The 72,089-nt window shown below is 42.5% G+C and overlaps 1 long non-coding RNA gene and 1 pseudogene across 1 annotated transcript; both read right to left on the reverse strand.

The window, feature by feature from the left end:
• Positions 1 to 12,092: 12,092 nt before the first annotated feature.
• Positions 12,093 to 52,251, reverse strand: LOC149859689 (uncharacterized). Its single transcript, XR_016443464.1, has 3 exons — positions 52,079 to 52,251; positions 12,865 to 12,921; positions 12,093 to 12,366 (listed from the first exon to the last, which is right to left on the reverse strand). It is a non-coding gene; the product is annotated as an uncharacterized LOC149859689 (long non-coding RNA).
• LOC149859690 (U2 spliceosomal RNA) lies at positions 23,010 to 23,165 on the reverse strand (annotated as a pseudogene).
• Positions 52,252 to 72,089: the final 19,838 nt, after the last annotated feature.

A 72,089-nucleotide genomic window follows, 5' to 3' on the forward strand; every position in this document is an offset into this window, starting at 1 on the left:
ATGGGTTCCTTGAGGGCAAGTTCTGCCTGACTAATGTGGTTTCTTTTTATGATCAGATCACAAAGTCCCTGGACGAGGGTGTCAAGGTGGATGTCATCCTCCTGGACTTTAAGAAGACCTTTGACATAGTTTCCCACCACATTCTCTTAAAAAAACTAGGTGACTGCAGCATTGATACCTATACAGTCAGATGGGTGTCAAATTGGCTAGACAGTTGCACCCAGAGAGGGGTAGCGAACAGGTCATTTTGGACCTGGAGGGATGTGGGCAGTGGAGTCCCCCCAGGGTTGGTCCTGGGGCCTGTACTGTTCAACATCTTTATCAGAGATCTGGATGTGGGTGTGGAATGCATGCTATCCAAATTTGCTGATGACACCAAGTTGTGGGGCAAGGTGGGCACACTGGAGGGGAGAAACAGAATCCAGCTAGATCTAGACAAATTACAGAGGTGGGTGGATGAGAATAGGATGGAATTCAATGCAGAGAAGTGCAATGTACTATATCTAGGGAGAAAGAACCAAAAACACACCCATAGACTGGGGAACACCATTCTTGTCAATATGGTGGCAGAAAAGGATCTTGGAGTCATCACTGACTCCAGGATGAATGAGCTGCCAGTGTGAGGAAGCGGTCAGAAAGGCTAACCGCATCTTGTGATGCATCTACAGATTCATCACAAGCAGGCCCAGGGAGGTGATCCTTCCCCTCTATGCAGCATTGATCAGGCCACAGTTGGAGTACTGTGTCCAGTTCTGGGTGCCTCACTTCAAGAGGCATGTGGCTAGCATTGAGAGGGTCTGGAGGAGGGCCACCCACTTGGTCAAGGGGCAGCAGGGCAGTACCTACGAAGACAGGCTAAAAGGGCCTGAACCTGTTCAGACTCCACAAGAGAATGCTGAAAGGGGATCTGGTGGCCACTGACAAACTCACTGGGGGGACCAGTAAGAATTAGGGGAGGCTCTGTTCCCCCTGGCCACCACCCGGGGTTACTAGGAATAATGGCCACAAATTGTTAGAGAGACGGTACAGGCCGAATATCAGGAGGCAATAATTTACAATTAGGGCTGCCAGGCTCTGGAATGGGTTCCCAAGTGAGGTGGTATGCTTTCCTACCTTTGGGGTCTTCAAGAGGAGAATGGACAGATATTTGGCTGGGGTGATATGACCCCAACATCCATTCCTGCCTGGGGCAGAGGGTCAGATCTATTTAAGTCCCTTCTGATCCTAACCACTATGATACTATGATTCTCATATAGGTTATTTTAATTGTACCATTACATTAATAAACATTAAATGGAAGATATATAAATGAAAATTAAAATGCAGTGATTCTGCATGCAACACACGAAGGGATAGGAAAGGTACTAGTCATATGAAAATGCACAAATGGAACGTGTTTAAAAATTATCATGGCAAGGTTGGTGTCAAAAGAAATAAATAGTACAGAAGAGAAAGTCTCTAAATATTTTGGAGTTCCGTCAATAAGGAAAATGCCAATATGCATAGAAAATGCAAATCACTACCATGGAGGCTGCCCAATAAAATGAACCATTAGTCATAATATTAAACAAAAAACAACTAGCAAGGGACATAGTTATGAAATAATGACAAATGAAATAAAAACAGAAAGAATCAAAGCATATAGAATTTAAGATTTTAAAAATTTGAAAACTCCTAGAAAAATGTACAAGGCATATATTCCCTTTCAAAATTTGAATATGATAAAAGCATTACTTGGTCTTTCTGTCTTTCTGTAACACTTTATTTTCAGTCTGATTGGATGTCTGAAACAACCAATCAGAGTGTTCCAACAGCATTTCAGGTAGGAGACAATGGCAGCAGTGTGGTGGAGTGCCACTATGATGGCACAGATGAATCGGTGGGGCTTGCCCCCCCAACAGCCCTGCTCCCTGCAGGTGGTGACAGAGCAGCCAGAACATGTTGGCAATTGCAGCGCTACTGGCCTGGCTATCACCTCTTGTCCCTCAGTCTCCACTGTTATGGTAGCATTGTCCCCACCATCCCACACTGCCTCCAAGGAACATGGCCACAGTGAGGGGAGGCGAGGCCAATACCACTGGCATCATCCCCTGACTCTGGACCCTCAGTCCTACTGTCATGGGTTGCCTTACTTCACTCTTCAGCCCTGCTTCTTGGAGGCAGAGGGGTAAGGAGGGGGTTAGCAATGGTCCCAGACCTGACATGCCAGGGGAGACAAGGAAGCAGGGGAAATGGGGCTGGATGAGAAGGGTAGGCAGGGCCAGGCACAGAGATATTTGTGCACCTGTCTCCCCATGATGGTGGGGACTGAGGGGCCGGAGCAAGTGCACAAGGCACAGGGTGGGGGGAAAGGGGAGAGTGCACAAGGCCAAAGGCAGAGTGGTGGTAGTGCAGAACATTGAGTGGCAATGCTCCATCCTCACTAACTCTTGTGCCCTGCCCCTCATCGTTCTTGTTGGGCAATTGGCTAGTACCCAACATAAAAATCTGTCACATAAAAACATCTACCTATGGCTATTTTTCTAAGAACTTTAAATAGGTACTATCTTGAATTATCTTTTGAAGATTTGAAATGCAAAGTTAAAATCTCCTCTTAGCCATAAACTTTAAATTGATTGAAAAGCATACACAAGCAGAAAAAAATTCTGTATGACATATTTTATGTTTTATTAAATACACTTTAGAATGCTTCCATTAACTGAGAAATTATTTTCTGTAAACTCTATACTGTGAAAAGAGAGTTATTTATTTTCAGCTTTTTAGAATGATCTTAGCTTATATTTATTAAACATTCTTATATCAACATATAGAACAATGGTTATATCACATTCTATATAAATGACCAACAAAAATAGGTAATACAATTTTCTGACTCCAAGAAAAAGAAACAGAAGCTGATATAGTCTAACATAACTCTCAAGAAATAAAAAGGACCTTTCACTGAGTTACAACTAATTTAGACTCTTGAAGTTTCCATAAATACTGTTCCCTAATAAAACAAAAACAATTTTGGCAGGTTCAAAGTCCTTTAGAGCGTTTGGACCTTGTTTTATAGACCTATGATACTGAATTTATTCCCTAGGTTCAGTCCAAAAAAATCCAGCTGTTTGCAGTGTTGAATTCCCAACTGCTGAAAGACTAGATTTACTTAGGCATGAAAAATAGAACAGCATTTGTAGCATTAAAGGAGAATTAATTTACCAGTCTATAATGGTGGGCCTTGATCCCACAGTTCAAATTTATAGAGGTGATTTAATGTGAAAGCCAATGCCAACATTTTACATCATTAAAATGAACAATATGATACATGAGATGCCAATATAACAGCTCTCCAGGACCTAAAAAATTTACTAAGAGACTTTCAATTTATTCCATTGTTAAAAATCCATGGAAACTGTAAAGCTTCCAAAAACTAGATATTCCCAGTTGGGAGTACAGCTGTTTGGATTCACAGTGTAGAGGTCCTAGATATTTTCACTTAGTGAATAAGATGCTATGAAGTCTTGACATAAATTTAAGGATGATTTTTATATTACTAGATTTGTTATAAACATATCATTTGGAATTCAATTTAACATCCAAAGTGGAAGGAAGAAAAAATAAACAGCATGGTTTGCATATTTCACAGTAAAAAAAAAAATATGGCTGTTTGGCCAATCACAAATTTTGATTCCTATATCTTAAATATAGGAATCAAGCTATATATTTTTTGGATATGTTCTGGGAACAGTTTTCAACAAGTTCTGTTACCCAATTTAAATGTAGAAAGTTAAATAAATCATTAGAGTTTTACTTTACATCCCTTGAAATTACTGGTGAAGCTTCTATTATTTTAACGACAGAGTCAAGGCCCAAACTAATCATGAATTCCCCCAGATTCCAATATATTTCATAAGAAACTTCAGTATGAGAAGTCTGCTTTCCTTGCAGCACTCATTTCTTATGCTTGTGTGTTTTGTTTTGTTTTGTTTTATATCACATTTTGTTGTGATTATGGGAACACACATGGAGAATACATAAATCCACACATGTACACATCTGTATTATACAATAGTTAATATAATACAATTTTCTCCAATGTGCAACCTGAATTCTTCATAGAATTTCAATTTTGCCATTATGTAAAGCTGCTTCTATTCTAATTGTTGGATCTTTCTTGTCTGAAGTTCAATAACAGAGCACATTCTGTACGGTAATTTTCTGGGAAATGCCTAGTGGATAAACAAGTACACAGAAATATGATATAGCACTTCTCAAAGAATCTCTCATATAGATTAGTACAATATTGAAAATTGTGCACATCTTAAAATGTATAATGTTCAAAAGATCAAATATTATTTACTAGCATACTATAAAGGCTTTGGTGGTGATTTTTTTCTTGTCCTCCCTAATGACAAACAAAGCCAACTTTTTCTAGTTACATTTTTCCAGTAAGTTTTCTTCACAGGCCTTCTATATATTCAGTTACATAACACTCTTTTTTAACATATAGAAAGAACCTTACCATGAAGCCTTTCACTGTTACACAATTAGGTTTTATTAAATGCTTTTCCAGAGGATTTGCCTTGTTTTGTTCAGGACAATGAAAAAAAAAGTCCTGATATGAGTTATGTAAATTTGTGATTCGTTAATTCATTTTTCCCCTTGGAGAAGCAGTTGCAAGTCTTAATTATGCATCAAAGGAACATATACTTCCAGAAGTACTTTTCTGGGTATATAATGTGCAGCGTAATGGTAGGTGCTAGACATGCAGATAGTAACAGGTCCTCTACTTTTCCTCCATTTACTTAATCTTTTCCTCTACTCACATTGATGACAATAATGATTTAGGAATTCTGTACTGTTTTCTGGAACCATAAAATCTGAAATATTAAGATAATATTGTTTTTTCCTTAAGGTCTATCTTCACATACATGCATATATAAACATACTATTGTTTGTCTTAGTAACTGTTTCCAAAGATAGTAAATGACATAAGGATGCAATGGTTAAAAGCATAGTAGATAGTTACAAATTAGTAGTTTAACCCACCATATAGGCTTCAGCAACTAAAGTTCTATAACTGTCCTGCATACATTCTAGAATTCTGTCACTTTGCAGTTGACAGTCAAAAAATATTATTCAAGTAAGTGCTATCACTGCCATGCATAATTAACTGTTTTGTCAATCAGAATTCTTGTTACTCATGCTTTATGACCTTAGATATACATAAAGTATTGAGGATATGCAGTATTTCTGTATTGACAGCTGAGAAGAGCAATTTTAGAATCTGTTTATTTTATAAACAGAAACATTAGCAATCTTAACAAAAATCTAATGTTAAAAATAAAGTCTAGTGATGAAATTTTATTTGAAGGTGGAAGAATTGTTATAACTGCTTTTAATGGCATAACTAAAATATAATATTTATTTACATAGAGGCATATCATAGAATCATAGAAAGTTAGGGTTGGAAGAAACCTCAGGTTAAGATCCCACATTTATTATAGTCTACCTCTTTCATTTCACAAATGCTGAAAAGAATTGTAAAAGTGGCAAACTTAGCCAACAATCAGATAGACCTGTTAGACAATCAGTTCTACATTCAGATAAGTCTCTTTAAATCATTTTCAGCCTCCCTTCCCTTCCATAGTGCTAAGCTGAGGGGGGCGTGGCCAGGCCCCTGCAGGATACTCTGATTAGGGAGGGGTTCTCCCCTCCCTGACCAGCCCAATGGGGAATTGATAAGACAGTGTTTATCACCCTTAACTCAGTGTTTATCATCACATTAAGAAAACAACAGAGGCATATTACCAGTAGGGGTGTGCAAAATGGGCCCTACTCAATTCGGATTCAGATTTATCCCAAATCAGGGACAGTGATTCCATTTAGATTGAATCACCATCCCTGATTTGATTCAGCCAAATTCTAATTTGAAGAGTTAATGCTGATTCAGAGAATCAGTGATTCAGCCATAGACACAGCTTTAAATGTTTTTTCTAAATACCTCAAAGTACCAGGTGCAGCTTGTGAATGCTGTGATGCTAGGGAAGATGGAATTTCCCTCTGAAGTGTGGTGGGGGGGCCCTCTGCATGCTCGGTTGTGAATCCCATGCCCCCCCAGTTTGGCAATCAACCATGGGAGGATCCCGGGTGCCCCCCCAGATCCTAGAGGCACCAGTCACCAAGCTGGATGGCCCCTGTGCACTCTCTGACTGACCCAGAAGTTGACCTGGTGCTTTTGGTCCACTTCCAGGATCGCTGGCAAGAACACTGGCAACTCCACCATGCTCCTGTGGAACTCTCCATCTGTTCCAGCATCGGAGCATTCAAGAGCCACCTGGTATCTTGAGGTATGTAGAAAAAACATTTAAAGCTGCATGTATGTCTGAATTGCTGAATCTTTCCGAATCTCTCCAAATCAATTTGGAGGGTTCTGATTTGATTTGATTTGGATTCAAAGATTTGGCCCCTGAATTGGGCCAAATCTCTGCTGAATTGAATCAGGGACCGAAGCTTCGCACAGCCCTAATTATCAGCCACCTGTTGATTCTGCCTTTGTCCCTTCTGCCACAGCTCAGACCATAGCCAGCATTTGGTCTGCTAGCTAATGCTGTGTGTCTGTGTAAGGCAGAGAGGATGTCAGAATCCCTGTTTAGAGGGGGAAAGAGGTAAGGAGCAGAAGTCAAGCAGATGCCTGAAATTTCTGCTGGAGCTGAATCCAGAGAGCAGAGGGGAGGGTCCAGCCCTTGCTGTGGAGCAGAGAGCCCAGGACAGAGAACATGCTGGGATGCTGGGGGAGTCTGGTTTATCATAAACCAGCAAGGGGTCTGGGACAGACAGTGCATAAACCAGTTTAAGTCAAATCAGTTAAGTCTGATACTAGACTCAACCAGGTTTATCTCAAACCAGTTTCAGCCATTTTCAAACTGGTTTATGTGCACTGAACTGGTTTATGTGCACCTGTTTTGTTACAGGTTTAAATCAGTTTCTGATCACTTAAACCAGTTTATGTACAATGTCTGTCCCTAGCCCTGTTGACTACTGCAGAGCTGGTCCATGGGGCCATATTTGGAGTTCAGAGCTTTGCCATTTGGCCCACAGGATTGCTTGCAGAACCAGAAATTTGGCAGCTTGGGGCGCTTGTGCACATGATGGCCATTATGATGTACACATGACAAAAATATCATTTGTGTGGCTTAATGGTGTCTGTGAGAAAGAGAAAGAGTCACAGGCCTCCAAAGCACAAGGGCTAAACAAAGGCTCAGCAACCCCAGCTCCACAAAGCGTCTGGCAGAAATCTCCCTTACTCAGGTGTTTCTGGAGGGGAGGAGCAGGGAGCTCCAATTCCAGTATAAAGAAGAGCCCAGAACAGGCAAGGAGAGAGAGTGTAGAACTGGAAGGAGGAGGAGGAACAAGCTGACACACACTGCAGAGAACTCTGAGAGCAATGTGGAGAGCCGGTAGGAGACTCTTGCAGAGAGTAAGCCCCACAGAGGGAACTTAGAGCAAGGACTGTTGACCACAGGGGGCGGGGGCTTAGAACTCTTTTTTAGCACTCCGGGAGCGGTGGAGCCTGGCAGAGTTTTTGTTCCATAAAGTCCCTAATAGAGGGGCACCCTAGATTTTTGGTAACGTAAAGTCCCTAAAAGTGGCACAAGCAAAAATGGTGTCACCAATGGACCTAATGTAATAAGGGGAATTGTGACAACCTCAACAAGAGGATCAGAGAGAGCCACCAAAGAGACAAAAGAGGGACTGACCTCATGAAAGTCAATTTTGTTTGCTCTCAGCTAAAAGCAGCTGAAACAATAACCCAGGCCAGGAGTGCCTGGTTTTGTTTTCTTGTTTTCCTGTTTTTGCATGGGATGGAGGTCACGTTGAAAGACCAACTGGCTGTTCAGAACCCAGTGGAGCGTGTGATGGTGTAGGGGTGGCGGAGCCCTCAGGAACATAGGACCTTCGCAGGATGACGGTGGGACTACTCATGGGACTACACACCCAGGTACTGAACCAACTCCTTTAACACCGAGTCATGGCAGACAAAACGTGGATGTATAGAGCTCTAATTAGAAACTGTCTCACTCGAGTCAGCCGGCAGTTGGTGTCCTACAGGTCTGCAAGTAGCGGAGATACTTGACAGTGTCATGTATTACATGTTCATCAGTTTTGAAGCCTTTAGATGAGTTTGCATCATTGCAAATGAAACTACATCTGGATGTAGTTTAGTCTGCAACAATGAGTTGCAGCTGTCAGCTTGCCCCCCAGCCATGGGAGATGGGGGACAGGCTCCACAGAAAAAAAGTATTGGGCAAAGCCTTCCCACTTCTCCTTGGATCAGGCCAAATAGTTGCATTGGGCAGCAGCCAACCTCCTAGCAGCCTGCCAGGACACCTTGTGGGGTACTGCCACTGTGAAGGGAAGGACCTAGCCCCCTGCAGTTCAGGGGCCACTCGGCCCAATGGCAGCTTGCCGTCTGACCACAGACTGGCTCTTGCTCTGATGAAAAAAAGAAGAAAAGTATCAGACCCTTGCTTTAACATGATAGAAAAACTGAAATGGTGGTTTTCAACTGCTTTAATTTAGGGAGCATAGAATAAAAAACTTGCATCATGTTTACAAGCACCCACAGGGAGCAGCAGCAGTGTTAATTGCCATGGCTTCCAAAGCCATGTCAGGTATTGCTTATCTCACTGCCAAATTTCCAGCCTGCAGGCCAGATATTTGACACCCCTGGTCTAGCTAGAATAGCCTCATTTTCTGTGATTCAGAAAGATTACAGAGATCCTCCACCTCCACATAGAACAAAAGATAGGCACAGACAAAAACAAGCATTTTATTAGTTGAAAAGCAAAATGAATAGGTGGATATATGCCCTAGAAGCACAAGGAAATGTTCTAGCACCAAGGACTTTGTGGAGGGTTGGACTTCATGACATTTGAGCAAATATGGTTCAATGAAGACATAGGACTGTGAGTCAAGTTTATAAGTGAAAACCTAAGCTTTCTTATTAGTTTGATATGTAAGCTTAATGAAGTCTTTTAATTTTTCTGTACCATAATTTTTATTTCACAAGAGTAATAATCGTTACTCAGCTTGGTGAGATGCTTTGAAATCTATGGACAAAATGTTGTACTATGTGAAGTAAATAACACCTGAGTTTCTGATATCCTGGGCCAATTAGAAGGAATCCATAGGAGCACCTGGAAAATCTCAGTGCAGCAACATGCACATGCATGTGACCTGTAGGAATGATCATATGTAATTTGGTGCTACTTGGTTCTACTCTTAAAACTACAACATAAGATGGAAGGGGCATTTTATGTCTAATTCAATACCCACAGAAGACTGAGATTAGAAGAGGATCAACAGATTATTTTTCTGATTCTGTCATATGCTGAAAAACAGTGGCATAGAGTTCTAGCATGCAGCATTGCAGATGGAAAACTATAGAGGGAGACCAGTCAGAGTGAGAACCTGTCTGTAGCCAGTGGGGACAAGCTCCACAGTGGCAGGAAGGAAAAAGAATGCTGACTTTTTTCATAGTGGATTTTTCAAATAGTTTTATCAATGGCAACATTACAGCTCCAACAGAAAAGTGTGTATGCATTAGTACAAGAGAAGAGAGAAAGTAAACAAAAGAGAGAAAACTAATTTCCTTTCGGCTTATACAATTTGCTTCTTGTCACATAAAGAGTAAAAGCAAGTAATACGCCATAATTTTGCAATTCTGTACTTGGAACAAAGTATTGAGGGGGTTGGAAGGTATTTAGCAAGGGAAGGTAAAGTTAAAAGTCAGGGAAAAAAGTAAGGAGTTTGCATAACAGACTAACCATTGTATTACCATGTGGTGCCTGTAAACTCTAGCAAATAAAGAAAGATTTTAAGAGCCCTATTTGTGCAAAAATTTTCTCCATACTTGCTCAACCTGTTTAAGAATTCTGTGCACCATGAAGTTCAAAACAATTGATCATAAAGTATGAGGCCAGAAAATTATTAAATATATAAAGCGATAACATTCTCATGTTTTCATGGGTGATTTGAGATAAAATATGTTGTTTGAAACATACCGATTTTTTTATTCTTGAAACGTTGTTGTCAAAAGTGTTTAAATTTAGTTGTACTAAATTTTGGCTAATTAAATGGGAACTTCAATGTCTGATATGCAGACTTCATCCATTGTACCTTGTCTGGCAAAAGCAGTAGAAACTGGAGTTATCTCAAGAGTCCTCTAGTCCAGCCCAAACAGATTGGAACTCGAGGTGCTCATTTGGACTTACAGCACCATAAACAGTCTGGTTCCTACATACCTTAAGGACTACCTTCTTGCTTATGTTCCATCATGATCCGTAAGGTTAGCTGAGAATAACGTCTTACAAGTACCATCAATGAGCTACGTCTGCTGGCAAAAATGGCAAAAAATGCCCCTCAGCTCTGGGATTCCCTTTTTCCTGTAGCCTGTCAAAACCCCAGCCTTGTTATCTTTCAGTAGCTCTGTAGACCTTCCTATGTGGGCAGGCAACTAGCAAATAAAGCTAGATTGCGATATTTTTAGCAGGTTTCTGTTTTATGTTTTCTCCTATTTTTATAATCAATTATCCTGTTCTATCTATAAGTTATTCTGTTCTCTTACAGTAAGCTGCCCTGAGCCTCTGTTGGAAAGGGAAACATCTAAATCAAATAAATAAATAAAAGCAGCATTACATTAATTGGAATGTTTGGTATAATAAAAACGGTGTCTTGGATGTCAATGGATATCCCTGTGTTTAAAGATATTTGAATCACTTGTGTGTATTTGCATTAATAATGAGCAGGTGTTCCATTAATGCCTTTCCCAGACTTTATCCGTATGCTTGCTATTTATATTGTAAGAGCTTTGACTTCAGAATTTTGTTTGTTGTGTCTGTCCTCTGTATATAATTGGCATAATGATAAGAATGATCACATTAACAATGTTGTTGGTACTCTAACTTAACTATCATCTTTCCCCCACCTTTTTTTTTGTATTGCAGTCCCATTAGATCAACATATTGCATTTTAACATTCTTATAAATATTTTGAATCACTGCACCCTAAATATCTTTTTCAACCAAGTGGGTATTTTGACAGATTATTATTAAAGTTCTTGAAGAATGTTTATGACCATAATGTGAAAACATTCTAAAAAATACATTTATTTTTTCCACTTTTTATTTAATGAAGAACCTTATGGAAAAAAGTAAGTGGGAACAGCAATAAACAATAGGGTAGTATATTTCACTTTTCACAGCGGGGAAATTAATGAAGCTGTCTATGGCTTAGCCACTATCATCTCTAGTGACACAGAAATAAAATTCCCATGAACCATAATAAATTCTTTAATTAAATCAAGTGTTTTTACCCAGTAAAACTGTTCTTTGGATTTGTTTGCTTTTTTAAATGAATTTTTCAACATTATTAAAATTTAAAACACTTATTCATTCTGATCACAAAGCCTAACTAAAGTTAATTGAATTATACCTCTAAATGATGTATAAACATAAGTATTAAGAGCCAAAATGTTGAACACTGGGGCTAATATGCACTTAAAACAATGTTTAGGCATCTTGGGTACTTTTACACATGTTCCAATGCGTTTTCATTAGTACACCTCGAAGCATACTCGATCAATCAAGTCTGCTGAAGCATTCTAATCTGAACACTCTAGCTGCAGCATGATGAGGATTTCTGCTTCTCAAAATGGCAGTTAGTGCACTTTAAAGCTTGTTGAACTAATTAAAACACCTATCCTGACACACTGAAGCATGTGTAGAGTCATCCCCATTGCCTAAGTATTCTGATTTAGGTGCTATATACCTGCAGAAAATCTAAATTTAATGGAATTTGTGGATGTTCACCTCCAAAAAAAAAATGACATAGTGTGGTTACATAGCCAATTCTAAGGACTATTGATGATATTATTTTCTTAAAAGTCCATAACTAAAAGATTAGTTATAAAAGGTACTCAACACATAAATTATCACAGAACACATTTTTAGGTAATACAGTGGTTAATTAATTCTAGTCTATCCTAGTTGTCTTAGTTTTTCTTACCTCCATAATATTCCTTGGTGAAGAGGATCAAAATACTTAAAATGAGTTCATAAAGTAAGTTTTCTTAAATCCATAACATTATTATTGTTGTTGTTCTTATGGCCCCTTTTGTAGGTTGCCTTTTCCTAGATACTTTTCCAGTTTGTTGAATGTTCTTCTTTCAAATTGCACACTCCTGCCTCCATTTCTCTTTGAGGAGAGTTGCTCAATCAAAAAGCATTTCAAGCAGATGTCCAATTTATACTCCTCTGGGTGCCAATCTTGATATTATGCAAATTGAATACTTGGTACTAGAACAACTTTCTTCTTGGACGCCTGTGGATAATAGAATGCAGCTTCTCAGAAGTAAGTTCTTCAGAATAAAATACATGATTTTGTCCCTAAATTATATGACATTGTGACAAAAATGTAACCCCAGAAGGGAACTCACCTGGGGTAGAAGGTGAGTGGAGCCAATGCAAGACCATGCTGAGCCAAAGAAATGAGCAGCAGGTGCAGAGCTGTGGCCAGAGAAAGCACTGCAGCAGAAGAACCACCCCCCCAAAAAACAGCTGATTTAGGAGAAGCCAGGATTGGCTCCTGTGCCAGTGTGGTCATGCTTTATGGCCATGCTTTTGTGCTGATTTGCTGACCAGCCCACAGAACCAGGGATAAAATCCCTCCTGGACAGGAAGCCCAGGGGACCAGAAGCAGGCTCCCTTGTGGGCACTCAGTAGCCCAGCACAGAGTCATGCCCCACACAAGGAAAGTGGTGGCAACCCTGAGAGAGGAATTTGGCATATATTTTAAACCCAGAAGGGCAGCATTCCTTACCTGAAGCAGAGCCATGGATTCCTGATGTCTTCCAGACAGATTGGGCTTACCAGGAACCTGCAGAGAGAAATAGAGACAGCTGTCTATGCCATGGCAATGACAAGCAAAGAGAATTGAAACTGACACTGGGAGTCAAGTTGGAGGCTAGGTCAACCCCACTGAGGCAAGAACCGAGTGAGGTGAACCGATGGCTGTATGCAGTATATCATTTCAAACAGTCGAGACACATGTACCAACACCATGACTAAAACCAGAAGGCTGGGATTCTACATCATTGGTTGGCATTAGGTGGGGTTTAGGGGAGGCAGAGCCCCAAAATGGGAAGATCAAGGGGAGGATCGAAGGAGGGGACCAGAAGGGATGGAACATCCATCTTTCTCCCTACTAAATACATGTATTCAAGCAAAGTCATGGCAGGTGAGGAGCACTGTGAACCCTCTGGAATTGTCTCAGTAACTGACCTCCTTTCCTGTGGACAATGGTGACATCTGATAGACCGGCATGCACCAGGTGCTCTGGTGAACAGCACAGTCATTTACAAACATTCTGATAGATTTAAAGTATCTACAAGTTTTATATGCAAATCACCTTATTGTATTTGGCAACTTTCTTCGAGTTCCTAGGTAGACAGCACCTAGCCTGGTTGACCTTGATCTCAAGGGGACCAATTTAAAACCTGCTTGCTGTAAATCAACCCTCAGTTAGCCTGTAGGTACCCAGTAGTCCCTTGTTTTCTGCAGGACTAGATCTTTTAATGAATCTTCTGACCTTCAGGTTTTTAGCCTTGGCAAAACAGCTCTGTCACCAGGGTTAGGTCCAATGAATTACATCTTTGTCGTGATAAGTCTAGCTATTATATATGACTGTTTTCTGTAATTTTTCATATTTAGATCATTGTTTTGCTTTTCCTGATTGGTTGTGGGTTTGTTGTTTTTGTTGCTGTTGCTTTTGTTTTGATTTTTTAAGTCCCCGCTAATCTAACTCCATAGCATTGCATAACTATCATAACCATTCATGCTGAAGCATAAACTATTTTTATCCAAAATAATATTGCCATTTATCAGTTCTCTCCAATAATTATTGGTGGGTCTTTCACCCTAAATTGTATACCCTTTCCCATAAGAATCTGGTTTCCCACTGCTTATAAACTTGTCAAACTTTTTACCATTTGGGCTTAAATTTTCCATCCAATATCTTTGAGAAATAAGTTGGGTAGGGAAATGTGTTATTTTTGGAGCATGGCCTTAAAAATTGTTGAGGGTGGGACAGAAGCCTCTGTGAGAGAGATGTGCATGTGTATTTTTTGCATCCCTGTGAAAAATCAACTCATAATAGACCATCTGATAAGTCTTTGAATAATCACAGTTGATACTTACTCAGTTGATTTAATAACTAAAATGTCTGAAGATTCATTCCATACTCTGGAAGCATAAATGAGCCTTTCCCAGCTCTTAATACTGACCAGATATCAAATATGGCATTCTCAGAATGACTGAAGCTAGGTATAAATGATACATTTACACCTCTATAAGTGCTCAGAAAACTTCTATCCCAGATCGCCTAGTGACTCAGGCTGTAGTCTGACTTTGTGGCCCCTTGCTCCTCCCTGCCCCTTTCATGAAGGTGCACTGGCACTTGGCTCATGCTTATCTACTAGAGATAAGCACCTAGTTGGCCCCACTCCTGGGCTGTCACAAAACTGGGGTAGCAAAGATTCTGTCCCCCACCACGACATCCACATCCTGACTACATGTGTCAGTCAGTCTGGGCAGTGTGGGGGAGGCAGAGGTCTCTGTCACATGGGCCCTTCCCAGTGTGGGGTGCTGGGGCCAGGGCTGCACTGAGGGGGTCTCCACTCCCCCTGCCCTGCTACCTGGCTCAGCTGACAGGTAGGAGGCATGGCAACAGCTGTCAAACAGGTTGGACAGGAAGGGGGAGGGAGCAGAGTTCCCTGGAATAGCCACCCAAACTGGGCTTACTTGTAGTTGGGGGAGCTGGGGATGGATCCACACAGTGGCGACCTTTGTTCCCACAACCTGCTTCTTCACCTCTTGGCCTGACTTACAAGTATGGGCAGGAGGTGAAGTGCCAGCAATGAGCTGGACTGGGCAGTGGTTGTGGGGGAAACAGAGGCTCCCGCTACTCAGCCCACCCCCACCCCAATGTGCTGGCTTCGATCTGGGTGACTGGGGTTGGGGTGCAGTTTTCCCTCCCTCCTTTTCCCCCAGTGCCACTAACAGCCAATCACTCGCAGGAAGCAGGGGCTGGGGAGAGATGCTGCACTGGCCAATCAGGGGTGGCTGGCTTTTTGGTTGCTCACCTTGGCTCTACATTCTCTGGTAGCCTGCTGGGAGGCATACAGAACATCCCTAACCTGCTGGGTTTGTCTAATGCAGGCTGTTTGCATACCTGAACCCCCAAACTGAATGGCAAATATCTGTTCTGTTTACTCCTGAACTAACCTAGGGTACTTAGTTTAAAGGGTGAAACTTAGCTTGCTTCTGCCTCAGGCTTTTACAATGTCTGTACTTAGATACAGGCTACAGATACAAACTGTATTCCTTCCTGTAAAGAGGGACTGGCTATAACACAGGGAAGGAAATTGAGAGGGGAGAGCACCAATTCTGGAGCAGCTGTTCCTTTAAGATAGAAAAACCCTGGGAGGAGTGGCAAGGGGCACAAAGAGAATCAGGAGCAAAAAGCAGCTCTGGAGAGGAGAAAGGGAAAAAGACTACTGGGACAGAGGAAGCCCAGGAGTTGATCCTGGATACTGGAAAAGCCAGGATGGGAGGTCAGTGAGCCAGGAATCACGAACAAAGCAGGTCAGTTCTTAGGATACTCTGCAAACGAAAAAAAAATCATCAGAAAACACAAGAAGGATGGAAGTGCAGTTGCTCATCTGGTTTCACTGAAAATTGAGTTTATTGTTTCTTTTTCTTTTTTTGGTTACTTGTTTGGACATTGAGTGGGGCCAATTGTGTTCCAGGAGTGTTTGAGGAGAGGAGCCTGAGCCATGGCTACCTTCCCCATCCTTAAAGAAAACGAGTGGAAGTGTCCCGCAAGACTTAGCAACATAGGATCTTGATGGGAGATAAAAGACAAAACAGGAGAAGAGAAGGAAAAAAAAGGAACTTTCCTGGTCATGTCTAAAAATGGTCCAGTTATCTTTATTCTAAATGATTTATTATTTAAAAGTTGATTCCACAAAGTACTTCCAAAGGGAAATTTAAAAGCTAAATGAAACAGTGTGAAATAGCAACAAATCTGTCTGAATGTGATCTGGTTATAGAAGAAGAATATAACAAAAATAATAATGAGAGTTGTTCAACCTAAGTAAGACTCTGATTCAATTGATGATATAAATTTTGGATGTTGTCTGAGAGTGATTTGAGAGATCATGACACAGATAAAAATCTACCTAGATAGCTTGTGTGAAGAAAAATGTGCAACAAATAAAACACTCACCACAGGGAATGAGTCTGAGAGGGAGAGATAGATGAGAACAGGAGGAAAGCAATGCTTCTGGAGCAGAGGCTCCATAAAGATGCAACAACCCCAAGAGGGAAGGGGTGAGGCATGGAAGGAATGGGCATCATAAGATGTCACTGGCCAGAAGTCTTGGGAGGAGAGTGGGGATGAGAAGAAACCCTGAGGACTAGGCTTAAGTGGAGACAAGGGCTCAAGCAGATCCAGTTAAGCTTGGAATCACTGACAAAGAAAAACCTTAAAAAAGTAATAGTCGAACAGTGAGAGGAAGGGAGCTGAGGAATGCGGCTATGTCACAGTGACAGTGGATCTTGTTTTTTTCATTTGGACTTAGTTTTGAGCCAGTCAGGCTCTATAGAAGAGAAGGGGTAAAAGAGACCGGAGACAACTATTCATTAAAGAGACAGTGACACACTGTGAGTTCTTGGGAAGAGAGACAGACCATGCCTAAAGACCAGGGAACCTGAAAAAGAAAAGAAAAGTAAAACAAAGGATGTTATAAATGGGACTGAATAAAGATGCTACATTGGCATTATAGCTGTTAAATTAAGATTATACCCAAATTGAATTCTGTCTAAGTTAATATTAAGACTTACCTGATGTGAAGAGAAGTAACAACAGACTTTCAAACAGCGAGCTGGTTATGGATGTAAAAATAAATCTTAACAAATTGTTAAGCTAAACAAAGTAAGACTGTGATTTTGATTGATGACATAAGACTTCGGTATCATGTAGAAGAGTTACAATAAAATGGGTAACCAAAGAGGATCCCCACATAGGTTGCCAGAGTCCTACTATGGTAGAAAACAAATAACACCCCTTGGCTACTGACATCATACAATAATTGAGATGTGGCAGGCGAGAGTCAAATTATACCATAAGCAGTCCAAGACTGAGCAATCTCAGAAAAGAGGGGCTAGAATAAAACATTAGGTTATAAGAAGTACCCTCACAAGTGGTGCAGGCATTGGCCAGGAATTTGACAATAGCCTAAGTCATACAGATCAAATGGAGATTCCAACAGGCACAGTGGGGAGTCCTGAAACTCTCCAGGAAGCATTACATTTGGTGAGTCAGATGCTTAAGCAACAACAGCAAGCAGCTTGGCAAATTGCTCTTGAGGAAAAGTTACTCCAGTAACAAGAATGGACTCAGTGGAACCAAGTTGAATCAAAGGTTATCAAGATGACTCCACAGGATGGTCCAGAAGCCTTCCTAGAGAGTTTTGAATAAGCACCATTGGCTTTGGGTTTGGATTGGAGCTGACGGGCCGGCCAGCTGGGTGTGCTATTGATAGGAAGAGCACAAGCCATGTATTGAGCTATGCTATGGGGAGAAGCAGTAGATTACAACAAAATAAAAAAGGAAATTATGGATCATGTGGCTATGAACCCAGAGAGATATTGTCAAGCCTTTTGAATGAAAAAAAGAAAAGAAGATAAATGTCCCCAGAACTTACTTCAACACTTGGCCAACCTACTAGAGAAGTGGTTGAGGCCACACGAGGTGTCCAAAGTTGATCTGTGCAACCAGATTTTACTAGAACAGTTTTTAATGGATTTGGATGACAGTACTTAGCATTGGGTGCATTGCCATTGTCCAAAATCTTCAGCAGAGGCTCTGTGACTAGCCAAAGATTTTGACAGCACACAAGGAGAAGGCAATCTGGAATGTGGTACAAAATGAGGGCTGAATCATATGCCACATGAGACAGATCATAAGGAAACACAGGAAGGGAGACACTTGACAATGGTGTGTTTCCAGTGTGGACAGATAGGACACATGGCAATGGAATGTACAACTGCTCCTTACCCAACTCAATGTGGATGAAAGTCTCCATTTGATGCACAGATACAGCATAACAATCAGAAGGACAATAAACAAATAGAGATGATGGACCATAGCATTGGGAAAACAGGCTGGGAACGGCCAAAGGATAAGCCCACAATTTGGGCATAATTTGGAGAAAAGAAGATACAGGCCTCATTGACTAAGGGTTCTGCACTGACCCTCATTAGGGCATACCTGGCTCCTTGAGACTGGGCTTCAAGAGTGGACGCATTTGTATGCATGGGCACCTGTCGGTGTATCTGAAGAAGAAGAATTTGGTGGAAGCATTTGATGTTATGAGGGAGATGCCCATGGGCCTAGCCAAAGAACTGCCCTATATGATGATATTAGGTTGAGATTGGGCAGAAATTTATCATGCGTTGGATACGGCGACAACAGAGGAGGAAAAATGGATGGGTATGGTGGGAGAACAGTCAGAAACTCCACCGGAGTCAGATGGATTCAATATAGTTTCTAGGGTCAGAAGGGCCATTTAGTCTGACCGCCTGCTCCTGGCAGGCAAGAAAAGGGTCACCAAACCTGGGATCATGTGTTCCCAGCCAGGTGCCTGTCCAGTCTCCTCTTGAAGACCCCTACAGATGGGGTGAGCACCACCTCCCTTGGAAGCCCATTCCAGATCCTGGAAACCCTGACAGTGAAGAACTTTTTTTTAATGTCCAATCTAAACATACTGTCCAATAGCTTATGGCCATTGTTCCTTGTTGTTCCTGGGGGTGCCCTGGTAAACAGATCATTGCCTATTTCATGTTCCTCTCCCCTTACGAATTTGTATGCTACCACAAGGTCCCCATCTCAGCCTTCTCTTGGAGAGGCTGAAGAGGTTAAGGTCCCTTAGCCTTTCCTCATAGGGCCTTCCCTGCTGGCCTCCAATCAAATGAGTGGCTCTTCTTTGGACCCTCTCCAGGTTGTCCGCATCTCACTTGAACTGCGGTGTCAAGAACTGGACACAGTACTCCAGTTGTTACCTGACCGGTGCCACATAGAGAGGGAAAACCACCTCCCTGGACCTGTTTTTGAAGCACCTATGGATGCAGAACAAGGTACATCTAGAGAGTTTATCAAGCAGTGCCCACTTCAGGGAAGCCCAACAGGGAGAAGATCTGTTCCGAACCATCGTTCTGTCTGAATTGGCCAAAAAAGATGAACAGGTAATATGCCCTAGTCACTGCCACACACTACCCATATATGACCTGAGGAAGGGCCTGCTGTATAGAATTAAAGCAGGCCAACCTGACAGAGTAGAGATACCACAACTTCTGATTCCCTAGGTGTACTGAAGTCCATTATCGAAACTGGCTCATATGAATCCCTTGGAAGGGCACATAGGAAAACTCAAAACAGAGGCTAGACTGACTAAATGGTGTTTCTGGCCCTGACTATATGAACAAGTAAAAGCTTTCTGTTGAGCTTACCCTAATTGCCAGCAGGCAAGTCTCCAAAAGCCACCTTGGGTTCCCTTGCATTTAATGCTGGTAGTGGAAGACCCATTTTCCCAAATGGCACTTGGTATAATAGGATTGTTACCAAAAAGTTCTTTGGGTCACCAATTCATATTAGTTTTGACTGATTACACCACTAGGGTTCTTGAAGCAATCCCTCTATGTACAGTTATAGGACCTCAAGTAGCCAAGGAACTGCTTAAGACCAAGCAGCAAAATTCATGCCCCATGTCATGAGGATCCTGTGCCAAGTACTAAGAATAAGACACTTACAAATGGCTGTGTACCACCCACAAACAAATGGTCTGGTAGAAAGTTTTAATAGAACTCTTAAAAACATGCTGTTATGATGTGCCCAAGAAGAACCGTGAAAATGGGACATGTTATTACCACTATTGTTGTTCACCATAAGGGACATTCCACAGTCTTCACTTGGGTTTTCCCCATTCCAACTGGTATATAGACACCCACATCTAAAAGGCTCCATGGTTGTACAGGAGGGATAGGAGAAAGGGGAACCTACAGGGACACAACCAACAGAATACATATGGGAACTGAGGAGATGGTTACAGAGAGCTGGGGAGCTAGCCTGAGATCACCTTGTTAGAAATATTATTAAAAATGCATTATGAATAGTGTTGTTAGAACAGCACAGCTGACAGCTCTCCCTGGTGGTGGTGGGGGGGGAAACTACCAAGAGCTCTTTGTATTAAGGTATCACTCTCTTTGTTTTGCAAATTTACTATCTCTTTGTTACACTAAATCATAATCCCTTTCATGCTCCCTTCACTTTCTTATGTAGATAAGAGAAATTGCAATTTTAATTGGTTGTGTCCTTGGGACAGAGAGGGTTTGAATTTTTGACGACCTAAAAGAGCTTTCTAAGCATGCGTAATTAGCTAATGCATATAAGCCTATCCGCCCCGCATACTTAAGTAGTTAATTATAATGCACATGGGACGTATGAAGTGACGTATTTACATATATGTTTGTATGAACCGGAAATGAGTTGTAAGAGTTCCTGCTTCTGCACACGTGCTCAGGAGAGAGAGGATAAAAGCCAGCTGAGAGTTGTCCTCAGCGGGCGGAGTGGTCCTTTGTTTCCACTCCAACCCTATTTGCAAATATACCTTTTGTGTTGCTAATAGAGTGTGTCTGAGAGTTCTTCGCCTCCCGAGAAACGAACCGCGATTTCTGCAACAATTGGCACCCCAGATGGGACCTTCTCGTGGACTACCCCGAAATCCAGCGGTGGAGCGCCTTCGGTACCAGGGGCAGTGCGCACCGAGCCGACTTTTTGGGCTCGCCCCTGGAGTCTGAGGCATGAGTCAGAATATTCGGGAAGTTAAAGGCTCCCGTGCAAATTTCCAGTTTCTGGAGACGTCAGACACACTCCGGTATTTTGATCGAGATCTCTGGGGTATCTGAGTGAGTATACGAATTCCCTTTGCCCAATTTGGTTCTGGATCGAAAACAAAGGGGGTAAACGATCGCTGGGAAATTTTCGGCTCAGCTTTCAGTAAACCTTCTGTTGTAAGGGTCTTTTGGTATTTGGTGTGCCTTGGGCGCAGTCTTGTGGGCAAATGGGTACGAGTCGCTCTCGTGTAGAAATCCGGATACGCCCTTTTGGAATTTGTATTACGAAACTAATAAATTTGCAAAGTCGGCCGATTACGGAGTAAAGATGAAAAAGAGTGATTTAATTAAGTTTTGTCAACTCGAGTGGCCAACATTTGGGGTCCACTGGACCCCAAAAGGATCCTTTGTAGTAAAAGAAGTGATAGCTATCCATGAAATTGTTATGCAGAATGGGTATTGGAATCAGTTTCCTTATATTGATTGTTGGTTGTGGGTGGTTCAAAATCAACCACCTTGGATTAAGGAATGCTTAGTAAAGTCTCATGTGATGATTGTTAAGGGAAAGACTCGAGGAGAACCGCCTGTACTCCCTGAGTCTAATGAGGGGGGGAATTCTGAATTGGCTGAGTATCGGACCCGCTCTCCGGTTGCCCTGTCAGGTAGTGAAGATGAATCAGACACCTCCTTGGAATCCGGTCCCTCTGCACCACTGCTCCCTCCCTCAGGGAGACCACCACCGGCGTATCAAAGCATACCTAATGATTTAGAGTGTGAGCCTCAGCCAAGTGCCCCATCTGAATTGGGGAATAAGGGCTATTATTTGCGCAAGCCTGTAGAGTCACAGCCGGTGCTGAACTGCCTGATGCGAGAGGTTATTGGAGAGGGGGGCAATGCAACTTTTGTCTACACCCCATTTAGTACTTCAGATTTATTTAACTGGAAGAATCAGAGCCCCTCTTTTTGTGAAGACCCTGAAAAGATAAGGTGCCTCGGGTTACTAATCTGTCTAAGTTGTATGAAGTGAGACAGAGAAGAGAGAGGGGGAACCGAGAGGTCACCTCATGCGGGCAGAAGAAAAGGGTGAGGACACAGAATGAAGGGGACGGGGATCTAAGACCACTACCCTTCGGGTTGAAGCCCGAGAAGATCCCATGGTAACCATTAGGGTTGGTGGCAAAAACTTTGAAGCCTTGGTGGATACTGGGGCTACATTTTCAATGCTTCCAGAAAACCCCCCCTGTGCAGGAACTAGTGAACAGCATGTACTTGTGAAAGGAATTGAGGGAACACAAACCCGACTCCCTGTTTGTAAACCACTCCTCACCTAAGTGGGGGACCATTTGCTCGAGCATTCCTTTGTATATTCTCCAAGTTGCCCGGTTGCACTCCTTGGGCGGGACTTACTCACAAAATTGCAAGCTGAGATCTTTTTCAGAGACGATCAGATGGTGGTCCAGCTACCTGTCAAGCAGAGCTCGAATTATCAGATGGCTCTCCTGGAGGACCGGCGTCCTGCAGTAAGTTCGGAAGGTCATATGATTGGAGTAGACCCCTCGGTATGGGCTGATGAACCCCTGCGCGAGCTAAGTCTATCTCCCCGGTAAGGATCATACTCAAGGATGAGGAGGGGCCCGTTCGGGTAAAGCAGTACCCACTGAGCCGAGCGGCCAGAGCTGAACTCAAGCCGTTAATAGAGAAATACCAGAGGTGCGGATGGCTAGTGGAAGGGTCCTCACCCTATAACACCCCCATTCTTGGAGTGCCAAAGGCAGATGGGGTCTCATACAGACTGGTCCAAGACCTGCGAGCAGTAAATAAGAAGGTCCTTTCAGACCATCCTGTAGTCCCAAACCCTCACATGATTTTGACACAAGTACCGGGGGAAGGTGAAATATTTTCAGTGCTAGATTTGAAAGATGCTTTCTTCTCCATTCCCCTTCACCGAGAGAGTCAAAAAAAAATTGTTTGCTTTTGAATGGGAGGCTTGGCTATGAGTACATTCTCCCCGAGGGGAGGTGCACTGCTCCTGGAGACACTGCAATACCAGGCCGATGCGTGGAGTGGATGGAGCAAGCTCCGAGTCCATCTCCCAGTTTAAAAAAAAAAAAATCCATTTAGTGTGGAGTCCTCACGTCGGGGACGACTGCAGCCACAGTAGTGAAGTATTTGTTGCAGGAGATCATTCCCTGGTATTTCCTGCCTGAATCCATCGAGTCAGATCAAGGACAACACTTTGTGGGAAAAGTGGTTCAAGAAGTCGCGCAAACTCTCAAGATCACTTGGAAACTACACACACCATGGAGACCACAGAGTTCAGAACAAGTGGAACGCATGAATAGGACTTTAAAGACTCTGCTCACCAAAATCTGTATTGAAACGCACCTCAAGTGGCCTCAAGCATTGCCGCTAGCTCTTACTTGCATTCGAAACACTCCCCGACGGGGCCTCAAATTGACCCCATATGAAATTATGTTTGGCAAACCACCTCGAGTCTTACCCCCTGAAATGCAAGAAAATGTAACTTTTGAATTAGGTAATAGTGAGCTTCATATGTATGTTATTGCTTTGCAGTCTGTCTTGTCTTCTCTTCACAGGTATACAGCCTCCTTTCAACGTCTGCCTTTAGACGTACCGGTACATGACTTCTCCCCGGGAGACTGGGTCTTGGTGCAGCGGTGGAAGAAGGAACCTTTGACTGAGAGGTGGAGTGGCCCTTTCCAGGTACTTCTAACAACCCACACCGCTGTAAAGATTGCTGGCCATGACCGTTGGATATACCATACCCGTGTGAAACAACATCCACGAGCATCAGAGGACATCAACTCCCAAGACGAGCTCACTCCGGAAGCTGAGTCATCTTCGGAACAAGAAGCCAGCAAGTGGAGCTGTGAACCTATTGGTGATCTCCAAGTGCGCCTGAGACGGCTTAATCAAAGTTCAGAAAACTAGACAAGAAAGTAAAAAGGGAAATATTTAGGCTGTGTTTGATCTCATGAAAGGGAAAATATGGTGGGAATCTTAATGTGCCTTGTTGTTATCTGCATAGTGAAAGAAGCAGGATTAAGTAGCTTAGCCGCTGGCCTATGCCCCCGCTTTCCCAATTGCTTCCCCAGGGACAAATTTGTATGTTGACCTGATGGAAAGAATTGCAGGTACTTTTAATCTTACCAACTGCTGGGCCTGTGGGGGGCTCCGAGAGGCCGGAGGCCAGTGGCCTTGGAGGGCTTTTCCTTTGGCCCCAAAGTGGCTAGTGAGTAGCAAGGCAGATGTTAAGAGTACTAGTCGAAAATGGGATGAGAACCACAGCTGGGAACTTTCCCAAGTGGCATTGGGAGAGTATTGCATCAATAATAATGGTACAGGAAAAAAGCTTGGGACACAGCCGTTGCATATGGACTTTAAAAGTAAGATGGATGAACCCTACAAAATTAGAACAGCTTCATTATCCTAATAGCCCAGGGTATAATTGGCTAGTGTGGCAGCATCCTAATGGAACAGTTGCGTGGTTTAATAAGTATTGGAGTGCCACAAATCAAAGTAATGATCGGACAGATTGTACAGACAAGAATCAGGATGGGCTATGGGAATGTTCCATGAAAGGAGGCCTCACAGCCGCTGGTCCTTTGGGTCCAGAAGGAGGCTTGGGGTTTCCCGAGATGCCCTATGGTTGGGCCCCTCTAAATGCCACTAATAGAGAAAATAGGGCCTTAAGAGGATACTATTGGATTTGCGGACGACGGGCCTATATGATACTACCACAAGGGTGGACAGGGACTTGCTATCTTGGAGTGATTGTACCAGCTTTCTTTTTGCTACCATCAGAGGTTGGAAATGGGTTGGGAGTCTCTTTGTATGATGATTGGAAAAGGGCCAAGAGAAGTATTGATGTAAGTTTGACACAGGGTGGCTCCCAAAAGTGGAAGGAGGATGAGTGGCCTCCTCAAAGGATCATTGAGTATTATGGACCAGCTACATGGGCTAATGATGGGAGTTGGGGATATCGGACACCTATATATATGCTAAATAGAATCATCCAATTGCAGGCAGTCTTGGAAATAATTACTAACCAGACTGCCACTGCTCTCGAGTTACTGGCCCAGCAGAGTTCTCAGATGAGAGCAGCCATATACCAAAATTGGATGGCCTTAGACTATTTACTCGCAGAGGATGGCAGAGTCTGTGGAAAGCTCAACCTTTCTAATTGTTGCCTCCAAATAGACGACAACGGGAAAGCAGTCTTAGAGATTGCCAAAGAGATCAGAAAAATAGCCCATGTACCAATACAAACGTGGGAAAACACATGGGGCAAAGACTGGTGGTTTAAATTATTCGGAGGACCCTGGTGGAGAAAAGTAGGGTTTGTGCTTTTGTGTGCTTTGACTGGTTTGATTTTTATCCCTTGCCTTATTCCTTGTTTCACTAGATTGACAACCACCACAGTAGAAGGGATGCAAATCGCAGCAGTCCCTCTTAAAGCACAGACTGCAGCAAAAGTCATGGTCCTCAGAAAAATTCCTCGTACTTATCTTGATTTGCCTAAATGAAACAGCAGAAAGCATCTTGAGGGGGGATATTGTTAGAAATATTATTAAAAATGCATTATGAATAGTGTTGTTAGAACAGCACAGCTGACAGCTCTCCCTGGTGGGTTGGGGGGGAACTACCAAGAGCTCTTTGTATTAAGGTATCACTCTCTTTGTTTTGCAAATTTACTATCTCTTTGTTACACTAAATCATAATCCCTTTCATGCTCCCTTCACTTTCTTATGTAGATAAGAGAAATTGCAATTTTAATTGGTTGTGTCCTTGGGACAGAGAGGGTTTGAATTTTTGACGACCTAAAAGAGCTTTCTAAGCATGCGTAATTAGCTAATGCATATAAGCCTATCCGCCCCGCATACTTAAGTAGTTAATTATAATGCACATGGGACGTATGAAGTGACGTATTTACATATATGTTTGTATGAACCGGAAATGAGTTGTAAGAGTTCCTGCTTCTGCACACGTGCTCAGGAGAGAGAGGATAAAAGCCAGCTGAGAGTTGTCCTCAGCGGGCGGAGTGGTCCTTTGTTTCCACTCCAACCCTATTTGCAAATATACCTTTTGTGTTGCTAATAGAGTGTGTCTGAGAGTTCTTTGCCTCCCGAGAAATGGACCGCGATTTCTGCAACAACCTCAAACAAGCCCAAGAGAAAAAAGAGGTCAATTATGACAAAGGGACCCAACAAAGGGAATTCTGTGAAGGGCAAAAAAGTTTTAGTATTCCTACATAGTGCCACAAGTGAATTTTTATCTTATTGGCAGGGACCATTTGAAATAATTCAGTGAGTTGGACCCGTTGATTATGAAATCTTATGCTCCAGATTCAAAAAAGAAAAACAATCTTTCTGTGTCAATTTCTTGAAACTCTGGAATGAACCAGAAGGCCTATTGGCAAGCCAAATAGAGGAACAGTCAGAGTTACGGAAAGAACCAACTAAGTTACAAGGGAAACCAGGGGATAACAAAGAAGTAAGCTTTGGGGTTCAATTGACTGTAGGACAAAAACTGAAGTTTAAGCTTCTAATAAATGCATTTGGAGATGTGTTTAATGAGAACCCAGGATGTGCTAAAGGGATAAGTCACAATATTGCCACCCCTGAAGGAAAAGTGGTGAGGGAAAAATGGAGGAGGATCCCTTATCATTGATATGATTTGATCAAGGCAAAGTTAGATAAGATGTTGGCTCAGGGTGTTATAACAGAATCCCATAGTCCTTGGTGGAGTCCATTAGTAGCTGTGCCCAAACAAGACGGTTCATTCTGATTATGTGTGGACTTCGGAAAATTAAATGTAATCTCAAAATGTGATGCTTTTCCCTTGCTGCAAATAAACAAACTATTAGAGAGAGTTGGGTGAGCAAAATTCATATCCACCTTGGACTTGACTAAGGTTATTGGCAGATACCCATCCGAAAAGAAGACCAGGCAAAAACTGCTTTGACACTCTTTGGGGATTGCACAAATTCAAACATATGCCATTTGGCCACCATGGAACTGCGGCAACTTTCCAGACTAATTAATTGGGTCTTGGCCCCACACCAGCAATATGGGGCCATCTGACCTGAGCACTCTTTCCTGCCTGGGCAGCGGGCTGGACTCGATCATCTGTTGAGGTCCCTTCTGACCCTAGCATCTATGAATCTATGCTGCACCTTCTATAGATGATATTATAATTTATGCTAGTGAATGGGATCAACACTTAGACGCTCTTCAGGCAGTCATTCAAGAATTAAAACTGGCCAGCTTGACCAGAAATCCGTAAAATGTGCACTAGGGAAAGCCGAAACCAAAAACCTAGGCTTTATGGTAGGCGAGGGATGTATTTGTCTTCTGACAGACAAAATAGAGGCTATTTGAAAGTACTCACCACCCCAAACGAGAAAACAAATGTGAACCTTCCTCAGATTGCCCAGTTACTACCGCTGATTCATTCCTCATTTCATGCAAAGTAACAGCTCCATTAACTGACTTATTAAAGAGAAGAAATAATGGGCTCATACACTGGGATGAGGACCGTTTGGAAGCTTTTCAGAAAACACAACAAGTTTTATGCAAGGATTTGGTCCTTCAAACATTTGACTCCAATCAAGCCATGGGAGCTGTGTTAGCACAAGAGACACAGGGTGTTGAATGCACAATCACCTAAACCAGCAGAAAACTAAATCCCCAGGAGCAAAGGTATACCACAATTGAGCAAGAGTGCCTGGTCATCAAGTGGGGGAGTTGACTACTTGTGTTACTACCTCCTGGGCCACACATTTACATTAATTACTGATCATGCCACTCTGAAATGGCTAAAGACCACACAAACTGACAATGCACAGATTACACAGTAGGCCCTCGCTTTACAACCATTTCATTTTAATATTGAATTTAGGCACAGCTGTGCCAATGTAGTGGTAGACTTCCTTTCCTGGTATCATCCAAATGATGAATCTCCTCTGACACCTGTCACCTATCTAAGTGAGTTCTCTGCCATTCACAACAACATGGAAGGGCTAAAAAGCAAGGCACCTAGTGGCATCTTACAGGGGAGGATGTGTGAAGAAAAACAAGCAATAAATAAAATACTTACCACAGGGAATAAGTCTAAGAAGGATAGAGAGATGCGAACAAGAAGAGAGCGACACTTCTGGAGCAACTGCTCTGTAAAGATACAAGAATCCTGAGAGGGTAGGGGTGGGGCATGGGAGGAATGGGCATCAGAAGACATCACCAAGAAGAAAGCTCAGGAAGAGAGCAAGGATGAGAAGAAACCCCGAGGACCAGCCCCAAGCAGAAAGAAGAGCTCAAGCAGATCCGGTTAAGCTGGGAATCCCTGGTGAAGAAAAACCTTTAAAAGGTAATACTCGAGCAGCAAGAGGAAGGGAAATGAGGAATGTAGCTATTAGCCACATTACAGTGTCAGCAGGTCTTGTTTTTTTTCATTTGGACTTTGTTTTGAGCCAGTTGGGCTCTATAGAAGGTGAGGGGTAAAACAGACTGGGAGATGACTATTTCTTAAAGAGGCAATGACACATTGTGAGTTCTCAAGAAGAGAGAACATGCCTAGAGACTGGGAAACCTGAAAAAAAAAGAAAAAAGAAAACACAGGGTGTTACTAATGGGACTGAATAAGAATGCTACATTATAGCTGTTAAATTAAGACTATACCCAAACTGAATTCTGTCTAAGTTAATATTAATACTTACCTGAAGTGAACAGAAGTAACAACAGCCTTTCAAACAGTGAGTTGGTTATGGATATAAAAATAAATCTTGACAAATAAAGAAAATTGTTAACCTAAACGAAGTAAGACTGTGATTTCATTTGACGATATAAGCCTTGGGTGTTGTGTATAAGGGTTACAGTAAAATGAGTTACCCTAGAGGATCCCCACATAGGTTGCCAGAGTCCTACTGTGGTAGAAAACAAATAACACCTCCCAACTAATGACATCAAGACATGGCAGGAGAGAGTCAGAATATACCGCAGGCAGGGCAATCAGGGAAATAAGGGTTAAAATCCAAGCCCCAAACATCAGCAGTAACCTCACAATTCCTTTTTTTTAAGTAAAAAAAGTGATTTCCTTGATAGATGACATGAGCTTATTAAATTATTTTTTATTTATATTAAGAACATAATTTTAGAATCGTTTATGGTTGCAGATTAGAACATATTGACTATCTGCTCACATCTTATTCTTAGTGTTTAAACAATGAACTTATAGTAAATATACTGAGTTATTATCTGCGATAGTTGAGTGTATAGCATATTTATTTTTAAGGAAAAATATATAGTTAAAAGATTATAATTGAAATGCTACTTGTAAGCACGAGTTCCATGTATTTATACTGCATACAGAAAAGAATGAATTAGAAAGTAAACCCATACATATTATAGAAGCAAGATAACTTCCCCTTCTCCCTTCCGCTGCTTTATGCTAACATGTATCACCCTATTAGTGGGGTCAAAGGAAAATAAACAAGAGATTTGTAACAGATTTGTATCTATTACATTCAGCTCAGACTTTCATATGAATTTGCCTTGAATTTATGAACCACAATAAATACTGGGCCATGCAAAATATAAATGCCAGACTGATTAAGTATATAAAGTGGTCACTCACACAAAAATACCATTAGCTAAGTATTTTATCAACTACTTGGATTCAATATAGTCTACCATACATGTATTTAAATCATTTATTAAGTATTTAAATCTTTAGTATCACATGACTGCAGATTTATCTTACTTTTGTACCAGTATATGTTGTAAGAACTGGGTAAGCCTAAGAAAGTTTAGCTTTCATTCTTCAAAGAGCTAATTAAGCTGAAACAAAAGAGAAATATTGTAAAGTATTTGGAAACGAATTACATTTTTTCAAGAAGTCACGTACAACATTACAGAGGTAGGTGCCAAGCTGTTAATTTCTTTGCTCCACAAGGATTTGCAAGTGCTGCCAACCTGTCTGTTCTTATCAAATTGTACTTCATTGCAAATTAACAAAAGATTTCAGATGAAATTTCACCATTTTAAGCCTTTTGATTAATTACTAGACCATGGATCGAGTAATTAAAAAAAACCTCACATTATAGGCAGAGAAAAAATTGATTGTGAATGTATTTAAAAAGAGGAGTGGGAGGGAAAAAAATCCACTGGTGGGTAGGATTCAAAATTACTTATCATTTTAAGATAAATTAAAATATAAAGTGAATGTGTTGCAGGTTCCTGATAACGTTACAGGAATTTATGCATGTGAAATTTTAAATTCTAATTTTTTTTTGACATCAGTTATACACTAGGAAATAGGGCTGTGCAAATCTTCGACATAATATTCGATTCGACAAGTATTCGATATATTGAACCTTGAAAAGTGAAAGTTGAGTTGAATAGCAGCTGGTTGAATAGATGTTGAATCGAATACTGCAAGTTGAATATTAACAGCATGAGTCGAATATTTAACTGTCGAATAAACAGTAAGTATTTTATTTATTGCTCGTTTTTCTTCACACATCCTCCCCTGTAAGATGCCACTAGGTGCCTTGCTTTTTAGCCCTTCTGTGTTGTTGTGAATGGCAGAGAACTCACTTGCCTATAGTGGATTCCCTGTGGGGGGGAAAAAAAAGGAAAGTAAGGGGAGGGAGGGGGAGAAGGGGAAGGAGTGCTTTCATGACTGACGTGTGGCTGGCCAGTGACCTGTCAGCATTCTCTGAGGTCCCTTCCAATCCCAGTGCTCTGGGGGAGGGCCAGAGAAAATGCATATAAGGCAGCAGTTTTTCAGCTCCCCTGCTTTCTGCCTTGAGGTCAGTTTCTGAGCTGCTGGTGTTCTGCAGCACCTTTGCATCAGACCATGATGGCTGGAAGCCCTGATCTTCAACAGATTCCCTGCTTCCAACAGGGATTCCTGAGAACGTGGTGCTTTTATTTTATAATTACTTTTCATATTAGTTTACGCTTATATTGGATAGGGTTAGTAGTAGCCTAGGATCTATTCTATATATAGGAATTTAGTTTATATATATATATATATATATGCATGTCATTCATTCATTCCACCACACCGACACTTCTCAATATATTATCTATACACAAGAACACATTTGCATAACATCCAGAAATCTAATCCGTGGCACACAGCACACTTAGAGGTTCCAGTTTACATATGAAGGAACACATTATGAAGCAGGTGGAAAGGCAGGTGGCCACACTGGCCAGCCTGCAGGAAGAAGAGCAAGGGGGGTTGCAAGTGAGAGAGCTGCAGTTTCTCCCCCCACCAAACTCAGATGCAGCCTCTTTCCTCTCACTACAAAGGATGAGGCTGCTACAAGCAGTAAAGAGGGGAGCAGCAGTGCCACCAGAGCCACTGCCTGTGCCTGAGACTCTCTCATGTCCAGACACAGCAGCCACAACCTTTCCCACTATAACTGCAACCAGCACAGCAGCACACTCCACCCCTGTGTCACTGCCTATGCTGAGCCTTCCAGCACCAGAAGAAGAGCTGGCACCGGATCTGGATCTCAGTGACCTGGCAAAGGAATGAGGGGGAAGGAGGGGGAATCAGTCGAGGTTGTATTCAATACCCCTCAGGTTTTTTTCCTTTCAAGCCATGAGGTCTTTCCCAGAAGGCACTTCAGAAGGTGCCTCTATACAGGTGAAGGCAAGCAGCTCAGCTGAGTCAGCTCTTTCTCTTGCTGTGCCTCTGACTGCTGAAGAGGGGGGGAGTTCAGCAGTATCCACAGATGCACCCACATGCCAGAGGGAAAGGCCTAGTACTAGCCCGGTTTGGGATCATTATGAGCTGGCAGATGATTTATCTGCATGCACAAAGCGCATGACCACCTCAGGGATGCTGAATCATCTCCGCAGGTATCACCCCTTTGCCACAGGAATGGCCCCCGCTTGTTCCACAGCCCTCATCCCCCCACAGCAGAGGCAGGGCAACCTGGAACATTGGGGGCAAAAGGGATCAGTTGCAAATGCGAGCAAAGTTACCCAGACCATTGGGGAGATGCTTGCTCTGGATGGCCAGCCCTTCACCTTTGTTGAGCAGCCAGGGTTCAGGTGGCTCCTGGCACTCCTGGCTCCATCCTACCAGGTGCCCACATGCCCCACCTATATCAGGATGGTGGCCCCCTCCCTATATGAAGCATGAAGGGAGCACTTGAGGGAGGAGCTGCCCAAGGCAGGTCTTCAGGTGACGTACACTTCACCTCGGACATCTGGAGCAGCTGAGGTGGAGATCATACATATCTCTCCTTCACAGGGCACTGGTGTGGTCAATCAGGCAGTCGGTGGGCTCTTCTTCATGCCAAAGTGATGGATAAGGAGGGGCCAGGAACCACATGGTGCAGGGGTGGCTGGGCGTTGGGCAGGTTGAGCTCACCTGCAGCTTCATGGTCACTGACAGTGGGGCCAATATGGTCAAGGCAGTCCGTGATGCCAACTTTGCTGCCATTCGCTGTGTGGCACACAATTTACACCGGAACAGGGCTGCCGGTGATGGTGCCAGCAACACCAGCAGGCTCATTTCCAGCTGCAGGAAGGTGGCAGGCTACTTCCACAGGAGCATCAAGGGGGGCAAGATGCTGTGGGACAAACAAGCAGAGCTGTATGTCCCACAGCACAGAATCATCCAGGATGTGGAGACTTGGTGGGACTCCACATACCTGATGCTTGCGAGGCAGGTGAAGCAACAGAAAGCCATCCATGAGCTGGCCTTTCTTGGGGAGATTGGGATCAGTGGCCCCCTGACCAAAGCTGAGTGGGATGCCATCTCCCAGATCTTGCTGGTCCTTAAGACCTTCCTTGAGGCCACTGAGACCCTTGTCCTACTGGGCAACCCGCAGCCCAATCTGGCCAGATCTGGCCACAGTTGCCTGGGAATACCTGTCCTGTCCACCGACCAGTGTGCCAAGCGAAAGGGTGTTCAGCATGGCTGCAGATGTTGTGACCCCCCACTGCACCTGCTTGGGTCCTGGTTTGGTGGAGCAGCTGGTGTTCCTCAAGGTGAACCTCCTGCTCCTGGGGCTCCCCAAGTGCCAGGTGCAGATGGAACAAATGCCATCCTTCTTACTCCATCTGTATCACGAGTTTTGTCTGTCAGCAGCCTAAGTTTTCCCCAAACCCCTGTTTCCCCAAACCCCAGTTTTCCCCAAACCCCTGCACCTATCACTGTGGAAGTTGTCAGGCATTGTGGGCTCATCAGGGGCTAGCAAGCCTGCAGTTTTGAGCTCCCTGTAGCTTTCCACACAGAAGTCACAGGAGGTTTTCTCTCAAGAATTTGGGGTACTGTTTCTCTGAACCCCCTGGACCTATCTTGTTGAAAGTTGACAGGCTTTGTGGGCTCCTCAGGAGCTACCATTTCTGCAAGTTTCATCAATATCAGACAAGAAATTCCAAAGTTATAGCCTGCTTCAACCTTCCCCTTTATAGACTATGGGAAGTCGAAGCAGCTCGAATATTCGACTGAGCTTTGACCTCGAGTCGAAGTGGACCTGCTTTGACTCAAAGCAGACAGCAAATCAAAGCAGGACCTAATTTAATATTTGACATGGCTGTCAAATCAAATATTACCTGCTTTTCACAGCCCTATACTAGGAAACCAGATTCTCTGCTAATCTAAATTTCTGAAAATCTGTTGAAGTCGCTAGTGTTACATAGAGATATGGCAGATGAGAACTGGACATGGGTTACTCATCAATCATTTTTTTTTACTCCTGACCCTTGCTATGTGAGATCAGAATAAGATTTAACATTTCTCAAATAGTTTAGGGAGGCACTTGCTGTTTTCTGGCTCATTGGCTGGTATTTTTTTTTAATAGTCCAGCAACAGTAACAGACTTCCTATTTGTGCCTATTTTGTTCCTATTTGTGTTTAGGTAAGCATAAGACGCTAAGCATACTTCTTTTTCTACTATTTCTAAACTAAGATTACTAAAATACCACTCGGTTGTCTTCTTAAAGGTTAATAGATTTTGGAATAGGAAGTGACATCAAATATTATTAGGATGTCACATTATTATGAAGATGTGCCTTGTGTCTATAGTGTGTACTTAAACCTGAGGTAGTTTAGGAAAGTGTGCAGCAGAGGATAAGATCTTCATGCTTGGAATTTAGAAGGTACTATTAGACATTATCCAGGGCCATTCATTTTTCATTAATGAAGATGATCTCTACGTTGGTGTATTTCACTATTATTGCTTGTACCCAATGTTGTCTGCTTATGATTTGGTTGTCTTATGAATATGAAAGCATGACTTCTTTGAGGGAAAATATGGAGATACATTTATATCACTGAAAACAAATATGATATATTTCTATAACTGTGCATTTCTTGTTTTGTTTGAACGTTCATATTTGGGATTCAGCCCCATGTTCCATGGGCACTGTTAGCCTTTGACATTTTAATTTTTGCCTGAAGGAATATCTTATTGCTCCAAAGAGGCCATTACCAACTACAGTGTGGTTCAAGTAAATGGATGTAGTGAGGAATTGACTTTATTCTCTGAAAATTAGTATTATTCTCAGTTGGCCCAGTGATTGGGCTGGCCAAAGAAGAGAGGTACAAGTGTATACATGTCCAAAATCATCCACAATCACATATGTTTTACAGTAGTGATGTTGTAGCCATGATGATCCAGAAATCATGCAAGAAGCAAGGATTCCTTAGGGTGAAATCTTTTATTAGAACAACTGCAAAGCTGGGATAAAGTTAGGACATGAACATAGAATATTTTTGGTCTTTGTGGGCTAGCTCAGCCATTCTTTTGAACTCAAATTCTATTCAGCACAGCTCAGATACAGGCTGAGCTTTTGAATACAAAAATTCTTCATTAGGTCTTGCATTTGAAAGATTGCCTAATTCTATCCCAGCTATGCAGTTGGTCTAATAAAATATGTTACCCTAAAAAACTTTGCTTCTCACATCTTTTTAGTCTAATCCTTGCTTCACATATTAATTTTTAGTTAATTAAATGCATTTAATTGCATAGGCATATTCCCCAATTACATGTTTACCAACCAATCAGAATGCTAAATATGCACCAAACATTTTTTTTCTACAATTAGGTAATGTTAATCTAACTTGTTTATCATATTTATGTTAACTTGGGCTGTACTCAGCTAAGCTGGCTGGTACAGACTGTTACTACTCTAAGCTGTCCTAATACTTGCCAGATGCCAGGCCTCCATAATTAAGTTCCAGCAGCTGCTTCTGGTATACAGATGCAGCACTCTTCCCATATAATTTCACACACCATATTTAGGAGCCTTTATTGATTTAACTCTTCTGGGCTTCTCCAAGAAGGCCTATATAGCTAGGTAGTTTAAAGCTTCTCTGTAAGATCTGTTTCAATGCACATGATATTTGGGCTATAAATAATTTGCTAGCTAAAGGGGATCTTTTCTTGTGATGATTATGTTTACTCTAAAAGGTCAAATGCTTCTTTGTTTCATTATCACACTGACTGGGGGAGAAACACAGAAACTGGTAACCTTCCTTTACTCAAACTATCCTAGTAAGGAATACTTCTCTACAGTATGGCTAATTTCTGCTAAAGTCTATGGAAATAATCAATGGTAGGAGACTCCTGTTAAGGAAAAAGAAAATCCTGTTTGCTTATTAGTTATCTGGTATGTCTGAAGTCAGTGTCAGCACAAAATTAGGTGTTGGAAATTCAAAATTAGGAAATTAAAGTTATTTTTACTTCAATGCCAGATGATTTATTAACCAAATTTAAATTAAGTATTTCATGCTTTGGTATGTATCTTCAAAATGATATTCCTCCTAAAGTCTGACAAACAAACTAAAGACACATCAGACCTTGTTTATAAGAGCAGTTGTTACTCTGTTTGTTTATTACAAGGATCCTAGTTTTCTGTTAGTCATAGAAAACTGTGGAATCTGAATTTTTCCATGACCCACTGAATGTGCACTGAGTGGTGTGCTCTGATCTACTTTATTTTTTGCCATGGTTTTTGCCTCTCGGCCAATCAGCAGCAAGGAGAAAGAGTGGAGGGTGGGCCAGTGCTGCTGATTGGCCCAGAGGCAAAAACTGAAACAAAAATAAACAAGAGCAGAAGTGGTGCTGCTTGCAGAGGGATGCTACCATGCTTTTGGTAGGTGGTACAAAAATACAGATTTTTGTTTTTAAATGGAGATTTTTGCTTTTGTCCCATGGAAAACGAGGATCTGCTTATTAATAGCTTTATTATGGTGATGGCACTAAACACCACCATAAGCACATGAATAAAGATTACTCTATTTTTGACATTCTACAAATTAAAAATAAACAGCTGAAATATAGTGATCACAACAAAAGTACCTACACTCTTCACAATGGGTACCAATATTTATGGAATTGGAAGCTTCTCAGGCCAAAAGTTCCTAAATGTAAAACTGACATTAGTAAATTAAGGATTTAACACTGAATTAATTAATTTCAGGCTGCCAGTAGACAGTCAGCAAGTACTATGTCTCTTTTGTTTCAGAACAAGACAGAGCAGTCTCAGAGTGTATAGAAAAATGGCTGTCTGATCTAACTTAATTCATCCACATGTAGACCTTACACTTAGATCCTTACTTAGGTCAATCTAAGTGCTGAACTGTACGGACATTTCCCAAAGGTCAGATCACTTAAAAAAGGGCTACCCTGTTCTTACTTCAGTTCATGTCAGGGGTGCACTAACTTACACTGAGCATGGTTAGGCCGATCGAACCAAACAGCTGTTCACATTCAGAAAGCAGCCCCAGAGCTGGGAAAGCCCAGCTGTATACCAGCCCTGTTGCTATGCTTTTCCAACCTCCTGTTCCTGCTACCGAGCTATTTTTAGCCTTTTCTTGTCCCCTCCTTCCATCTGCAGATGGACAACTCCCCACCATGAACCAACTACCCCCCCAGTCCCACCAGACATCCACTGAGTGTGGAAACTCCACCCAGTGATGGTTTTACTAGTATTCACCACTGCTAGGAGCCTGATTGAAACAAGTCAGGGTCAGGGAAGGGTGGGTTCAGTGTTCAGCTTTTCTGCTGGGGAGGTTCTTAAACTGGTGGGGCTTTGGGGCTAAAATAGACCCTGGCTAAGGAGGAAAATAATTTCCCATATTCCACCAAGTCCCTCCAGATCCCAGCAACCCCCCTTCCCATGAAGGTGCTAGCCATCTTGATCAAACCAACTGCCTCCTCAAACCCAAGCATGCACACACACACGCGCATGCACGCACACACCCACCCAACAGCCCCACAGATCTTTCCCTCCACATCCATGTATTTTGATCAGGTTCTCAGCACTGGTAAAACCAATAGTGGTTTGTGGAATCAGAGGGATGAGAGGTTGGGAAAAATTGAGGGGAGTGAGGGTGGCAGGATCAGAGAAGCTTTCTGACGCTCCCCTTCCCCACCCTGCAATCTCCCCAAACCCCCTCTGGACCCTATAGATAGTTCTATATATATCTAGCTATCTATTTATAGATAGCTAGATAGTATAAATTAGGCTTCTTCTGAATTAATTTACTCATACAACATAGGAACAAATCCAGGTTACTACTTTACATATGGACATACAAATAATTTATTGAATTGAAGCCATGTTTTTGTAATTAGAAAACTCCTTAAAAACTATAGGTTGTTAACAGGTGCTGTCCCTGTGATTGTTCACCAGAAAAGAACAATAAAAAAGTGTTAGGCAATAGAATTTGGGGAAACGAAATAAAAAATGGAGCAACATAACTTGATTTTTTGAGAAAAATGAATATGTTAGGTCGTATCTTTAGCTAGTTTAAATTGGAATAGCTTCATTGACTTCAGTGAACCCAGGAATTACTCTGCTAAATCAGGCATGCATTCCATCTGCTCCTTTATCCTTGTCACCACCAGGATCAAGAACCCAGCAGAAGAAAAGCAACCCTTCAATAGGCAATTATGGGATTATTTAGCCTTAGTGAGATCTTCTTCCTGACCGCCCACTAATTAGAAGTTAGCAAATACTTTGAAGAAAAAGGGCTAGTATTTCTTTTGAAATTTTTGATGCTTGCTTCTAAAAATCTATTCCTTCTAAAAATTTCTTACTTTTATTTTTTAATATAGTTACCTTTCTGTTTTTAGGCTAAACTATTAGTCAATATTTTTGTTTGGGTTGTTAGGAAAAGACTTTAATGATACAGCTAGGAATTCATTTTATGCAAATTTGTGCATTTACAAAAATGTAAAAGTAGTCCTGTATCCATTAAAAAACCAAGAATTCAACAGTAGGAGGCAAGCTCTTTGTTTTATTCCAAGCCTCCTTCCAGGCATCACTCTATCTGTAGGACTGTCCTGGATTTTACACAGGGCACATTATCTCTGCTGTCTTTGCTGTCTCCGTAGTATCTACTGACTTTCAAAGTATGTATCTGATTGCTTTCAACTTAGACATAAACAACTTCATCAAAATAGTAGACAACTTTTGCATTGTATGCTATTATAATTCTGGATAACCTTTTCAGGTGTATAAATGGCGAATTATATTTTCAGAATCAAGCTAATGGAGCTATACTGATTTATATCAGCTGAGGGTCAGTCTACATAGTGTTTTCCTGCACTATTTTTTTCTGTGCTATTTAGAAAAAAGCTCAAGTCCTTTGTGAAGTAATTTCTTGGTTTCAAAATCATCTTGGAAGGCATAGAAAAGTGTGATATATACATTGCTTCCTTTTCCAATGTCACTAGGAAGACAAATGAGTGTGTTCTGAAGCAATCCTTTTTTTCATGTACAGAAACTAATAGGAGAGCACAACAAAAAAAGTTGACCTGTTATGAAACTACTTAGTGATTTGTAGCAAAACAAATGTGTATTTTTCCCATGTACGCCTTCTCCACCAAATGATAAGGTACAATAGATAACAACAGTGGACTTATTCATTCATGGTGGCTCTGCTGTTTTAGATACTTGAAAGAAAAGACACATCCCCTGTTTGTGATTTTAGACTTCTTATAATTGTGAGATACTAGTACATTATGGGAAGTTTCCCAGATGAAAGCTAGTGTATTTCTATACCTTTAGCTGGCTCCCCACCCTCCCTACATTTTAATCATTTTTTTCTCCCTCCATTTTAACATTTTTTTTCTTACCAGTATTGGCCCAAAAGGATTTTTTTAATTTAGTATTTACCCAGAAGTAAATGTTATCCTTGTTCCCTTTTGTAAATGGGAGTTACAAAGAAAATTGTTGTACATTACACGAGTACATAAAAACTCCAAAAGCTTTATTTTGTAACAAGAGTTATACAATACATGAGAATTTTCAAGCAATTTCCTCAACAAAGTGTAATTGGTGGGAAAGCCAGTAGTTCCTTTCAAGTTTTGAGAAATCAACACTTTGTGTAAATGTGCATAGCAAAAAAGGTACCATCCAGATTCTATGCTGGTATAAATCGGCATATTTCTACTGAGCTGAAAGAACCAGTGCTGATTTATACCATTGAAGAATTTAGGTCTATATCTTCAGTTCTCAAAATGCAACACAAGAATTCTTAGAGAGGGCAAGCAGTGCAAAGAAAATATTTGAATTATCACAAGGAACAGAGTCTTGACAGAAAGGTACTTGTTCAGAAATTGTAAATCAAAGGGCAGGTTTTCAATCATCATCAATAAAATGTAACTTAGTGGAGTTACATCAAGTTCCACTGTCCATCATCATATATCATTTATTTTCAGACATCTTGGCAAAATGAAGCATAATACATGTTTAGTTATGCTGTACATTAGCAACAAAAGATACTTCAGGGAAAGTATGGCTCCCATTCTGAACTGGGGAGGCAACCTCCTGACAGATAATCATAGAATCACAGAATCAATGGACCAGAAGGGACCTGGAAGATCATCAAGTACGGTACCCTGCCATAGGCAGGATGTTAACGAGCTCAAACTAGCTCAACAAGATGCTTATCTAGCCTCCTCTTAAACACCTCCAAGGACGGCGACTGATCACTGCTGCTGGGAGTGTGTCCCAGGTTCTAGTTACTCTTATGGAAAAGAAGTCCCTCCTTATGTCGAGTCTAAATCTTCCCTCAGTTTGTTATCATTGGTCCTCATTCTCCTCAGGGGTGCCTTCCTGAAGAGTTGCTCCCCAGATCTTGGTGCTCCCACTTGACATATCTGTAAGTTGCTAAGAAGTCACCTATCAGACTCCTCTTACTCAAACTGAACAAGCCTAGTCCTCATAGAACCTACCTTAGCAGGGGAAAAGTCTGAAATATTCAATGGCTTTTTTACGTCAGTCTTCACAGACAAGGTTAGCTCCCGGATTATTACACCAGGCAGCACAGTTTTGAGAGAAGGTGATCGGCCCTTAGTGAGGACAGAACATTTAGGGACTATTGTCCCTAAATTTAGAAAAGCTAGACATGTACAAGTCCATGGAGCTGGATGCAATCAGTGGGTGCTGAGGGAGCTTGCTGATATGATTGCAGAGCCTTGGGGGAGGTCCCGGATGATTGGAAAAGGGCAAATAATAGTGTCCATCTTTAGAATGGAAGAGGGAGGATCCAGAGAACTACAGACCAGTTAGCCTCAACTCAGTCCCTGGAAAAATCATGGAGCAGATCTTCAAGGAATCCACTTCTAAGCACTTGGAGGAGGAGAAGAAACTGATAAGGAACAGTCAGCATAGATTCACCAAGGACAAGCCATGCCTGACCAACCTATTTGCCTTTTAGGATGAAAAGACTGTCTCTGAGGCAGTGGGGACAGCAGTGGACATGATTTTAGCAAGACCTTCCATACGGTCTCACAGCATTTTTGTAAACAAGCTAAGGAAATCCAGGTTGGATGAATGGACTGTAAGTTGGGTGGAAAGCTGGCTGGATCATCAGGTTCAAAGAAGAGTGACCAATTGCTCTAGTTGGCAGCCAGTGTCAAGCAGAGTACCCCAGGGCTCAGTCCTGGGGCCAGCTTTATTCAAATTCTTCATTAATGATCTGGAAGATGGGATGAATTGCAGCCTCAGCAAGTTTGCAGATGTCACCAACCAAGCTGGGGGGTAGTGGGTAGTAGATATGCTGGAGGGTAGGGCTCAGATTCAGAGTAACCTAGATAAATTTCATGATTGGGCCAAAAGCAATCTCATGAAATTCAACAAGGACAAGTGTAAAGTCTTGTACTTAGGATGGAAAAATTCAATGCACTGCTACAGCCCAGGAGCTTACTGGCTAAAAAGTAGCTCTGTAGAAAATGTCCTGGGGGTTATAGTGGACAATAAAATAGATATGAGTAAGTGGTATGCCCTTATTGCCAAGATGGCTAGCAGCATACTGGGTGGCATTAGTAGAAGCGCTGCCAGCAGATCAAGGGAAGTTATTCTTCTCTATTTGGCAGTGATTAGGCCTCATATGGATTACTGTGTCCAGCTGTGGGGCCCTCAATACAGAAAGGATATGGACAAATTGGAGAGAGTCCAGCAGAGGGCAATGCAAATGGTTAGGGAGCTAAGGCACATGACTTCTGAGGAGAGGCTGAGGAAACTGGGCTTATTTAGTTTGCAAAACAGAAGACTGAGGGGGGATTTGATAGCAGCCTTTAACTGCCTGAAGAGAGATTGCAAATAGGACAGAGCTAGACTATTCTCAGTGGTGGCAGATGAGAGAACAAGGAACAATGGTCTCAAGTTGCAGCAAGGGAAATGTAGAATGGATATTAGAACAATGTACTTCACAAGGAGGGTAATGAAGCATTGGAACAGGTAACCTAGACAGGTGGTAGTATCTCCGTCCTTGGAGGTTTTTAAGGTCTGGCTCAGTAAAGGCTGGGAATGATCTAGTGGGGATAGTCCTGCTTTGAGCGGGGGGGGGGGGGGGGGACAGGTGGACGGGTGGACGGGGTGCTAAATTGCCTCCCAAGTTTCTTTCCAACCCTATTTTTCTATGATTCTATGATTCTTACAAATTAGTTAAAAATATACAAAACACATGGAGAACTAAGTTTGTTCTTAATAAGACTGTATTTTACATAGATTCTTTGTGAATTGTGTCTGTCACTAAGAGGGCAACTAAATCTAAAGAAACAAAACATCCCAAGCTATACATGCAAACTCAGTGTTTCAGGACATAGATGAATGAACACCAACTCCCTACTATTAAAATTATATTTTTCCTATTGTCCTGTGTGACGCCCTCAGTTGGTGTTGTGAGCATCTCCACACTCCCTAGGCCAGGCCCCCATATTTCCTGCTATGACTAGATGGAAGCATAATTGAAAGGTATTCCTGCCCTGCCCTGGAGACGGTAATACTCACTGGATTATTGTGGCTGATCCTGGGGCTCCACTTCCCCTACACCCCATCCACACGCCAATCATGAGAGCTGTTGTGTCACCACTCCAACTCCTGGCTCCGGCCTCTTATAGTCTCACAGACTCATAGATGTAGGGTTGGAAGGGACCTAAGTAGATCATCAAGTCCGGCCCGCTGCCCTGGACAGGAGAGAATACTGGGCTCATATAATGCCAGGTAGGTAATTATCAAGCCTCTTCTTAAAGACCCTAAGGTAGGAGCCAGCACCATTTCCCTTGGAAGTTGATTCCAGATCCTAGATGCCCTGCTTGTGAAGTACTGCCTTCTAATGTCCAGCCTGAACCTACTCTCAAGCAACTTACGGCTCTTATTCCTTGTTACTTCGGGAGGTGCTCGGGGGAACACAGTCTCTCCCATTCCTTGCTGGTCCACCCTGGTAAGTTTATAGATGGCCACTAGATCCCCTCTCAGCCTTCTCTTGTGAAGGCTGAACAGGTTCAGGTCCTGTAGCCTCTCCTCATAAGGTCTGCCCTGCTTTCCCCAGATCATGTGCATGGCCCTCATCTGGACCCTTTTGATGCTGGCCACATCCCTCCTAAAGCACAGCACCCAGAACTGGAGCCAGTACTCCAACTGTGGCCTGATCAGCACTGAATAGAGGGGGATGATCACTTCCTTGGCCCTGCTTGTGGTGCATCTGTGGATGCATGATGAGGTACAGTTAGTCTTACTGACCATGTCCTCACATTGGTGGCTCATGTTCATTTTGGAATTGATAATGACGCCAAGATCCCTTTTTGTCAGTGTGCTTATGAGAAGCGTGTTCCCCAGCCTATAGATAAGCTGCTCGTCCTTACTGCCCAAGTGCAGTACCCTGTACTTGTAAGTATTGAATCCCATCCTATTATTATTTGCCCACCCCTGTAACCTGTCCAGGTCCAGTTGTATGCTTTCCCTCCCTTCTAGCGTTCCCACCTTGCCCCAAATCTTGGTGCTGTCAGTGAACTTGAACAGGGTGTTTTTCACCCCCTTATCCAAATAGCTAATAAAGAAATTGAACAGTACGGGTCTGAGGAAGACTCCCCTGCCCTGGGGGACTCCCCTGCCCACACCCCCCCAGGTCAAATATGAGCCAACCACCACCACTCTCTGGGTGTGGCCCCTCAGCCAATTTGTGATCCATCTGACTCTGTAGGCATGAATGCCAGAGGTGCCTAGCTTTTTAATGAGAATGGGGTGGGAGACAGTGTCAAAGGCCTTCCTGAAGTCCAGAAAGACTACATCCTCTCTCCTCCCTTTTTTTGGAAATGGGGACCACATTGGCCTTCTTCCAGTCTTTTGGCACCCGGCCAGATCACCACGAGTGCTCGTAAAGCCATGCAAGGGACCCCGTGATAACCCCTGCCAATTCCCTTATAACCTGGAGTGGAGAGCATCTGGATTTGCTGATTTGAACACATCCAGCCCCTCCAAAAGTTCCCTAATTCAGTCCTCCCTGACTGTATGCCTGGCGGAGACTCTCCTGAGTCCATCCTGAATCCTGGTACGGGAGTCCCAGTCCCTGCACAAAAAAATGGAGGCAAAGAATTTTTTTAAAAGGTCTGCCTTTTCCTCTGGTGCAACCACCAGATTGCAAAGCATATCCTGCAGGGACCCCATGTTACTTGGTGCCTTCTTCATACTCCCTATGTATTTAAAAAAGGACTTTTTGTTGTCCTTGATGCAAGCCCTATTTCTGCATCTGCCTTAGCTTTCCTAACAACCCCCCCTACAGACTTCCCATATAGTCTTAGCCTCATTGGCCTCAGTATGAATTGCAGGCTTATAGTTGCAGCCTGGCCCTTGCCCCTTAATCTTTGGCCCTCCTCCATCCCTGTACTGGGCCTGTATCTGTGGTATCCAGCACAGGCTCAGGGATGGCTATGCTCAACCTGGGCCCTAGGGGCAGTGACTGACCCTAATCCCCTTCTCAGGGAGTTCCATCTGGCTCCTCTATACTTCACCCACTCACCCGAGGTGAGGCAGCATTGTAGTGGGGACATGCTCTGTGTGGTTGTGGTCTGGCGAGACATGCATCTCACCTCCTACCTTCCTCCCCACACACACACCTGGCTTCTGCCGGGGGTTTTAAATCTCCTATGGTGGCAGCTGATGTCATCAGCCGGCCACTGCCCAGTCTGATTAACAGTCATTTGAAAAGCCAGCACAGCACTGGCTCTCATAGCTCATCCCTGTCTCGCTATCCCTCCTGGGTAAGTTTCCTGTGGTGTCAGGATCCCTGGGCCTTCTTCTGGAAGTCTCAAGATTTGTTCCTGGCACCTCTGACCCCTGAGAGAAGCCCTAGCCACCACATTGTGTTATTCCACAATTGTCTATTTATTGGGACTCAGATCCTACTCAGGAGAGTCCAGTGTTATCACTCAGACCTAGATTTAGAAGAACCAATAGAATGAAACTTAAAGATAGTTACTTTGGTTTCTCTGTGTAACACAAACTCTGAATAATAGTTACTATAGCCCGAGATGGCATTTTTTTACAGAGAAATCCTGTGAAGTAAGATGTGATACTTGGCATTCTCTTTTTCTTCCTAGGAAAGATTCAAGGTTTGTGTTTGGCTCTAGGATGAGAATACTACAGTCATAGAAATGGCTGATACGCTTTTAATGAATTGAAGACCATTTTTTTAGCAACTGTGTTTTACATAACACCTGATAGGCAAAAATATTCCTATATTGTTTTTCGCCATTAGTTTTGATGTCTTTTTTTCATATTCAGTACCCAAATTATTTAATGAGATGCTTTCTTCTTAAACCTGGTACCATATTTCCCCTTTCTCCACCCTCCAAAAATCTCTGATGGGAGAGGACCAGAGTGTGTAACTTAACTTCAAGTTTTTTTGTTTTTTCCTCTCTTCTTCTTTAGATAGATAGATAGATAGATATGCATTCCCTTCCCTTCTCCAACTATTTCAAACTTTTCGTCTCCTTCTCTGTTCCCTATAGATAATTATAAGTAAGCTAAGATGTAGAATAAGCTTTAACATCTTATTTTAGGTAGTAAGTTTTATTTCTTCCTACACTCTTTGCAAATTAGTGCCCTGCTATTTTGATATAGATATCCACTGTTTTATAAGTGATAATTATTATGTTTGTACTGCTTTTATATTGTGTGATTACTGTTTTAGGCCTATATATGTAAGTTAGCATAAGTCACGTCAAGTTTCCATCTTGTAATGTCAAGCCTCCATCTTGTCTCTCCTGTTGTGTAACTTATGACTCACACCTACCCCTCCTATGTAACTTGGTTCCTGAATGAATGGGGATGAATGTGGGTACTTGAGAGACAAGGGCAGTAGGTCTAAAAATAGCTGCCTATGAATGACTGAACCGTCAATACCAATACACGGACCAACTACCCAGCCCTTGGAACCACTCTCAGCATTCAAGATACAAAAGATGACGCAACCCACCATTGTTCCAAAGCTGCACATGTTCAGTAAAAACATCTGGAACCCTTTGGAACAGGACTGACCTTGCCTGGACAGGCCTTCCCATAGGAATTCATAGGTAGACTACTCCATAAAAAGGGGTAGTGAAGACTGACTCCTTGGGAATGCCATTTCTATCTGGACCAGACCAGCTTCATGTCGTACCACCCATCCACTCCAGAAGCCCCACTGAACAACACTGAGCTGAAGGAGAGACCCCGACTGACCATCAAGGTCCCACTTTCAGCCTGGGATAGCTAGATATCACCTGCATATTTCCTCCTCCAATGTGGACTCTACCTCTCTCCTCCCAGAATTCAGCCCCTGCACCAAGCCTCTTTAACCCCTGCTGCCATTGTCTGTGTGTGTGTCTGTGTTTGTGCGTGTGGAAAGGAACCAATAAAATATCGTATCACCATCTCCCCTGTTCAATAAAACAACTATCATTTGTAACCCTGAGTCGGGTTATGTTTTACTGAGCCATGGTCCCTTCCCTATCTAAAATTTCAGTCTCTGTCTCTCTCTCAGCCCCCTCATTTTCCTGATCTCTCAATTCTCTCTCTCCTTTCCTGCCACCTCTCAGCCCTTTCTCTGTTCCCCTTCTCCAGGCTCTCAGCCCTATTGCTTTCTGCAGGGTCTTATCCCCTCTCTCACTGCTTTTTGCCTCTTTTCTGACCCTCCTCAGGAGGCTCTCAGCCCTATTGCTTTCTGTAGGTTCTCAGCCCCACCCCTGCCACGTTTTGCCTCCTGCCACCTCTCTCCAATCCCTATCTCTCTCTCTCTCTCTGTTCTCCAGCTGTCCCCCACAGCCCCACTTCCAGTTTTCCTCTCCTTATGTACCTCTCAGCTCCCCTGTAGCCTCCTTGCTCTGGCTTCTGCCTCCAGGCTTCTCCCTGGCATTGCTCCTTTGCTCTGCTGGCTTTCTGCTTTCCATTAACACCAATTAACCTTAAATTACCCCAACTACCCTCTACTCTGCTAGTTCTAATCCTAGCACTGGCAACTTCCATCTCAGTTTCCACCAGCAGTAATCTAAAGTAGCCCCAAGCCTCAGCTACTCAGCCCAGCTCTCTCTAGTCTGCTGGTTCTAATCCCAGTCCTAGCAACTTTCACTCCCTATACTTTCACTCTCTCTCTTACCTTAACCTTCCCCCAGGTATCCCAAGCATATACCTACACACCAGAACACCCAAGTTAGGAGCTCACCTGTGTGTATGTGTAGGTGAGTGGTATGTATGTGTACTGATATACATGTATGTCACTATGTGTGTGATGTATGAATTAGTGCTCTGTGTATGTGTGCTGGGTGTGCAGGTATTGATAATTGATTCTGGTCTAATTTCTTTTGGTCTGTATAGAGTGTGTAGGTGCTTGAATTGGTGATAGGTGTGCATTTGCCTAGCCTAGTAATTTTGGATGTGTGTGTGCCTGAATTGGTAGTGTGTGTGTGGATGCCTGGTGGGGGAACATGCACCTAGAGGGTGTATGCGCACCTAATTGCTTTTGACTGTGTGCACATGCAATTGTACACCATGGCCTTCTGTCTAACAGCATAATATTGAGATCCTGAGAGCTGGCCTGACCGCACAGGGCAACAAGTGCAGAGTCTATATGCTAAAATACTGAGCCCATGTAGGGACAGACTTCAACCTTGGGGGCAGGGTGGGGGGAGAAGATTGTTTTCCCAAACCATTGAATGCAAGTAAATTTAACAACAAAAAATATCAAAAATGTGTAATCTTAATAATTTTCATGGGGTGACCACTCCACTAGTCAACAGGCTTGCTTTTCCATAGTGTAGGGAACTCCATAAGGAAGGTAAGGCAAAAGTAATTCCATTTATCACCTTTGTTTATTTCATTTTTAAAGAAACAGGGGAAATAAGAAGAAACAATATAAAAACAGACCACAACCAATAAATAATATTTACTGCATTTAAATTACTCCTTTTTAACAAATTCTAATGTAAAGCAGTTTCTCCTATTTCAGCAAATCATAGAAAACATTAGAAATAATTTTTAATATAATTATAGGTGCGTCTTGATTAACTAGGGCATTCTTAAATTAGAATTATAAACAGCAGCAACAATAAAGTATAGGCACTTTAAAAAGGACTTAAATCCTTTAAGGAAGACATTCAAGAAGCTATCGATATAGGCAAATTAATGATGCACATTAAGAATTTTATATACAAATTAAGTCCCTAATTTCTTGGTTTAAAAACTTTTAATCCATGTCCCTTCTCCAGGAATTTGCAGCTAACCATTCCAGTATTTGATAGGAGAAGCTTAAATTACAACAGAATTTCAATTATCTTTTAAAAAGCATTAGAGGAAGGGTTAAAATCTCATTTTTACGTAGAAACTTTGGTATCCTCCTTAATGGTAAGGTCCTGGTGATGTCACTATTTTTACAAACAAATGCTGTACTACAAGCTTGATTTTCTTAAAGATGTATGATGGCTTGCTATTATTTTTGCTAGTGTTTACTTGTTGGAAAGTTGTGAGATAAGTAAAAATTGTGATGGCGGTAGTGCCACTAAAGGTGAGAAATGAGAAGTGTATCACTTCCTTAATTCAAAAAAGTTTATCCTTGTCTCCTTTGATAGTTTCACTGAAGGCAGAAGACATATTTTAGGGTTTAGATGGATTTAAAGACTGCTACTATTATGATTTCATTAACTTCAAAAACGTTCTCAGTTATGTACGTTTCCCTAAAAGAGCATGTCCATACCTAATTTACCATGCCAAGTAGCAGTGTCCTCAAACACACTACATTGCTCCATGTACCCAACCTCTGAACTGGAAATAGTAAAGCTGTTGACTTTCAGAATGCTGGTGGGTTAATTAATACCAGAAGAACTTTTTAAATAGGGGTTTGTCAAGGAGATAGATTGCATGGAGTAGTAAACCATTTTTGAATGCTGTTCTCTCTTACTATAAACTTGCACTTTATAAGAGGGAGTTCCTACCCTTGTTACTAAGAAGATGGGGGATGGTAGGAAACCCAGGGCTAGGAAGGGCAGCAAGGAATAGCTGTGCAGGTATACTGAGCCAAGGATGAAAAAGGCCAGGTGGCTAATGAAGCAATGACCTGCACATTGTCCCTAGCTGGAATGCTGGTCTTGGGCATATATGCCCTGTCTCTGATCATGCAAGGGGGAATCTGTCCCTGCAAGTGATAGAATGTAGAGCTCCCAGGAAGCAAGGGCTGCTACAAGCAGGTAGGCTGGCCAACCACCAGCCCAGGGGAGCTGGGATGAGATGTCTCCAAGGGAGGTATGGCTTGTGGAAAACATTAACCCTGAGGGCAGGAGGGTTTTTGTCTTTGTTTTTAAGCAACTTGCTTTCATTTATGTTCTTTTTCCAACTTGAAACTGGAGGACTAGGTTCTGGCTCATGAGTGGAGGAGGTCATGAGTAAGCGTGCCTGGGTGGTGCTCTCCACTATAAGCACAAGAAACTACCCCCAAGCCAGAGGGGCTAAGACTGGCTATTCCCAGGCCCAGGGACCACATCCCCCCACAACAAACCAAGATAACATCAGCGTTGTGGAAGGCAAGAACCTGAAAATTAGGTGGGGCCAGAAAAGAGCCATCAGGTGTGTCAGACCACAGCAGAGGACCATGTACTGGGTTGATAGACCCTCAAAGATGCCATACAGTTTTTGTGGTTTTGCCAATGTTAACTGTTAAACTGTGAGGTCTTAAAAAGAATATGATTATATTTCTAAGTGGGGAAGAGGTCTGAGGTTTTTGAGAAGACGACTGTTTAGTTTTCTAACTATAAACAGCTCTCAGGATTTAAAAAAAGCCACAATAAAAAGTTTCTTAAAACAATGCATAATAAAAACTCTAAAATATTACATGTAAATTACTCTTTAGCATCAACTCTTACACATCATTAGAAGTATTATATCAATATTTTAAGACAAAATAGAGCTTAAAAAAGAATTTGAATCTTTAACTTTGAAATTTAAGATATAGATTCTGTTTTAAAGAGGAAATATTCTTGAAGCTTCTTGTACTTAAGAGAAAATGAAGGTCATATAGTCAGAATTATTTATAGTCAGCATTATAGTAACTTATTCAATAAAACAAGTAACTAACCCTAATACATAACACGCTGTTCTCTAAATGATATGTACATAAAAGCTGTGATAACAACAGAGCAGTTAAAATCTTTTTTGCGGGGAGGAATGGAGAAATGGTAAAAGAATAAATATAAAATATTTTTTATTGGTGATTTAAAAAAAAAAATCCATTTCCATTCTTAAGCTCCCTTCCCCTATAAAAGAAACTGCAAATAATACAGACATGTCTCTTCCTATTCTCAAACATTAATATTGATCCTCAAAGGAAAACTAAAAATAAAAGAAAGTGAGAGCATCCAAATTAAAAAAGATGCAGTAGCATTAAACTGGCACTGCTTATAATCATTTGGATATATTTTTTCTCCATTATTTATTCTGCTGAGTCACTTCAGCTTTGAGTATGGTCAGTGTAATTGCATAAAAAGGACCAGTGTAAACTCCTGACTTGCAACAACCAATTAAGCTCATCTTAAAAAATAAACAGTGTTTTTATAAATGGTCTACAGTGAAGGAAACATTTAAAGGTCAATGGTAAAGCTTAATCTCCTTTCCACAGGGCCAATAATAGTGAAGTTATCAAAAACATATTACCCACAGGCTCTTCTTGCTACAAATAAAACCAATTTCTGCACATATCTTTTGCAGGGTTTTCCCCATTGAACTCATCAAGAAAGACACCAAATATTATCTTATTGCAAGTTTCTTCCATGCAGCCCCAAAAAAGAAACCTTCCTGACCAAAATATGCCCTCAATTAAGTAGTTATAATGGAGGTCACAGTTTGGTTCTCTGCTGGCAAATGACAGGTATCTGAATACAAGTGATCCCAAAACCTAGGTTCCTCAAACAAACAGGTATAAATAAACTTTTTCATGGGGAAAAGAAAAGGAATATTGTTAAAGGGTCATATACAAAATATTCCTCAACAGATATTAGAAAATGATACCCAGAGAGTCAGGAAGTTATATGTACTAAACTAAACCTAAGCAAATAAATAACCTGAATTAAACGTTAAAAGTTTTCATATCTCCTCATTTGAATTCTTAAGAACTTTTGTTTAATTATATGTAATTCTATATATTCCATCAAATTTCCAGTAAAAGGTACTGGCAAGAATGCTGGAAGAAAAACAGAATTTTAAGTAAAAGTAGGAAAAGCCTACTCTGTGGATATATAGCCCAGACAGTTGTGGGGCAGAGGCAGAAATCTAGTCCTGGGGAAAGAATATTGGATTGATGGAATCATCTTATCTCTTTGGAACACATGCATGCACACAGCCTAGGAAATGAGATAGATTTCCAAAGAGAGGAATCTCTTCCACTCCTGACATGAATATCTATCATCAAGCCTGTACTGACCACTGTAAGATGGGAATATTGTCCACTAGTCCTCTGTGAAGTGGCTAATATTCACTTTCAATTCACATTCAGTTGATTTGAAGAGCATTGATTCAATTTGGTGATTCAAATCACTGTCCCAAAACAATTCCACTGAATCATCCAAATCTTTGAATTGGCCTCATCCCCTGCCTGCTCTCCCAGCCCCATCAATGGCTGCTCTGCCTGGCCACATCTCCCGGCTTTATGGGGGGTGGGGGAAGCCCCCAGTTACTGGCTGCTGCTGTGTGTGGGGGGGGAAATCCCTGCTTCCCCCACTGTCCCACACTGCATGGGGTATTCTACCATAAGCTCCCATCCCCCACCCACTCTTCTAGCCCCAGCCTCAGCTCCCAGGCTCTTTAAAAACAAAAAAAGCCTTGCACTCACTGCTTCCTACCAGGTGGGGTGGTGCTTCCCTCTGCCCCCACACTGCCCTGTGCTGCCACAAGCCCCCAGAAACCCCAAGACCACTGCAGCATCTGGTGAGTGCAGGGTTTGGTTTTGTTTATTTAAGACCAAGGAGCTGGGGCAGGTGGGGCAGCCATGGGGGGTGGAGCTGGGAGAGCAGGTAGGGGTCAGAAGTCTTATGGAAGAGCCCCCTTTGCAGTGTGGGGAGTGGGGATTTCCCTCCTACCTGGCAACAGCTAGTGGGTGGGAGCTTTTTTTTGTTTTTAAAAAGCCAGGAGCTGGGGCTGGATGGGGCAGGCATGGGGGTGAGGGAAGGGACAGCAGTCGGGGGGTCAGGAGGCACTCAGGGGGTCTGGGAGAGCAGGCAGGATATGGGGATGGGTGGGGGTCCCTCCATGGTTTCCCCCCCGGCCCCACCCCCTACTTACCAGCACGGAGTTCAGATCCAGGTCCCTGCAGGAGTGAGCCGGGACTGCCCAAATCTCCAAAGTTCTTTGAATCGTTTCTGAATTGTTTCAGAGAGCTTCAAATCAATTAAGACTGTTTAACTGGTGTCCTGATTCAATTCAGATTTAGAGGTTTGGCCAATGAATCGGGCTGAATCTCCTCTAAATCAAATCAGCACCTGAAGCTTCACACAGTCTTATTGTCCACCAAACTCCAAGGATAATGTGGATAGCTGTATATGGCTTATGAAAATGGGGAGGCCAAGCCAATAAGCACTTGTGATCATTCTGTGAAGGCTCAATATTGCATCAGAATGCTTAATGATACAGAGACTGGGTTTCTGACTTACAGATGGTTAGCCCGAGTAGGCAGGTTTGTTTGATACTTGAGTTAGAAGTAGAACCAGGTTTCTACTCACTGTTAATAACTTGGCATGCTTGTGGAAACTGGCTAGGAGATCTGAGGCATGCAAGAGTATTAAAGGCATAAACTGCAAACTTGATTATAATCAGTTTCACATCCCAGGTTGTTCTTAAGGAGTAGTGTTTTTCACTTTGTATTTGGCTGCTGCTTCAGACCAAATGTATTCTTTTGAACAAGTTCAAAGAAGTAAGTTTCAGAAAGACAAATTCTGAATCAGTGCTGTGTGCAGTATCTTCAAGACCTCTTGGGTGGGATATGTTACTTGGTTCAGAAGTCTAGGATTTCCATCAGGCAAGCAATGTTACTGAATTTGATAGAGGATAGGAAAAGGTATTCATATTCTACCTGTAGAGATGAAGTCAGGGTAAAGAGAGGTGATTATGAAATAAAATCAGGCAGTGGTCAATGAAGATCACTGTCATTTCTTGAAGTCATTTAGTGGGGGGGAAATGAAAGATGATTCTTGAAAACATCAAATAACCCACTTGGGCTCAGCAAGAACTGGAGCCCTGGTGCTGGAATGGTTTTGACTTTAGTGAAAAGTAGCTACAGCAATGAATATTCAAAGGTATGCTTGGGATTTAGAGGAATTTAATCAAGTCCATGGAAGAGCTGGGGCAAAACTTCTCAGAATTTGATACTACATTCCATGATGTCAGGGGTACTTTATGGTTTGACAACTTCAGCTAGCAGTATCTTTTATTCAGCAGCCACAACGGATTACTAAATGTAGAGAGAAGGATCAGTTTGGGACTACTGTGTGGGCTAGCAAAGGAGGAATTGGACATCTGTCTTCATGAACACAAACTGTAAAGCTCTCTTGCCCCATCTTTGAGTGTCAATGAGAAGGGGAAAGAAAGATGGGGTGAGGAAGAATTTAAGGGTCAGTAATGTAAGTTGTGGTGGTACAAGTGTTTAGGAAAAGATTTGTAGTTGAAGCAATTTAGAGTGGCCTTGTGTGGAACCTGCAAGTTCAAGAAAACTTCAATTCATGTCAATCTCAATGACTGAGGATCTTATTTGGCCAGACTTAGAAGTTGATAGGCATAAGCTGAAATGCAAATAAGTATATGACAGGTATGGGCTGAAGGGAATAATTCATTTGTGTTTATATGTTAAGTTATTCCTGTTTATCCCTCCAAATTTGAAGTGAATTAACCATGGGAGTTTGTGACTAGATAGGAATGTGATGAGACTGCCTTCAACTTTATTGTTAAGCCTCAGCTATGAGGCAGTTTTGATTTGGCCTGGATGAAGCATAAGAATGCCCCAGTAGGCACAGTACAGTGCATTTGGACAACAAGTTTCCCTAGAAACTCTTGTTTAGGCATTGGTGGTGATTTGAGTTTCAGTTGGTATGGCAAAAGAGGCATCTTCTGTGATATACTTTTTGACAGCCAAGAGGCAACCACCTCAAATGAGAGGCACTATATCTGAGTGAAAATAATTGGGGACTTTGATTAAGTCAATTTGCCTCCAGGGCAGTGATATTTAGGACCAATCCCAGGCCTTTCTCTTGGGGATGATGGTAAATATTTATTCAATGGTTGTCAATGTCAGCTGATGTGTGAATTGGGAGACTCTTCAATTTATATGTAGATACAAGAAGATAGTAATCCCCTTCCCCCCTCACACCCTTACCTGAAATATACCTGAGAAATTCAGGGGAAAATGTCTCTAAATAACACCCCTCTGACAGGGAAATGTATATTTTTTCTAATCAAAGTTAGGGAAGTATTAAGTATCCCTTGGACTGAGGGAAGTAGCCAAACTACAGGCTGATTTCTCCTAATAGCACTAACAGCACTGTTTCCACAAGGGAATCTAGGTCCTGGAAGTGGACTCCAGAGAAGGCTGGGCTACAGTCACATTCAGAGTGGTAGTAACCCCTTTCCTCAGCTACTTTCTCCTCATACTGGGGAGGACAGTGGGATTCAATCAATTGGCTGTGACCAGATGTGAAGGTTAAGGAGGTGATGATATCATTCCATGGTATGGAAAGAAGAAAGAAACCGTTCAGGAAGGAATCATGCCCTACACTGTATGAACTATTGGTGGATAATTCCAAGATGTGTTGGGTTAAATCCAAATTAACCTACATAACTTTCATCATCTTTCTTCTTGTATTGGCTATGTGGGGAAGGAGAGATTCTTATTTCTGAATGCAGGTCCACATGTGGAGCACGTTCCTACATGTAGGACAACTGGCCTAATTCATTTAAATTCCTTCTTAGCTGAACCATAGCAGCATTTGTTTGAAACAAATTGCATTGTTATGTTTAGATTAAATAATAAGCATATACAACTCCTTCCATCAAACCACTCATTTTCTGCCATTGTTTGATGAGCAGAACCTTAGTACTTGCAGAATAAAGTACCACTTAATGTGAAGAGTGTAGGATAAGTAAGTCTACTGTGGTTTCTGGTAAAATCATATAATCACAGGTGATAACTGATAAAAGCCAGGTGGATTTTTTAGTCTCCAGGAAATACTCCCTGACCCTCCCCTATGCCCAAAATTAGAAATAGCAGTAGTTTATAATAGTAGTTGGAGAAAAGGCCTCCACATAATAGGTTGCATTTATGTGGAGGCCTTTTCTCCAAGGAAGTCAGTGTGCTTTATAAACATTAATTAGTTAATCTGCTAGCATGGTAAAAACTCTTTCAGAAATTCTACACGTAAAAATTAGCTTTGGAAATATAGTGTCCTTATCAATAATTGATTTCTTATGGCTGAAAAGCCATAATATTCATACCTATAAAACTACTGCTATTAGCTATTTCTAATTTTGGGCAACTTATTATTACTAGGAACTTTGTTTTAAAATGTTTTTATGCTTCATTCAAAACAGAGACTAAATCTAATTACTACAACAAACTTAACTTAATCTGAAGTCCAATCAGATGTTTATAATAGTTTAATTTCTAAATTGCTATTTCATTAGATTTGATACTCCATAAAGTGACAGTTGAGAGCAACTTGTCTTGGCAGAAACCTGTGGAACAAAATTACCCAGCAAGGACTGCTTTGAAATTAAATGGGAATGTCTCCTAGCTAAAAGGGAGGCATACACCCAATGGAAGGGAGGGGCCATCACCAGGGAGCAATATACCTGAGTTGCTTGGGGCTGCAGTGGGGCAGTCAGGATGCCAAGAGGAGATGAAACTGGGACTAGCTACCTGGATCAAGGACAACAAGAAGTCCTTTTTTAAAAACATAGGGGGCAAAAAGAAGGTACCAGGTAACGTGGGTCCTCTGTAAGACACACTAGGAAATCTGGTCATCACACCAGACGACAAAGCTAACTTATTTAACAATTTGTTTGCCTCCATTTTCCTGAGCAGGGACTGAATCAGCCCTCCCCCCCGGACCTCCCTCAGGCCCCAGGGGAGGCACAGCCAGGCCTAGGGTCAGTGAGGATCTAGTCAGTGAACTTCTGGAGGGACTGGACATATTTAAATCACCTGGTCCTGACAATCTCCACCCCAGAGTGCTGAGGGAATTAGCAAAGGTCATTGTGGGACACCTGGCACAGCTTTACGAGCACTTGTGGTGCTCTGGTGTGGTGCCAGAGGACTGGAAAAGGGCCAGTGTGGTTTCCATTTTCAAAAAAGGGAGGAAGGAGGACCCAGGAAACTATAGGCCAGTTAGTCGTACCTCGATCCTAGGTAAGCTTTTTGAGAGAATTATCCTGACTCATGTCCACGAGGGGCCAGCAGGGGAGGTTATGCTTAGGGGCAACCAACGTGGGTTCATTAGAGGCAGGTCCTGTCAGACGGACCTGGTGGCCTTCTATGACCAGGTCACAAAATTCTTAGGCACAGGGGTGGCAGTGGACATAGTCTTTCTGGACTTTCGGAAGGCCTTCGGCACTCTCGCCCCATTCTCATTAAAAAACTAGGGGAGACTGTGGCATTGACACTTACACAGTCAAATGGGTCGCTAACTGGCTGGAGGGCTGCACCCAGAGAGTGGTAGTGGATGGTTCATTTTCAACCTGGAAGGATGTGGGCAGTGGGGTCCCCCCCAGGGCTTGGTCCCCGGACCCGCACTGTTCAACATCTTCATCAGTGACTTGGAAGAGGAGGTAAAAAGTACCCTGTTCAAACTTGCTGACAACAGTAAGATGTGGGGGGATGTGGGCACACTAGAATGGAGGAATAGGCTTCAATCAGACCTAGACCAGTTACAGGGGTGGGCGAATGAGAACAGGATGGGTTTCAACACTAACAAGTGCAAAGCGCTGCACCTGGGGAGGAAGAACCAGCACCATACCTACAGGCTGGGGAACTCCCTTTTTGTCAGTGCAGAGACAGAAAAGGATCATCATTGGAGTCATCATTGATGCCAAAATGAACATAAGCCAGCAGTGTGGGGATGCAATCAGGGAGGCCAACCACAACTTGTCTTGCATCCACAGGTGCATCTCAAGAAGGTCCGAGGAGGTGATCCTCCCTCTCTATGCGACACTGGTCAGGCCACAGTTGGAGTACTGCATCCAGTTCTGGGCACTGCACTTCAAGAGGGATGTGGACAACATGGAGAGGGTCCAGAGGAGGGCCACTTGCATGATCAGGGGACAGCAGGGCAGGCCCTATGAGGACAGGCTGCGGGACCTGAACCTGTTCAGCCTCCACAAGAGAAGGCTGAGGCAGGATCTAGTGGCCTGTTACAAACAAGTCATAGGGAACCAGCAGGTAGTGGGGGAGTTCCTGTTCCCCCAAACACTACCAGGAGTGACTAGAAATAATGGTCACAAGCTGGCAGAGGGTAGATTTAGGCTAGACATCAGGAGGCGCTACTTCACGGTCAGGGCGGCTAGGGTCTGGAACCAACTTCCAAGAGAAGTGGTGCTGACTTCTACCCTGGGGGTCTTTGAGAGGAGGTTAGATGAACACCTTGCTGGAGTCATTTGACCCTGGTACTTTTTCCTACCATGGCAGGGGTGAGACTTGATGATCTGCTCAGGTCCCTTCTGACCTTACCAACTATGAAATCTTTCATCTGGGGAATGTGTGAACTGACTTAAGCTTCAGCGCTCTTTTTCAAGGAAACATTTCAGTAATTCCTCTTCTGTTTTCCTGCCCTTGTTTTTCTTCTTCCTGGCAACAGTGTAAATTCAAAAGAAGTTTCATTTCAGATAGTGAATGCCATGATTTTACTAGTGGCATGTGTGAGAAAATCACCAATTATACAAAGTTCTCTAAACAAAGGAGACATACTTTTTTAAAGCTTTTTTAAAATACTTAGATGAAATGAATGAATTCTGGAGTATTTTTGATACATACTACAACAGGACTATGATATCCTCAATTCAGGAGTTTGGGAACTTGTTGTTAAGTAGCCTTTTTTGAGAGTGCCATTTCCAATAATGTGCAATCACTGATCCTGGGTCAGTCCAATTCAGCATTTCCACTTCTTTGTATTTGCATTTGCATTTGTAGGGTTAGAGTCTGCATGGAGTCATGTGGGGATTTAAGGGAGTTAAGTTACTAGTCATGCTTTAAATTACTAGTCACGTGTTTTCCATATCTGAATACCTTGTTGTTAACATATGCTCCTAACAGAAAACTCTATTGGAAGCAAACTGTGCATTCCTTTTTGGAAGAGAGATGAAAATTGGAAAAGGCATGGTAAAGTAGCATAATACTGCTTGTGGCTACCCTGCACTATAAGTTACCTTTATTTTTAGTTATTGGGTAGCCAGTCTGAATTGTCTTTCCTTTTAAAAGCAATGTTAATAACTCCTCCCCGCACCACTGTCCTCTTGTACAAATATTTTAGAAGCAGTGACCTAAAGAATAAATAATAAAAGCACTCCTCTTCTAAATTGACATTTTAATAAATCAAAATGACTGCACTTCACTGTCATAGGACTGGTGCTTGAAGCAGAAGGTAATGTAAGCTTCATTTTTTTTCTTGTGCTTTTCCTTATGCAGCTGTTTTCCACACTTTTAAACCTCCATTAATATTTCTCTTTCCTGGTTGTGAGGCATATTTCATTTATCCTTTTATTTAAAAAATCTTTGAAAAATCAGACCAATATCATGGCACTATAGTGTTTTCTAATGAATAGGCCATGTTTTACCAGGATTAGATTATTCTTCTGTTTTCTGGAGATTGATGCAGTAATTCATGAAGATCTGGCAGAAAGCTGGGAAAGACAGATGCATTAATCTACTTCATGAGGAATTTTCCACTTTATCTTGTCAAGATTATGGCAAACACATATTAGTAGTCTGGCAGCCAATTTGTCAGCCATTTGGATATGGTGTACAGAGGGAGTTGTAATAGTAGTGCTCAAAGTGGAGTTAGTGGTACCATTACCAAATACATTTTTGTAACAGTAAGAGGAAAGGCAAATGGGTGATAAATATTTATAAGCCTAAAAAAAATTACATGAATTGAGAATTGGGTGTATAGCTCTTTTTAAGGCTCTTTTTTGAAGTGTCCCAAAAGAGTGTCTTTTTTTAAAATTTTAAACTAATATGGGGGCATTAAATATTTTGTAAACAGATATAGTTCATTCCTTAAGTTATGGTTTGTTGATTCTATCCCAGGTATGGACCAGAGCACAGAAATAGCATGGTGTGTTATTATACCCTCTGCCATCTGACAATAATCACCTGTGAACCTTTTGCCATTTGGGATTACTTGAGTGCAAGAAGGAAACTTTCAGAGAGTCTCTAATTCCTTTGTGTTGCCTTTTAAACCATTTGGGCAGCACAATCTGCCTCTGTATCTGCAAAGCAGTAACAGCATTACAATAAGAATCATTTTTTGTATCAAGTGTTGATGAGAGGTCTGAGAGAATCTAAACTCATTGATGTCATTCTTTTTATTAAAGGACTAGGTGATGTTTGTGGCAGGAAAAAATCAGAGGAGGCAAGAAGGAGGGTTCTCACATATGGGAACATCTGTTTTTAAAACCACTTGAGAAATAAAAGTAAAACAGAAGGGGAGAAACATCTGCCCACATGTAAACTGCAGAGCAACTGCAGTGTATCCAAACGTCTCAGAAGGGATAAGATTTCCATGCACTTGTGGAAGATCCTGTTCCCAAGTGCAAGTGTAAATGGTAAACTATTTCATGTGTTTCTAATACGAGGCAGCACAGGGTTTCATAAAGCTTTCAAAAAAGTTCAGCCCACAAGCTTTAGATCATCTGAAGTAAAAATATATAAATATCTGTGCATTATCTCGAGCGAAAAAGCTATGAAGTGTGGCCAGTTAAAAAGCATTTTTAAAGTGCAACCATTCACTGTTATCAGTGTCTTTTTCCAGAAAGAGCTAACAATTCATCCTGGAATACAACTGGTTGAAATATTTCACATCTGGATTATTTTTAATAAATGTACATAATAATTTTGGATGAAAAAAGTAATTAATTTTTTAACAAGCTTTGTATTTTGTCTGATAGCAATAATTTCAGATTTTTATACTCTGACTCGATGCAACAACTAGGGAGACGATGGTCCAATTATCCTTGGGAACAGGATCCCATTACTCGTTAGTCAGAGTAGACAGGGAGCAAACACCAGCACACATTGCACACAGCAGCTTTTTATTAGAATGGAGACAGCTTCGGGTGAGCTCCCACACTGAGAGACTATGGGGAGCAGCAATGAACAATTGTTTTTTCCACATTTATGCACTTTGGGTCATGTTTATTAACATTTATTCTACCCTTGCCCCTCCTATGTTACACCCATTTCTCCTCTCATCTCAAGCTCTGCCTCTGTTTACTATTTGCTTCATTGGCATGGAATTGTCTAAGCATTTCATTCATTTTTTATGACTTCTTGCTGTCAGCATGTCTAAGACCTTGACTCCTTTTCTTTAGTCAATGGGCAGACTTTAACCAAAACCCAGAAGCTTTTGGAGACTTCTTCACCAATCACCATTTACCTTCTTGCATATGTTCATCTCGGATTCTGTTACCAATTACATGTTGTTTTCCACATTCCAGTCTGTTTTTCTGTTTCAGGTTGTACCATCTATCTTTTTTTTGCCCCTTTATCTTATCTCACTCCTCACTGTAGCTGGTTCACAGCACACAGACTTACACAGATTCACTTGCTGCTTTTCTCTCAGAAAATGGTTGACACAGTTAAAATGGTTACTTAGCATAAGCAAATAGCTGGATTATATATCATTCTGCCTTGTGGTCATCAGTTCTGCTAGGCCACAGGTAAAGCCTTTGTATTCAGCTGCAAATTCAGTGCACATAATTGTCACCCTAACACAGAGTTGGCCCCAACAAAGTGAAGGCAGATTCTATGTCCCCATCACTCCACTCAGAATTAGAATTTAGTTTCATGTTGTACTAAGTAGCAGCTTCACAAGTGTTAGATTTGAAATCCTTTTCTTATAGCCTGCACTGTCATTGTCTCAACTCTGACTTCACCATCCATCACTGTTTCTGAGAGCTGTATCTGTCAAAATCTATAACTGCTGGGAATGAGATATGAGGTTCCTCAGTTATAAGCTTTGCAAAGTTATTAAGGAAAGATTAAAAAATCATGTTTGCATTTCTGATATGTGTTTTATGGATGAATTCTGTGAACAATGATCACGAGGCCTGTTTAAAAAAGTGGAAAAATTAAATGCAAACATTATGAAACTTTACTTCTCCATTAATGTTGTGTACCATAGTAATTGGTGAATATCAAACTGTACATTCAAATATTACATTTAGATGGTTCTAACCAAGGTGCCTGTAGATGTGTGGGCATGCTGCTCCAATACACTGTAATTATAGTGTGCCAGGGTAGACTTGATGAATTGAGTCTGCTGGAGCATGGTAATTAGCATTTCTGCATCTTGTGCCCACATTTCAAAATGGCAGTGAATAAAGTTTGTCAAATGAGCTTTTAAAGTACCCCAGACACCATTTTACAGCATGGGACACAGAATACATGAGACAATGCAGGTGCTTTAATAAGAGAAGCTCTCAGAGCTGCTCAAAATAAAGCCCTTCCTTCTCCTTCCCTCCCCCTCATGGAGCACATGCAAAGACACCATGTATAGACAAGCATTGGCAGGGCTTTAGGCCACCCTAAAAATGGCATGCCCAATCTAAAATTAGTTTTTATCAGACAAGAAATAACTGTATATTGGCATGGGGTTAAGCAGATCCAGGCTAGGGACAAACATTCACAAAGCCTGAGCCTGAATTGATTCAACCTTTGTAAGTTACTTTAACCAGGCTAAGCTAAACCAGTTGGAAACTGAACATTCTCTCTGGAATGAGGAAATTCAGATGTTGCCCTGAGGGGTCAGGCCAACACTCAGGATCTCAATATTGCACTGTTAGACAGGAGGGTGTGGTGTACAGTTGCACATGCACACACACACAAAATCAATTAAGCACACATACATTCACTAGGTGAATTCACCCCCACTAGGCATACACACTCACACTAGCAACTCAGATGCACACACATTCAAAATAACCAGTCTAGGTTCATGCACACCTATCACCATTTTAAGCCCATACACGCTACACACACCACATTTAGACAGAATCAGTTACCAACACCTGGACATCCAATACACATACATGGCTTACTAATTCATATACCACACACACACAATGATATCTATAAATGTATACATATGTGTGTGTATTCACTAATCCACACACATACCACCCACCTACACATACAGACAGGTGAGTTTCTAAGTTGGGTATTGTGATGTGCATGTATGTATGTATGTGCTTGGTGTACTTGGCATACCTGGGAAAGGTTAAGGTAAGAAAGTAGAAGTGTAGGGAGTGAAAGTTACTGGGACCGGAATTAGAACCAGTAGACTAGAGGGGCCTGGGCTGAAGAACTGAGGCTCAGGGGCAACTTTAGGTTAATTGATCTTAATTGATTAAAAGACAATGCCCAAAGCCTGCAGAACAGGGAATTATGCCGGCACAGAGTGTGGGACTGGAGCCAGAGCTATGGGGGAGCTGAAAATGTAGGTGGGGAGAAGGAAAATGGGATTAAGGGAAAGTGTGGGTGTTAAAGCATGGTTGTGGGTGTGGAGAGCCAGAGGATGGCTCTGGGGCAGCTAGAGAAGTTGCAGGGAGTGGCAGTAGGTGCTGGGAGCTGGAGAAAAGCTCCAGCTGCTGGAGAAAACTGCAGGACAGCCATGAGGAGCTGGGAAGCTGTGGGGAGGAGTGGGAGGGGTAACTGCAGAAGGTGTGGGGGAAGCCTGAAAACAGAGCTGGACAGCAGAAAATCACAGGAAAAGCAGCAGGAGAGACTGAAAGGCAGCAGAGCAGTGGGAAAGTAGAAAAAGGCAGCAGAAAGTCACAGGGGAAAGTCATTCATGCAGGGAGCAGGGGGAGAGCAGAAAATTGCAGGAAAAGTAGCCGGAGAGACTGAAAGGTGGGAAAGCAGAGAAAGGCAGCAGTAAGTCACAGGGTAAAGGCAGTCGACGGCACGGGAGGCTGAAAGGCAGCAGGGACATCAGAAAAGCAAGGAGAGGCTGAGAGGTGGCAGAAAAAGGGAGATGGAATTGGGAGGAGATTGGGAAACTAGTGGGGGGGGGCCGGAACTGAGAGAGAGAAAACGAGGCTGGAATTTAAGATAGGGAAGGGACTGGGATTCAGTAAAACATGACCCAACTAGGGGTTGCAAATGACAGTGGTTTTATTGAACAGGGGAGATGGTGACACAATGTCTTATTGGCTCCCTTGCACCCCTCCACCCCCCACACACAGAATAGCAGCAGGGGTTAGAGAGGCTTGGTGCAGGGGTTGAAGTCCACTATAGTCCAGGAGGAGAGAGAGAGAGACAGAGAGAGAGAGAGACAGAGAGAGAGAGAGTCCAAATTGTAGGAGAAGGCATACAGGTAACATCTACCTATCCAAGGCTGGAAGTTGATCCTTGATGGCCAGTCAGGGTCTCCTTCAGCTCAGTGCTATCCAGAGGGGGCTCACCGGCAGGGCCTCTGGGGTGGATAGGTGATGTGAAGTTGGTCTGGTCTGGAGGGAAATGGGTCTGTCTTCACTGCCCCTTTTTATAGAGGCAGACCTTGTGTGACCCTAGTGACAGGAGGCTTGCCCAGGCAAGGGTCAGCTCCTGGCATACTAGGCATGTGTGCTTCATGCAGGGATGAGCATTTTTGGGTGTTTGTAATTGTGGGGTCCAATGGGAGAGTTACTGTTTCTGCAGGGTCTTTTGTCTTTCAAATGCTGGGGTCTTGTCTCTGTTCCTAGGTGAGGTCTGTGGTTCCTGGATGAATCAATGCGAGGTGATGGCCCAGTCATTACAGGCCATTCAGTACAGGCCTGCTACCATTATATTTCAATCATTCCCAATCACTCTCATTCATCTGGGAACCAATTTACATGGGAGAGGTACAATGAATCATACAGCTGCAACATGGGATGCCCAGGCAGAGAACACAAAATGGAGGCTTGACATATAAAATGGAAACTTGACATGATTTTGGTTCACTTACAAACACAGGTCAAAACCATACAATATCCATATGAAAGAATAAAAATCAATACAAAATTATATTAATACAATATAAAACAGTAAAAATCAATACAAACCTAATAATAATACAATAAAACAGTGGATATCCAAAACCAAAAACTTGCTACCAAAATAAAAATGTTAAAGCTTATCCTCAGTCTGAGTTCACTTATGCTTGTCTATAGGGAATAGAGAGGGAGAGAAAGAAAAGCCAGAAACAAGAAAAGCCAGAAACAATTGGGGAAGGGAAGGGAACGGTACACAGGCACATGCTTGCAGTGGCTTAGGCTAGAAACCAGGGGGCACTAGAGAAGTCCTCCATTCCCTTGCACAGAATTGAGCTGAGGGATTTGTGGCCAGGCCCCAGGAACACTTTCTCATTAGGGAGGTCTGCCTGTAACATCCCAGGCTTTTCCTCACTGGCTTCTCAAGAGAATGGAGAGTTGTCAGCCCCCAGACTCTTGCTAGCAGGGCTATGCAAAACATTATTGTTTTGTTTTTACATCTGTTTTGCATTTCAAAGGGACAGTGTTTTATTTTGTCGTTTTATTTCACATTGAAACACTGTCCCATTTGGTTTTGTTGAAACACATTGAAACAGCAAAACAGTTTTGACATTTCATCCATAGGCTATAATGGAGAAATATGAAAATGACAAAAATGTTGTCATTTCTTCCCTGATTTGGATGAAAATTGTGAGGATATTAGCCCCTTCTGAGGGCATGAAGCCTGCCAAGTTTCAAGGAAATAGGTGCAGAGGTTCCTCAGAAACTGCACCTCAAACTGCAAACTGCAAAAAGCAAAACTCATGACATTTACTGGCAGCCTCTTATCATCTAGCATGCAGATCTGGGGCCCCGTACCCCCAGGAGGGCTACAGTGCTGTGCTGGACTCCTCCAAGGGGTATAGGCCCCCAGATCTGTGCCAGATGACAGGAGGCTGCTGCTGCCGCCTGGGACTGGAGCTGGTTGCACCCTGCACTCTCAGCATTAGCTAGCGCATCACATTTCTGGGGTCCATGCTGTGGAAGATGGGAGGGCGGGATTTCTGGCTTGAGCAACAAGATGGGGTAGGGCAGGGGGAAACCAGCAGCCCCTGCTGTGTCTGCAGTCTCTGCTGGAACCTTATACAGCACTAGCTAGCATACTACATGCTGGCTATGGTCCAGGCTGTGGAAGAAAGGAGGAAGGGATCTTTCTTTAAGCAGGAAATGGTGAGATGGGATGGGGAGAGGGCACGGGGAAGCCAGAAGACCCTGCTTTGTCTAAAGTCTGTGCCAGAGGAGCTCTGCCCAGGGAGCAGAAAGGAAGGGCCATCCCTGCTATGAAGCAGAGAGCCCCTCCCAGCTGAGAGAGCATGCCAGGATGCTGGGGGTGTCTGGTTTATCTTAAACCAGCAAGTGGTCTAAGACAGATATTGCATAAAAGAGTATGAGCCACATCAGTTAAATCTGATACTATATTCAGCCAGGTTTATTTCAAACTGGTTTCAGCCATTTTCAAACTGGTCTATGTGCACCGAACATTTGTTTTGTTAATCCACTTTGAGTTCTATACAACTCTAGAGAAAGAGTCCTTCCTGTGACTGTTTTAAAGTCAGACATTTACAGGGATGATAATAATCCACTGCACCCATTCACTTGGAGATATGCAGTCTGTTAACCATGCTCCAAAATAGATATACAGGTAGACGTACTCAAGGAAGCATCATCTCAGACCACTCCCTGGACAGCATTTGTTGTAAATGCTCCTGTGGGGCCATTTTTGTGAATTAAAATTATCTGCCTTGAAGTAGAATTTTGCAGAAAACTCTGTGTACTCTTCCATGGCCATAAGTCCTTCCAAGGACATGGAGCTCTGAGGATGGATTTTGTGTCAGAAAGAGACAAATTCATACTCTTGTTTGTAGTATCTCAAATTTGGAAGTATTGCTTGTGTGAATAGTAATACAGTATCAAAGGATGATCCCTTATCACTAGATTCAATGCAGTTATTTATTTAAAAAATAAGTACAATCCTGAAAAAAAAGCATTGGGACAAAAGTCCAGGAGATAATCATTGTATCATAAAACATATCACAAACAAGAGTTTCCAGGGTAAGCACTAACTACATAAAGGACATCCTCACCTGGTGCACTGGGAGTCTCATGTTAAGTGACAATATTCTAATGAAGTAACAAGTACACGTGTTAAAGGAAATGGAAACCTAGGAGTTGAGAAATATGCACTCTGTCTGCCCATTGCTGGAACTTGGAGTCAAGACTATTGACAGAGCAACAGCAAGTTAAAAAAACCTGCATCAGGAGACAGTGTTCCATTATCAGGGTACCTAGACCTCTACCAGGAACTGCCTCCCGTGTCTGACCATTTGTGTATAATGAGCTCCTTTTGCTCACTCTGTCCCCAGATAGTGGCTGTAACATGCTTCTCCTCCTACAGGGGACAGAATTTTCCTTTCACCCAGCTTCTACTCCTCTTTGCACAATATGTTTTATCCACTTTATAGAGTCAACCCTGTAACAGGGAACCAAATGTTCCTATTACTTTATGGGGAAAGTGCAGCAGGCTAAGCTTGTTGTGGGGAGCTATTTGCACTACCTCTTACACCCTTGTGTATAGCTTGAGATCCACTGACAGGAAGGGGTGGGGCTGTGGCCCATAAGACCAGTGCCAGACGTCAAGCAGATAGTCTGGCCCTATATGCTGCAGGGAGAAGAGCTCCTGGGGGAAGACGGCAACAAGAGGCAAACCAAAAGATAGGCAAGCCACCTGATAGAGCTTTAAAGAGAAAGCTAAGGGAGCAAGCATGGCTTGTGGTGTGGCTTTGACCTAGAATATGGGAGAAATTTAATTTGGAATCAATGTGTTTCTATTTGTGTTACTTTTAGGTTAATACCAAAGCCTACAGGGGTGGTATAGAAGCCACAGGGGCACTTGAGAGGCATCCAGAATAGAGCCCTGCAAGGAACAGGGACTACAGGGGGATGAGAAGCAAGACAGCAGCTTAGCCAGGACCAGGGCCAGGGCCAGCAGAGCCAGCAGGGCCAGCAGGGCCAGGGGGCTGAGTAGCCTGAGAAGAATTGGTCCTGGGCCAGGGACCTGGAGGCTGAGAAAGCTAGGATATGGCTGGGGTCCAGAAACCAAGGTCTGAGGCAGTATACCTAGGTTGAGGGGGCCCAGGGAGAGACAAGAGGCTGAAGATGGAAAGCCCAACAGTTTGAGGCCTGAGGGTCCATAGCCCTCCACCCCCAAGTGATACCAACCACCACCTTCAAGGCATGGATGTGGCTATAGGGGATGATGGAGGCTATGAATACCACCCATAAGGTGACTGACACCCTGAGGCACAAATAGGGCCAGGAGAGCCACAATTTAGACTGCCTATAGATGTGCTGGTTTGCATTCTAATATTAGATATTACAGCAATCAAGTCTGCTTCATGTTCTAATTGAAATACTCCAGCATTGCCTCACCATTATGTGTTTTAAGCTCCACCCCCACATTTTAAAATGGCCATAGGGATGGTTTAACTAAAGCTCACTTGATGAGCTTTACTTAAAATGCCCCTGATGCAAGGGACCATTAAAAAATGTGTGAGGGCTTAATACATGTAATTGTGGGCCATTTTAATTAAAGTGTGTGTCAGGGAACTGTTCCAATTAAAATGTCCCCTCTCCAGCCCCAAGCATATGTATAGGGACCCTTAGTGCTCAAAGTTAAGGCTAAGGTGAACTGGGGACTCACTCTTAGACCCTGGAGCAGCCTCCATAAACTCAATAAAAATTCCATCAAGGCATGGCAGGTGGGTGGGGGGGAGAGAAAGGGGTATAGGTATCCCACGGAGATGGAGTGGAGAAGGAGTCATGTGACCATCTGGGGGCATCACAGCCACCCTTGGGGCCAGATGTGCTACAAACACCCAGTGAAAAATACAGTACAGAGGGCTAGTCAGAGAAAGAGAGGGTGTCTTTCTTTTATTCCACTTAATGGGGCTGTTAAGTTAAAGAGAAAATCAAGGCTGTCAGGGCTGAGCTAGGCCACAGCAATGTAATAGAGGTACAGTGCTAATATTACCTCAACCCTTGCTTAGGCCCAGGGATAAATTGGCTGCTCTGCATCAAGTTTTCATTGAATATTCTCCCTCTGCTCCATTATTAATAGGATATTTTCTCCTTTGCCTACCACTTATCTTTGTCTAAACCTCTCACCAGAATGCAAATCCAGTAGCATTCAAGTTCCAAGGTGTTTTTATATGAAGTGTAATTCAAAATGTACCAATGCCTGAATCGAGGTGGGGAAAATCTGTGTGAAAGTCTGTTTTTTATTCCTTAAAATAAGATGTGCATTTCTTAAGGTATCCTTTCATTTTAATAGCATTTCATCATACTAACTAAACTCAGGCTTGTGATGAACAGTAATGTAAATGTAAAATGTATGCTTCCCAACAATAGCTAAGTTTCCACACTACATAGCAAGCATTCTGTTTATGAAAGATTTGTCGCCTAGCCACAAAGATAATGATGTGTGTGAAGTGCCTCAAACACTCAGATTTGTAGTCAGCAAGATAAATGTAGTACAGAATATGCAACTGAACTGGTATTTATGGCCAGATGCAAACATTGCACTTTTATTTGTAATGTCTGTAAAACATTTTAAGTGATCAGAAAACTATCTAGACTCATAACAACGTAAGTCCAGCACACAAAAGTAGTCTATACCCATAATAGAGCAGAAGTTCAACACTGAGATTAGCTTAAAGAAGGCAGAACCTGTTTTAAGATTTGGCCCTTCAAACAAAGGGTGACTGTGTGTTCTGTTTGCTATCAACCTAAACCACACAATTTACAGAAACCCACATAATTCCAAGATGAACATGGGCCAGCAGTGTGGGGATGCAGTCAGGAAGGCCAACTGTACCTTGTCATGCATCCACAGATGCATCTCGAGCAGGTCCAAGGAGGTGATCCTCCCCCTCTATGCGGCACTGGTCAGGCTGCAACTGGAGTACTGCGTCCAGTTCTGGGTGCCACACTTCAAGAGGGATGTGGACAGCATCGAGAGGGGCCAGAGAAAGGCCACTCACATGATCAGGGGACAACAGGGCAGGCCCTATGAGGACAGGCTGCGGGACCTGAACCTGTTCGGCCTCCACAAGAGAAGGCTGAGGGGGGATCTTGTGGCCTGTTATAAACTAGTCAGGAGGGATCAGCGGGCATTGGGGGAGTCACTGTTCCCCCGTGCACTGCTAGGAGTGACCAGGAATTATGGTCACAAGCTGGCAGAGGGTAGGTTTAGGTTAGATATCAGGAGGTGCTACTTCACGGTCAGGGCAGCTAGGATCTGGAACCAATTTCCAAGAGAGGTGGTCCTGGCTCCTACCCTGGAGGTTTTTAAGAGGAGTTAGATGAACATCTTGCTGGGGTTGTTTGACCCCAGTATTGTTTCCTGCCATGGCAGGGGGTCGGACTAGATGATCTACTCAGGTCCCTTCCGACCCTAGAAACTATGACCCTAGATTAATTCTGCCTCAGGCTTTTTGAATGTCTGTACCTAGACTATGAGTTATTTATACAATCTAGTCAACCTAGCCCCAGTGGTCTTTTCTTCCATCTTTAGAGAACTGATATAAAAATCCCAAATCTTGGACATTCTTCTCCATTCATACAGTACCAACTATAGTCATAGGTTTAGGAGACAAATAAAAGCCTTCCTGCCAAGGATCAAAAAAGGATATTGGGTTCTGTGGTCTTCACCTTTTCCATTATGTATGAAGATCAACATGGGCCGAGAGAAATCTTCACAGCCTCCTGAAATTATCCCCTTGGTTATTTCCCTCCTTTGTTGTACTGCTGTGTTGACCTGCTTCTACAAACTCTGTGTCTTGAATTGTGGCTTAGGATACTTATCCTCATTTGCTTATCTGTGCCATTTTCTTCCCTTCCCTCCTGCTCACCACACATTTCATGTCCCCCATCTCCTTTTTGCCAAGAACTGCTGTGATCACTTCGATTGCATTAGTCTACCAAGGATATATATGAAACAGTATATGATTTCTCCTGTGGGCACATCTATACAAGATACTTTACTGTGGAACTGACTAATTGGCTCTGCACTAAATTGTCTCTGTCTACACTTGTGATGCTCTTAGGCCCCAGTAAACTCTGCTGTAGGATAGTACTGCCCAACACAAGCACTATCCTACAGCAGAGTTGTTCTGTGCAGTGAAACACACATGTAGACAGTGACTGCGGCTGACTGGGTGCTACAGTGCAGGGGGTTCTACAGTGTAGGTGTGTCTGCCAGCTAACCCCATGCTGTAGCACCCTCATGCCCCAGCCAACTTGTGCACAGCACATTGAGCCAGGTTGGAGCAGCTCCAGACTGGCAGGCACAGCTCCAGGACCCCATGCTGGCTGGGGATGTTCCGTCATGGCTCATACTTCTGCAGTCCTGGACACACATGCCAACACTGTGTCTGGGAGCAATAACCTCCAGGGTGAACTGTTCTTAGGTTTATTGTGTCACATTAATAGCACATGTAGACACACTCCATTTTACCAGTCCAAATGAATCAGGTTCAAACTACAGTGAATTTCCACCAGATGAAATTGGTGGATATAGATCAAGAAAGTTTGTGAATTACTTTTCTTACAGTTTAATTGTTTGTATAACATCATTAAAACAAATCATTTGTGTAGTTTGAATTCAACTAAAAGTTGATTCTGAGTATTTTTTCCAAATGAATCTTGTCTTTCATGTACCTTTAATGTTCATCATTCATAATGCAAAAGGGAAACTAGCAGAAATCATGGATCAGATTTCAGTGCTGTACATTATAAACCCAGTGTTCATGGTTAATCACCAGTCTCTGCTTAAAGTACATAATCTATTTCACTGTCCGCATCACTGGAATATTTCACTGTATTACTGGAGCAACTTGAAAGTGAGAAGTCTTACCTGAGACAATGGCTAGTTTTATGTACAGAATAACCATTTATACTTGTTTAGGAGAGATAAGAGTCAGATCAGTAGCTGCTGTAAGTTGATCTCAATGGAATTATATTGCTTTACATCCTCTAAGAATCTTGGCTCTGGTGCTTTTCAGGTAGTGTAAAAAATTTAAATGAAAAATGGAAGCATAGGTTCATACATGTGAAGTTTGTAGTTTATTGTGGCAGGGTAGCTCATTATAAGGACATGTGACAAGGACCTCCCAGATCTCAAATGAGGTATGTTATTCATGCCTGTGAGTCTAAAAGGTGCCAATATTAACTCTGGCACCTGCAGAAATAGCTGTGCTCAACCCGGAAATCATTCCCCAAAGCAGGACAGAGAATGACATGCTTGTCTACAGTATTGGAGGCATTCTGTTGCAATGAATTGCTTTAAGCTCCACCTTGGGCTCAATCAGAGTCTTCTCAATGGAACTTCCTTTGAGAGAAGTCTCTCTGGTCCTGACCCACCTCATTTTCTGGAGAGCAAAAAAGATCCACCTTCCCAAGACAAATAGGAATTGCAGGTGTTTTATGCTACTGTCCTCTCACTTTTTGTTTTTGATGGCCAGCTGCAGCAATGAGCCTGATTCATTACAATAATTAATTGAGCTAGCTTCAGTCTATTCTCAGTTATGCCTTTCCCAGACAGAGGAAAGAGTGTGTGTGAGAGGAGGAAAGGGGACAAAGCAATGAAATAATATAACTTAGCATGTAAAATGGAATATCAGAGCTCGAGTTCAAAGGATTTGTTTCTATTGCTTGAATGGACCTCCTTGGCCCACATGCAATGTTTTACCCATCTAGTGCTGCTCTTTTACTCTGTGTCCAAATCAAATTGTTATACATTCTATGATTCATTTGCAAATAAAGTAGAGTACACCTCCAAAATTTGCAGCCCCCCCCCCTTGGTTGGGGAGAGTCCAATTCACCCACTGCACCCTTCGTCACCAGCTGGGGAACCTCAAGAATGAACTCTCTCCACTGCCTTTTCCCCACTCCCATTCTGAAAACAGCAAATATTGGCAGAGAGCCTGGTCACTGCTATGGGAACCTGGCTGCAGCTAGATTCCCCTCACCCCTGGAACCAACAGTG

Source organism: Crocodylus siamensis, chromosome 7 (genome assembly GCF_052110815.1).
Source record: "Crocodylus siamensis isolate JL-2025a chromosome 7, ASM5211081v1, whole genome shotgun sequence".
Classification (NCBI taxonomy): domain Eukaryota; kingdom Metazoa; phylum Chordata; order Crocodylia; family Crocodylidae; genus Crocodylus; species Crocodylus siamensis.